Source organism: Ailuropoda melanoleuca, chromosome 16, assembly GCF_002007445.2.
Source record: "Ailuropoda melanoleuca isolate Jingjing chromosome 16, ASM200744v2, whole genome shotgun sequence".
Taxonomy (NCBI): Eukaryota; Metazoa; Chordata; class Mammalia; order Carnivora; family Ursidae; genus Ailuropoda; species Ailuropoda melanoleuca.
Genome location: NC_048233.1, coordinates 64,293,718 through 64,364,823, shown reverse-complemented (window position 1 = coordinate 64,364,823; position 71,106 = coordinate 64,293,718). Strand labels below are relative to the sequence as shown.

Sequence of the window (71,106 nt, the reverse complement as noted above, 5' to 3'; positions counted from 1 at the left end):
CTCTCAAGAGAAAACAGTGTCTACCCAGGGGATACTGGGAGTCCGCATATGACCTGGGCCTTGAAGAGAGAGCAGGATTTTATTGGATGGGCAGTGATTGGTCGAGGATGGATGTTTTAGGAAGGGGGGCACATGAACAGAAAGTAGGGTGACTGGACATGACCCAGAATATCGGGAACATGATGAATGGTCTGAAGGGCTGGAGAGTGCAACCCATGATGGGGAGTGGCAAGAGGGAGGTGAGAAAGGTAAGCTGGTCAAGACTTAGAAGTGGCTAACAGAACCGAAAGGGATCTCACAGAGCAACGCTATGAGGACTTTTTGTGATGGAAATGTTCCATATTTGCACTGCCCAATATGGTGGCCACTGGCCACACACAGCTATTCAACACTTAAGGTGTAGCTAGTATGACTGAGGGATGAGATTTTTAGCTTTATTTCATTTTAATATAAATTTAGATGCCATACACGACTGCTGGCTACCACCCTGGAGAGCTCAGCCATGAACTTCTGACAGTAACACTAAGTGCGTGGAGGGAGCCCCTGACGGCCAACCTTGGGCAATTCTGTCCTCGGCCCATAAAACAGGAGCTTCCACACCGGCCACTGTTGTAGTCGTGCCGTCGACTGGATGAGCTGGGTTGACTACAACTTGTCTGCTGCTCCCCAAGCTATGCATGGCGCCGCGGCGTGTCTGCCTAGAGCAAGTGGGGCAGCGCTTTCCAATTCCTACTGAGGCATCATGCGGGCTGGCAGCCCTGCTTCCTCCAAAGTTTCGGGAGCCGCTGGGCCAGGTGAGCCCACCTGGGGCACGGCTCAGGCGGGGCATGCTGGGTGTTGTCTGTTACAGGTAGCACTGGTCAGAGTCAGCTTGCTGATTTGGGGTTTTTGTTTGTTTGTTTAAAGTACACAGTGTTGGTCCAGGCAGGGTTTAAAAAATAATTTTGTATTATTTGCCTATATTTGAAAACCAGATGAATTCTCTTGGAAATCCAGATTAGCTCTCTTTTCTGGGCCTGTAAGTGCACCGGGCAGCGAGGACCTGAAGCAAGGGGGGCCTGATCTGGCCGCAAAGAGCAGTAAAGGGGAGGAATGAGAGAGGTGGAACATTTCAGAAGCCTCTCCGCTAAAGATGTTGACCTGGATCCCAAAGTTATAGAAGCTGCTTTTAAAACACCTGGTTCATAAGTCATTATTGCTTATTTGTAAGGACTTAAGAGTTTCAGGGTATAGAGGTTGAAACAAAATAAAGATCTTTGAGATCATTTGGTTGAGCCGATTCATTTTACAGGTGAACATTATGGTTCTAAACCACACCGGCCTGCCCATAAAGGCTTGGAGGTAGGAACCAAGCAGGATTTGACTGGCTCCCCTGGTTCCTGCTTTGTGAGGCCTCCAGACCTATCAACAGCACCCCCCACACACAGCCCCAATAGTCTGGGGAGCAAATCCGCAGGAATGTTTTGTGGACTCACGCACGCTGAGAGCACCAAACATGTTGCTATCCACCTCAGCACGGAATAGGCATTCAGGGAATGCATTGAATGAAGGGATGCGTGAGAGAGTCCATGAATGACTTTCAAATTGGATCCAGCTTCCTTCTACATATAGTTATTTTCAGTATATAATCTACCCTAATTTCTGTTAATGAATCTTGACAAAACACTAATATGTATGTCAGTTATAATCTGTTCTCTTAAAAATAGATGCAAGATCGCTCTGCTTTAGAGAGGTTGTGGGTCAGAGCATCAGGTTTTTATTTATTTATTTTTTTTGATGTATTTCGGAGTCTCATAAAACACTAATATTTTTATTGCACCCAAATAAAAACCAAACAAGTTTTAACTGTACTCTACGGGAAACCAGGAAAAAAGCAATTGGGTGGTGCTGTCGGAAACCAAGGCAACCAAAACTGGCCCTTTCTGAAGGGCTTTTGTGAAGCCATCAAGGCCATTTTTGCTCATAGCCAAGCAGCTGGCCCCAGGACCTTGTGTCTTGCTGGCCCACAGATGTTTCAGGGAAAAACCTTTGATTCGATTTTCATTCTCTTTTACTACAGGTCTCTTATTCTAGGACTCCATTGGGGGAGCCATAATTGTCCTCAGAAACGTCTCTGCCCTCCTTCTGTCCACTGTTACCCTTGTCCTTGAAAGAGATGAATGTCCCTCAACTTTGCCTCTCCTTGAGACAGGGAACTTGATCCTGCAAGTAATTCAATCCATAGGTCCTCCAGATTGGCTGGGACATGTCTGCACCCAGTGTAAGTTACCTTGTCTATTACTTAAAGATGGTAACACATCAGAAAGAAAATGAGACAAGAGCTTTGCTCTTTGCTGCTGTCTGGTGGAGCAGTGTGAGCTCCTTGGTTAACATTTGCTGGGCTCCACTTAATGGGAGGACAGCACTGGTCTTGATCACTGTCCTAAAACGGGCTCTGCCACTTTGATAGCCTTTGCCAATTGCAAGGTTTTTTTCCTCCATAAACATCAACAGGCTGGAGAGAAATCTCCACAGTGAAAACCTGTCTTTTAATATTTAAAAAATAAGTCTCAGGGTGCACTTTAGGACACTGGGGCAATAAATTACAACTCACTAAGTGCCAGCAGTTATACCAATTGTATATCTTATTAAATCCTTACAACAGCCTGAAGACGGTCTTAATCTCCCCCATTTAGAGATGAACAGTAGAGGTAGAGAGAGGAAGTGGCTTGCCCAAGTAAGGGGCTGAGCCAGAATTCAAATCCAGGTTTTTCTAACTGCAAGCTTGTGTCCTTTTCTTAATGTTGCCCCTCCAGAGAGATCGTTTTTTTCTTTTTCTTCTTATTTATTTAGTTAAAAGATTTTTATTTATTTTATTAAAGAGAGAGCGCACGAGAGTGGGTGGGGGGTGTGGGGGGGTGGGGACGGGGGCAGGGAGTAGGTAGGGAGAAGCAAACTCCCTGCTGAGCAGGAAGCCCAACTTGGGGCTCTATCCCAGGACCCTGGGATCATGACCCGAGCTGAAAGCAGACGCTTAACCAACTGAGCCACCCAGCTGCCCCTGCTTTTTACCTTAAAACACCCCAAATCACACAATATAGTTGGCCTTCTCTGGGTGTTACTACTGGGATCTCACAAAGCACGCTATTCCCACCATCATTGGAGGCTCTGCATAATACACATACCATTAACCCGGAAAACCTACTGTCTGAACCACCCTGGGAGAGAGAAACCCCCAGAACCCCAAAGCAATTGTCAGCCTGTGGCAAATGCCATCAGATCGCCCAGCCCAAGGCTCAGCCTCAAACCTTCTGCAGGCTGTCACTCTAAAGATAACCCAAAAGGTCTCATAGCTTCCTGATTGTTAAAACAGCAACTACAGTAGCAGGAATTGAGACCTACAGATCAGTAGAGTAGAAATGAGGAAGGAAATGGCATGTTAAATGACTCTTTCCTCCCCAGCTCGCCCTGTTCTTTCTAGATAGAGCCCAGAACTTGCATAGTTACAGTGGGATAATTTGATCAAATGCCGAAAGTTTTCTGTCAATTTCAAGGCTGTTCAAATCTCTATGTACTTTGAAGTCTGGGGTGCAGTGGAAATCCTGGGACATGTGTGCTTCTGACTCTGCTAGGCTGATTGGACACAGATACCCCCTCAGGAGGCCTTTCCTGAGCTGCTGTGTGAACGGCCCGAGGCCAGGGGTAAAGGGTAAAGCAAGTGTGCCGTTAGCCAGCCGTCTGCCCTTCCAGAGCTCTTAATGCCCTCTGCTTCTCATGGTCCCTTTTTGGTTTCATCGAATTTGCTGCTGCTTTGGTTCTTTCTCCCTCTCGCCCCACGGTTTTCTACTTCAGATCAAAGGACTTCCCCATTTCCCCACTTCTGGATTTGCTCCCCTGTGGGCCCTTGAGGTTTCAGGCTCCTGAGCCGGGGAGGAGGAAAAGTCTAGTTTGATGTGGTCCCGTCTGCCATCACTGCATCCTCATACTCTCTGCCCCAAACCCCTCTCCACCACCTTCACTTTCCATGCCTCTGGATTATAGCTTTCCTCTGTTTACCACTGTTTGGAGGCTGAAGCAGGGGCCAGAAGGGTGGTGCATTTCCTTTCCTGGTTAAACTACTGACTACTGTGGCTAAGCCATCCCAGGTCCCGCTCATTACAGGGAACAAGAGAAAGAGAAAGCAAGAGTGAGTGGGGCTGCAAAGACTTGTTGCATGGTTTCCCTTAAGCCCCAGAAATAGAAAGCCAGACTTCCGACTTGCAGAGCCACCGTGCAAGCCACCAGACCACACTACCAGATAAAAAAAATGTTAGATTGTGTCACACCTCCAGCTCCACTTTCTGAAAATGGCCCTGAATGTCAGACAGCTTCGCCAGGATCCAAAGATTCAGAGAAGGTGGAAGAGGGTGGACAAAGGGATCAGGCAGTTCTCTATTCTGGTATCAATTTCTTTTCAACCACAGAAATAAAGCAAAGCCAACATTATGAAATATTAGACATGAGCTAAGTTTCTGAATTGCATGTACAAGGAAGAATTGAACTGGATATCAACAAGCATTGAAGAAGGGAATCTACTAGCTAAAGAATGTCTCCTTGGCCCTTACAGTTTGTGCATGTTCATATATTGAGTACCAACTGTATGCCAAGCACTGTGCTTGGTGCTGTGGATTCAAAGAGGATGAGACGTTGCAGAAGGAGGCTGGACTCTACTCAGATTCACCCAGATTCTAACTTTTGTGCTCTGCACTACCTCCACCGTGGAAATAATTTTGCTTCGTTCTCCCAGAGCAGCCCCGGCAGGCGTCTGTGTTGTCAGCCGCTGCAGGAAGAGTGATGGCCAGGGTGTTGACAAGCTCCTAATTGGAAGGTAGGAGGTGCTGCCAGAGATCAGTTATAAAAGATATCTTTGGGCCGGGGTGGGCTGCTAATGCTGGAAGAGACTCGGGGTGAGGCCTGGTGAGCTGTCACCCTGGGATGGGGCCTGGCCCCGCCGACAGATGATGCCGGCAGTGGGAGGCAGCTGATAGACAAGGCCCATGCGGGGAAGCAGCCATTTCGGGGAATGGCCACAATCACGTGCACACCAGGACCTCAAGAGCCAGCGAGCGCTAGGGGCTGGAGCGCCGGGAAGGAGGGCCCGGAGTGGCCCCGAAGCCTGGGATCGAGAGGCAGAGCAGGAGAGCAGCTGATAAGAGCCTGGTGGGAAAGACAAGGGGAAGGAACTGTGGGAGTCTGCTTTATCCAGCACGCTCAGCTACTGATGAGTGACTTCTCTGTGCCTCTAATTGTTCAGGGCCCTGAGGGCTTCGAAAGAAGAACCAGCTTAGAATTTAATACCTAATTAGGAGGTGATCAAATCCAGGCCCTGAAATGATTGCTGGGTGAACCCATTCGGCAGGCGTTACACAATAGTGGCAATTGTGCAAGCTCTTCCCTTGCATTATCTCATGCGACCCACCCAACAGCCCTGCAAAGTGGGTACAGATGTCCCTGTTTTAGAAATGAGGGTGCTGGGGTTCAGAAAGCCTGCGTACCTCATCTAAGGTTGGCTGCCTGATAAGTGATGGAGCCAGGATTCAAATCCAGGTCTGTGGGAGCCTCCAAACATTGGGGTACGGCCTGCAGCATCCTTTTACTGAAATAATAAATACAGTCCTGCCCTGAGCAGGAAGGAAAAGTAAGGACTGGCTGCTGGTGCAGGGGAGAGAGAGAGCGAGCGATGCGTGAACGAGGTCCAAGATGGCTTCTTGCAGTTGGAGGGTCCGTGGGAGCCAGTTCAAAGCATGGATCCGGACTGTTCTCTACTTCCTGAACCAGAGGTTGAGGGTCTGAGTTAGGATGTGGGCCGTCCGGGGCTTGTGGTTTGGCACAGTGCAGAAGACCACCCCCGGCGACCTAGAGATTCTGCACAGAGCACGTCTGGCGTGAGAACCCGCTGCAAGAGTGATGGCTCCACCCTCTCAGGAGGTGTCCGGGCCACCCACAGGCCCAGGGCTCCAGACCGTGGGTTTGCAACAGGCTCGAATAGCAACCGGCCTCGAGCAGAAGGGAGAAGGAAACCCCCCCTCAGCCCTGGGCTGTGGAGCAGACTCTACTGGGCACGAGGGCGTGCAGGTGTCTGGCAGAGAGATGAGGTGGCACAGGCGGCGGGCACTGGGGTGCCAGGGCCTCCCGAGAAGGAACAGGTGCGCAGCAGGCCCATTAGCTGAGAGGGCGTGGGCGGGGCAGGCCGCCTAGATCCAGGGCAGTCCAGGAAGCCCCCAGGACTGCCTCATCGGCTGGTGAGTAGGCTTGACCAACCCGCTGACGATCGCAGTATGGCAAGGGAACGTCTGCTTCTTCAGAGAGCCAGAGGTGGCCGTTAAAGTGGTCTTTTAAAAGAAAACTATTCTGAAAGGGGCATGAGGCTTCAAGCTTCCCCCCGGGATGTTCTGGGCAGTCCGGCTTCTGTCGGAGGGAGGAAGAGCATCTATTCATAGGCCACGATGTGGAGAGGCCCCACCGTGACTCAGACACTTGCTGGGTAAGCAGGGTGCTTGCTAACGTCTTCGGGAACTGCTATTTTACCATCTAGTTTGTTCCTCGGCCCCAGCCACAAAAGGAGACCACTCAGTTCCTGCGATCCCAAAGAGAGGCTGAGGCTGGTGTTTGCCATGATCTCCCCAGCAACTCTGTGTGTGTGTGTGTGTGTGTGTGTGTGTGTGTGTGTGTTTGCACAACGACCTACGCTATGGGGTGGGGCACCACCCGTGCTAGCGTCTTCAAACACATTCGAATTCTGTAATGGACTGCCTCAGAGAGGCCTTGGCCTCCAAGAAGGTTATTAATGTGAAGGGTATCTCTAAAAAACCAGGGTACGTGGAGACAGTGGTCACACATTCCTACCACCATGGAGACCAGCGAAGGGGGGCACACACATGAGAGCGTTTGCTCTGTGCCAGTCATGGGGCTAAGGTTCCACGCGTCTTTTCTTGTGGACACATCACAACTACGCTTTGAAGCGGGTATTGGGCTTTCATTGTTCCAGGCCCTTGCCCCCAGTGTTTCTGATTAGAGAAAGCCCGTATTTCCTTAGACTCCACCTGAAAAATCCAATCTCCTGGAAGACCTTTCCTGACTTTATCGGTAAATTAGTGATGCTGTCCTTTGTGCTCCCAGAAAAGCATGTGGCTTAGGGAGACGGCAAGCTCAGTTTCCTCATCTGTAACAGGGGCGACGGCAGGGTCATCATGAGGAAATAAATGAAATAAATCGTGTCAGTGCTTTGACAGTGGCTGTCACTCAGCCTTCGTTAGTTGCCGTCGTTATTGTTAATAACGGTACTGGTAATACCCCTTCATGACTTGCCGTTAGTTGTCAGCGCCTTGAGTGAAGGGCTAGTGCCTACTATGTTCGTTGTCGGGCACCCAGAGGCTAGAATGTTCGGCACGTGGCGCTCGTTGCCTAGCTGGGGAGTGAATGAGTATGAAGGAGGTATTTGCCTCCTCCTCGCTTCTGTGAGCTCCTGAGGATAGGCCCTTATCTGACCCAATTTTGTATTTCTAATGTCACCGCTTCGTCTGGCACAACGTAAGAGTTCAGTGACTGCTGAGAAAACGAACAGGATCGTGGAAGCTGCCGCTCGGCCGGTGCCTGGCCCACCGCGTGTGTGCACGTGTCCCTGTGCTCCGGCTCCAGAAATTCTGTACGGGTGCCCTCGGCACTTCGCCCCTGGATGGCGAGCCCACCATGGGGACCGCGTCTTGCTGATTTTTAAATCCTTAGTATCTGGCACAGCACGTGGCATACAGGAAATGCTCACATGGCTACCGTGGACTCTTAGGTCCAGCGGGACTCAAAGGAAAGCAGAGCCCAGAATGAATTCATCGTTTTCCCCCCCATCGCCACCCAAGCCTGCTCTTCCCCAGAAGTGCCCCGTGTTTGTCGATTAAAGACCTGGCTTCTTGGGGCACCTGGCTGGTTCAGTCGGTAGAGCATGTGACTCTCGATCTCAGGGTGGTAAGTTCAAGCCCCCATGTTGGGTGTAGAGATTACTTAAAAAATAAAATTAAAAAAAAAACAATAACAAAAGACATGGTTTCTTGGTGACAAAGGTCTAAAACTCCTCGGGAGTGCTGTACCCTAATGGAAAAGAATAGTCTTTGTGGTCAGACTTTTCTGGGCTTGAATTTTCGCTTTGGCCCCTACTGGCTGTCCTGCCTGGACAAATTGCTTACCCCTTCTGATCCTCAGTTTCCCCTTCCATCAAATCAGGATAATAATACTCACTATCCATCCATTTAAGTATTTATTGGGAACCTAATACGCAGCAAGAACCGTTCCAGGCCCTAGAAACACATAGATGAGAACCTAACAAACATTGCTCGTGCCTGAATGGCAAACTCCAACCTAGAGAGGTAGAGAGAGCTGCCAGACAAATAAGCCAGCAAACATACAATATGTCGGATGGTGACAGCTGGCGTGAGGGGACAGGCGGTGGAGTGGTCAGGCCTGGCAGTGTCTCATTCAGGTGGTAAAGGAAGACCTTTCTAATAAGGGGACCCAACACCTGGGGAAGAATGTTCCAGGGAGAGGGAAGGAGCAAAGGCCCTAAAGCTAGAGGTTGAAGAATGACAAAGGGGGCCTGTGTGGCTGGAGCAGAGGGGTGGGGGGCGTGGGAGAGAGGACGTGCAGATGGCTGGGGTCAGGCATGGAGGGCCTGACAGGACTTAGGCTCCTGCCCTGGGCAAGCAGGAGAGCTGTGAAAGGCTTCAGGCACAGGAGGGAGGTGATGTGAGGTAGGTTATAAAGGGATCCCTCTAGCAGCTGCATGGAGATGGTTTGTAGGGACAGGGCAGGAGCAGGCCCGCCCTGTGTACCCCCCCAGCTTCCTGGAAAATTAATAATATATTATATATTAGCATCTGGATGGGTCTGGCAGGGAGTAAGTGCTCAGTGCATGGGGGCTGCTATAGATGATTCTGGAGCTGCCTGGGCTCTTCCTCCCTTGTCTCCTGCAGATAAGTCTTGCCCAGTCATGCGGCGTCCCTCCTGCCCTTGCCCACCTGCTCATTCCTTCTGTCCCATACCTCCTTTCTTCAACCCTTCACTGATGTTGAATGTCCTCAAATAGCAGCCCCTGCCTCCCACCTCTCCCATCCCAGTCCAACCCAAATGCAACTCCGGTCCCATCCTTTCCCTGCTCAGAAGTCTTCAGAGGATCAATAGCTCATTAAATCCACATTCTTGGAAGCTGACATTCAAGGCCTCCCCCAATCTGGTGCTGCACTTACCATTCCCATCCGTTCTCTACTTCTCTCCCAGAAATACTGAATACTTGTGGAGAAAGATTCGGGTGTAGTATGCCATTCCCAGCAGAATGACCCAGGAGCCTCACTGCTCTCCCAGTGGCAAACTGATGATCACGGGCCCTTACCCCAAGTTCCCTGGGCCATCCAGGATGCCCCAGCCATGGCAGACATGGATGCCTTTACTGGCTCGCCCCTCCCACCATGGTCCCGGGGACTCCACAACGATGGGTCTTCTCTTAGAGCTACAAAATGGCACATAGTTTCCCAAATCAGTTTCCTTTTACTGCTCTTATCTCCCTAGACACCTGCCCCTAGGGACCCCTCACCTAGAACGAAATGCCCTCCTTTTGCCTTTCCTGGTTCTGACGGGAGACCCAGCCTCCAGGTCATGGATTCCCATGTTCAACTGCCTGCCACAGTTCCTGGGTCCTCCATTACTCTATCCTTTTCCTATCTGAGCTCAGTCCACAGATGTTTGGTTCCTGGACTGAGGGCAGAGAATCACCTGGGACCTCTCGGCCATAGACAGAACGACAAAATCCCTGATATTACTTTTCTACCAGCCCAGAGAGCAAGCACTACCATCCCCTCACACATCTCCCATGATGGGACTTAGGATAGCTTGAAAGACTGGCTAATTTCAGGCCCTTCTCACAGGGAAGTATTAGCCGCACCTGGATGGACACCTGTCACCGTGTGGCTCTTGGAGAAAGGCCAAACACCAACAGCATTATTCTAAAATAGCTTACCTGAGGTTCTCTACTCCCATGATAGGGTGCTGAAGCGCAGCCAGCAACCCACAGCTGGGGGGTACAGATGGCCCCCCAGCTTTATAAAAGGCAGTCCTGGGGCACCTGGGTGGCTCAGTCGGTTAAGTGGTTAAGCGGCTGCTTTCGGGCTCCCTGTTCAGCAGGGAGCCGGCTTCTCCCTCTCCCTCTGCTCCTTCCCCTGCTTGTGCTGGCTCCCTTCCAGCCCCGTGTCAAATAAATAAATAAAATCTTAAAAGAAAAAAAAAAAGCAGCCCTGAATGTGGAGTCTAAACTCTGGAAAATGTTATCTCGGAACCTTTAGGTTGTCACTAGCTGGCTCTGCCTGATAGGGCTGCTGGCCGCGGTCTGGGACACTCCTTGCCAGGCCACCTGGGCAGTATGGCACCCACAGTCTAATCTCTGTCTGGGGTGCATAACTCTTCTTCCACAGCACCACAGGCCAGGCACATTACGTTACCCTGAGCAGGAGAAACAAAAGGGAGCGTGGCCCTGCACTCTCAGCGTGCCCCAGCCCAGGCTGTGTTTGCCCCAGCTCTCACGCCCAGCTGGCTGCCCGGCACGTAGGTCAATGTCCCCTCAGCACTCCTGCTTAGTGCAACTCTGTGACAGCCTTCCCAATATCAACACACGCCTCCATGACCTGGACGTGGCTCAAGAGTTGTTCTGGGCCAGGGAGTCAAATGCTACATGGCAGGTGATGACCGTGGCCCAGCCAACCATCTCTTCTCAGAGGATAACAACCCTATTACCCGAGTCATCTGCCAACATGCCTTCTGCTGGAGCGTAGACATCTCCCCCTGGGGGAACCCTCGCTCAGCATGTACCACGCTCTGGAAAGAGGTGAGCATCAGACAGACCCCCAAAATTATAACTCTCTCCTCTGCCATCCTCCCCACAGGGCACGATGAATCCCACTTCCGCTATGACTAGGACTTGCCTCCCAGACCTCCCAAAGCAAGCCTACTGCTTAAGGCTAGCCCCAGGTTGATCTGTATGTGTACATGGTCAAGGCCACATCCCAATGGCTAGACCTCATGCAATGTCAGGTATGCTCTGACCCCGTGATCAAGCCACCCTCTTGTTTGCACCACGCTGAATGACCTCACGCTCATGGAAAAGCCCCACAAAACCAGCAATGGTAATGCTACTGGTCTAGGCCCCTGCTATCCAGGACCAGATGGACAGGACATTGATTGATGGTATCAAGTCTTGTCCCTGGCCCATGAGTCCAGATCATGCAATCATCCAAATGCCTGTGGGTGTGTTTGTGTCTTCCTAGGCCTGTACGGCATGTCAAGACCCATGGCCCTACACTGGCCCAGATACTAAAGAAACGTGAGCGATTAGAAGACCCAAAGGGAAGCTGGTCCACCTGCGCCACTCCCCTAGATAACACCTTCCTGGTGGCCAAAGTCACCTGCACACCCTACTAACTCTGACAATCTCCTTGACATTTACCGACCACTCCGTCATGGGACCCTGCTGGTCCCAGCCCCTAATCGGAGGTGATGAGCCATTTTCCTACCCACCACCCTGCGTGTAAGTGACATTGGGAGCTGGAGAACGGGGACTAAGGACTCACAACATGATTACACCAGGAAAATAGCAGAGGCAGCAGAGGAAATGTCCAAGGTTCTATGGGCCCATGTGACATAAACAGAGGTAGTCCTTGAGGCTTTCGCTGAAGGGCAAAAATCCCTAAGAGCCAGCCTGGTAGGTAACACACTAGCTCTGGGTGATTTGCTAGCTGCCCGGGAGCACGTGCCCTCAGGGGACCTTCCTGCTCTATGTGGGTAAATATCGCAGGCAAAGTCATTCAAGTAGCCCCGCAAATGCAACACCAAACCAAAACCAAATTTTGCACGAGGTATCCTGAGCTCCCCAGGAACTGGATGTCCCCTGCAGGCTGGCGTGACCTTGTTCCAGGGGGCGCTTCTCCCAGCAAGGAGACTGAATATACTGAACAGGCTATGTCAAATGGGTACAGCCTACAGACAAACAGATTAACAAAAGACGGCCTGAAATTAATCTGCCCCCTCCACCGCCTCCTGGTCTTTCTCAACAGGTGAGTTCCTGTCCTGTATCTGTGTCCGGAATCAGGCTCCCTTTCCCCACAGGTGTTAAGGAGTCCTCTTGTCACTGGCCCCTTGCCCAGGGACTCCCCCAGCTTTGCGAATGCTAGAGTCAGTAACAAACCTTTGAGTTGCCTGCGATCATGGCTCAGGTGTGGTGCATATGGCGAACAGGTGGCTGCGTTGGGCCGTAATGATATCAAGGAAAACCTGAACCTGTCGTCATTCCATTGCTACCCTGGAACTACAGCACCAACACCTGACCCCACCCCGAGACCCTTACTCAGGCTGTTTCTGCCGGGCACACCTGCTCTGCTTACAGGCTCGATGAGGGGAACCGGCTTTGGAATCACTAGCTGTTAATCCCTACTCAGTTGTTACAGCTCTGTGACCTGGAGCAAGTTTCTTAGCCTTTCTGTGACTCATCCATGAAGTTGTGACTATGCTACTTACTTCATCAGGGTGTTGTAAGGGAAAAGCAATGACCCACTCTAGGTAAAGCTCTTAGTAGAAGTCTGACACCAAGGAAATTCCCAGGTATTCACTCAAGGCACAACTAAATTTATCCTTCCCACAGAAAGCTTTCCATTGCTGTTCCCACTCTAATTTCTCCCTAATCCAATCAGATTGCTTTTCTGGCCAGCACCTCACTATTGGTCATGTCCTGCTTCCCCATCACATATGTATTGGTTTGGACTCCCCAAGGAAAAGGTAAAGATCCGTGAAGGAAGGGACTGCTTTATACCTGGCCCTCCTGCTGACTTGCTGTGTCATCTTGCACTTAATTATCTTGGGATTGAGTTTTTTCTCTGGGATGGCAAATACATGGCCTGTGTGCCAACCTTTCCACATCCCATAGCCTTGGGAGACACTGGTGTGTAATAATGATTCTCTTCCCCCAGAACATGGCTCCAGACTCAGTATCCTGCTTAATATAACTTATTATTTTTTATTATTTATGTTAGTAGACATATTTATTATGTCAGCTAATTTATTCAGTAAGTATGTATTGAGTACTTACAAGGTACTGTCTGGAGATAAAACTTTGAGCACCTTGTCCCTGCACTTAAGGAACTTCTCACTCAGTGGGGAAGAAAGACAATAAGCAAATAAGAAAATATCAGGTAGTGGTAAGTACAATGATGAAAATAAAATAATGGCGTGTTAGTGCCTGGGGAGGTGTCTACTTTAGATTGGTGTCCAGAGAGAGACTCTCTGAGGCCCCTGGAGATTTTGATCTGGTAGATTTGGTGTGGGCCTATGGACAGGTGTAGTTAATAAGCAAAGGCAGGAAATTTGGGAAACACTGACATGGTGAGTAAGAGTGAGAGTATGAAGTCAGAAGACCTAGGTTCAAATCCCATTTCCTGCACTTCCTTAGTTGCATGCCCCTGAACTGTTATTGAACTTCTCTGAGCTTCAGTTTCCTTATCTATACAATGGGATAATACTACTATTGATCTCAGAGGGATGTTCTTAATATTAAATAAGATAAAACATATAAAATGCCTGGCACATAATACGTGCTCAATAAAAGGTAGCTGTCATTTGCAGCAGTAGGCCCATCTCATCTATCCCTAACTGTAATCTTTTGCCTAAATTACTCAAAAGACAAATCCCACAAATGCGACTTACTATGTAATTAATATGGCCTCCAAGTAGATTTTTGCCTAATGAAACACTTCGTCTTGAAAAATGAATTCTCAAAAGACCTTCTTCTGAGCAAGAATGCCAGGGTTCAATGAGTGAGTGTCCTAGGGCTCTCTAGCTTCGACAGGATTAAGAATTGGAAGGACTTTGGCCTCATTTCCTCCCCTATCAGATGGGAGCCTGGCTCCTTGCCCTTTCTAATTCGGGCGTGGGGGGAGGATTTCTGCCACCCAAAGTGATGTGAGATTTGCGAAGTGTGAGACACTGGCAGAACCCTCCCCATGTCAGACCGGCCAGAGCACCCAACTTGAAAGGTCATGGTTCCTGAGGCACCGGCCTCTCCACCCCCGCCCCCAGCCCCGCACGTTGGGAGAAGCTGGCCACTCCTTCCCATTTATAAGCTGAGCTGGTACATAGCGGAGAAAAACAAAGTTGGGCAGGAAGCAGCCTTTTCAACCAGTGAAGAAACCGTTAGAATCCATCCCTTTGCCCTGGTGCCAGAGCTCCGCCTGCCCCACCCAGCCACACTATCAAGGACACACAGCTATCAGAGGGCCCTGGGGACATTTGTCCCTACTTTATCAAGGACCTGTGGAAACATTTCTCTAACTGACGATAAAGACCTCTCTCCTCTCTCTCTCTCCCCCTCCCCCCTTGCTCCCTCCCTTCATTCTGCTCCTAGCTACCTACCAGAGGGTTCCTGTCATTGTCTTTCAGTAACAACAGCTCTGAGGAGATAATTTTCAACCAAAACTTGAAGTAACTGGTGGAGAGCAGGTAAGACGAATTTCATTCATTCATTTGGTCATGCATTCATTCTTTCGGTACTTATTTATTGGGTGCTTACTACATGCTAAATCTTGATCAAGGGTCTTGGATTGGATTCTGAGCGGAAGGCGCTCGCAGTCTTTGGGGGAGCCGGACAGTACTTTAACAATCCCAAAATGAGGAATGACAAATTGTGATCCAGGCGGGGAGTGAAATTAGACAACAGGGAGTCCTAATCTAGTCATGGAGGGTAGGGGCAGGGGGTCTCCTTGGAGAAGGAACATTTGAGCTGAGAGAGAGTGTGTATAATAATTTTCTGGATTTTGCTCTTGCCCTCCGAGTGGGTGTTTTCAGGGTTAAAAAGATGCCTCAGGGCCCAAAAGACTTGCTGCCATCCCATGCCAGTGCTGTTTCCAATATCAAGTCACGATTCCTCGACCCTTGTGAAGGTTAGGATGGAAATGACTTATTGGAATAATAGAGAAGCCAGCATAAACCTGCCAGGACCTCCTTCAAGATTCAGTTCACTTTGCAAAAGTTGCCAGATAAAAGATATTTCCAGATGGAGGGCCACGCAGGAAATACAAATGGAATATTTTTTAATAGCTCTTCCTTTGCAAGATACGACCCAAGGCAGCCTTCTGCAGTATGATGGGAAGCACGGTAGCCTGAAAGCTTGAAAGGAGCTGAGCTGGCCCCCAAGCAGCCCCGGGGCCTTTGGAAACGGCCTGAAGGAACGTTAAAGATGCTCTACTTACACGAGACCCCCCCTCCCGTCCCGGCTCCTGCCACCGCCCCCCAAAGCGGAGCCTGTGCCTGTTGTATTCTAACTGACAGATTCTCAGAGGAGAGGGCAGATAGATATCTATATGAGCACCGAGTTCCTTTAAGGATGTGGCTTTACCAAATAACAGCCTGCATCCTTCTCCCCTTTTCCCTGGAGCCAAGTGGGCTCCTGCAAAGAAAGTCAGTGGGAATGCAGGGACCAACACCCCTGACAGAGGCCCACGTGGGCTGGGATTGCCACCTGCAGATTGTCTCAGGACGCGCCGGACTGGCTTCGGGGTTTCATGGGTCCACAGATGAGGCCAAGATGGTTGTGAGCTTCCTGAAATAATAGGTAAAATCCCGCATGTTAGCCCAGATGGGCGCCTAAGATGACTTTGAACTCTGACCAGTGTTTTTGGTGGTAAAATAGACATACTCTAAATCTTCGCATTTTAACCACTCTCAAGTGCACAGTTCGGTGGCAGGAAGCATGTTCCCCCTGCTGTGCAACCATCCCCAGCGCTCATCTCTGAGCTTTTTTTTTATCTTCCCAAACCGAAGCACTGTACCTGTTGAAAAATGATTCTTCCTTCCCCCTCGGCCCCCGGAAACCACCCTTCTACCTTCTGTCTCCATTGAGTCCGACGAATCTAGGTGCCTTGTGTGAGTGGGATCATACAGTCTTTGTCCTCTTGTGACTGGTTTCTTTTACTTAGCAGAACATCTGCAAGGCTCCTGGATGTTGTAGCCTGTGTGCGAATTTTCTCTTTTTGAGGTGGACTAACATTTCCTTGGATGCACGGGCCGCTTTCTAAAAATCTACTCGTCTGCGGACGGACACCTGGGCTGCTCGCTGTCTTTGGTCGCTATGAACGCGGACATACAAATATCTATGTGAGCTCCTGATTTCAGTTTTGGGGGGTGGTATATACCCAAACGTGGACTTGCTGAATCATTTGGTAATTCTGTTTTTAATTTTTGAGGAGTGTCCATACTGTGTCCTACAGGAGCTGCACCGTTTTGCCTTGTCCCTGGCAGCGCGTGGGGGTCCAATGTCGCCACGTCTTTACCGACGCTTGTTCTTTTCTGGTTTGGGACAAGAGTCATCCTCGCGGTGTGAGGTGGTAACTTATTGTGGTTTTGATCCGTATTGCTCTGTTGGTTAGTGAGGTTGAACATCTTTTCACATGCTTAGTGGCCATTAGTGTGTCTGCTTTGGAGAAATGGCTACTCAAGTCCTTTGCCCATTTTTTTTACTTGGTTATTTGGCTTTGTTGTTGTTGAATTATAGGACACCTTTTTACATTCTGAATCTTAACCTCTTATCAGCTCTATGGTTTGCAAATATTTTCTCCTATGCCATGGGTTGCCTTTCCACTCTCTTGATAGTGGAAAGGTATGAAGGTTTTTAGCTTAGACATAACCCAACTTCTCTATTTTCAATTTAACAATTAAATTAAATATAAATAAAATATGACATCTGTGCTTTTGGTGTCATACTTAAAACTCGTTGCCAAATCCAATGTCGTGTAGATTCTCCCCTAGGTTGTCTTCTAAGAGTTTTATAGCTTTAGTTACCGGGTTTTTAGGAGGTCTGTGACTGACAATGCATGGGCCGTCCTCAATGTTGATTCTGGGGAGACCTTTGTCTTCAACGCAAAGACCCTCATGCCTTCCTAAATGTCAATGTGAATCTAGGAATTGGGAAATTGATAACATGGATGTGATATTTGAAGGCTTTAATTCAAAAGGAACTAGTGAGTATCTCCAAATTTCTATCAGCACCCTGGAGGCTTGTGAAAATGAAAATCATGGCGCCTCTACTCCTGAGGTGGCCAGACGCTGCACGCACGTGAAGTCGTTGCTCCACGAGGCAGTCTGATGAGCGCTTCTCCTGGCCCCAGAGCCAAGAGCCATGAGAACTCAGGATGGGAGTGGCCACCATGAGGTTCAGGGGACAGAGAAAACTCCAGGGTAAAGATATGGCTCGAGCTGGGTCCGGGGTGATGGACCCAACTGAAAGCAGAGAGGACCAGGGATGCAGTAATGACCGCCACTCACTGAACACTTCCGGCGTGCCAGGCGCGGTGCTTTGCCTGCTGAACGCATCATCTCCGTTACTCCTTCGAACCCGAGATATGTTATTGTTTCTATGTTATCGTTGCAAATGCTGAAGCTCAGAGATTTGCTTCAGATTAATTACCCAGATAGTAGGTTATGAAGCAGAGGCTGGAAGCGAGGTTGATTTCTCTCCAAAGCCTTTATTCTTACCCACTCTACTATTTGAGCACCAAAGTCCGGAAACACAGATGAGACAGACCTCCCAGAGAAAGAGAACAGGATAAGACAGTGCATAAAAATGGGCACAGGCAGGGTGTTTGAATCAAGGAGGAGCAGCCTGGCCGGGTAGGAAAGTTCAGGGGCTAGGGTTGTGGGATATAAAGTTGAACCGGTGGAGAGGGCAGGATCACTGGATGCCTTAATGGAAGTGTGGAGAGCTTGGTCTTGACCTGCTAGAGGGACGGAATTGCAGCTCAACCTTCCAGTCCAGCTCTTCCCTCTATAACAACGACAGCACTGGGGTCCCAAAGGGTTGGGCCACTTGCCAATGGTCACACACAATAGGGAGCCATTGCAAATTCTTTTTTTTTTTTAAAGATTTTATTTATTTATTTGACAGAGAGAGACAGCCAGTGAGAGAGGGAACACAGGCAGGGGGAGTGGGAGAGGAAGAAGCCAGGCTCCCAGCAGAGGAGCCTGATGTGGGGCTCGATCCCAGAACGCCGGGATCACGCCCTGAGCCGAAGGCAGACGCCAAACGACTGAGCCACCCAGGCGCCCTGCCATTGCAAATTCTTGAGCAGGGTGATGGCAATGAAGAAAACGGGATTGTAGATGGGTTAGTTTGGCAGTCCAAAGCATGAGGGACAGCTAAAGGGAAGCAGAGAAAACTGGCAGAAAGGAGCAAACAGCTCCTTTCTTGATACTTCCTTAGGCAATGGGTATCTCTAGGGAGCATCATAGACAAGACTCCTTTCAACTGAGGTCTGAAGCTTGGGACAGCAAGTATCATTACGAAGGTCAGAATTGCCTTCCCCTGCCAGGCTCAGTGCCTTCAGCTAGCCATGAGTGCCGGAAAACACAGCTTCCCCAGAAGCAGCCTGGCCTCTCCTTCCAACGGAAAGCCTATCGAGAGGCAAGACCTCAGACCAGAGATCCCCCAACTCTGAAGAGCTAGTGGCCAGGACAGGCTCCTGATGCCATCTCCTTATGCCGTTTTCCTGAGCATGGGGCTGAGCCAGGTGTCTGTAAGCCCCACCCATCTGTGCCATGGGGGTCACTGGAGCAGGTAAGATAAGGCACGCATTCTGGGCAAGGAGGCTGACACCACCCTGCTTGAGCTGAGCCCTTGTTGTGGCAGGAAAACACCTGTGTTATCCACCTTGTTCAGCCAAGAAAGCCCTGCCCTGGTTGACTATCCTCCTCTGAGGTTCTTTTTGCTTAATTAATTCTAATAATAGCTGCCATCCATCGAGCGGTATGCTAAGCATTTGACATGCATGATCTCATTTTATCCCTACAACCCCGTGATGAAGATATAATTATCCCCATTTTATATGTGACGGAACTGAGGCTTGGAGCTGTCAAATAATTGGCCTAAAATCACATAGTTAAAAAAGCCAGGACTAAAACATAAGCCTGGCTATCTCCAAAGCTTGTGTCTTCGCTTCTATAACTGACTGCTTTCTACACGTCAGTTCACTTTCTACACGTCAGTTCACGTCTCCCTGTGGGCAGGTGGGCCCTGCAGTAGAGAATCCAGCTTCAGAGAGTGACCTTGCTTCCTGACACTCCCCATATCTGAGTGTTCCTAGAAGCCAGGAGCGCGATCTCTTTCCCAAACCAACTTTTGGGCCCAAATCTGAATGGCATCCAAGACCTGATCTTCTCCTAAAAGTGATGCTCAAAGAGGACAAGATTTTCAAGTTCCTTCTCAACATTTCCAAGAAAGTGTGGTGCAGGCGTGCTTTGGGCAGGGGAAGTGGGGCGACCATTTGTACATTCATTCACTCAGTGAATACGTATCGAGGGCCTCCCATGTGCTAGGCACATTCTAGGTGCTGAAGACACAACTGGAAGCAAGTCATAAAGGATTTCTATCTTCCTAGAATTTACATTCTAGCTGTGAAGAAAGGCCAAAGAAAACACATAAAAATCTACAAATATATATGTAGTAAAGTGGAAGTAATGATGATTCCAGGAAGAGAAGTAAAGCAGCATACAGGATGAAGAATGAGGAGAAGTGGAATTTTTAAAGGCTCTTAGGAGGATAAAACATTTGAACAGAGACCTGAATGAAGTACATGGGGACCGTGGGACGATCCAGAGAAAGAACATCACAGGCAGAGGAAAAGGCAAGTGCAAAAGCCTTCCAAAAGGAATTGTCTTGGTTTGTTTTAAGGAATAAAAAAAAAAAAGTCAGTGTGGTTGAGCAGAGAGTGGGAGGGTGCTGTGCGGTCACAGGAGAAGTAGGGACCAGATGGTATAAGGCTTTCTAGGCCCCAGGAAGGAGTTTGGATTTCAAATGTGCCGAGTCCCAGGCCCTGCGGTGTGTCACTCAGGTGGGGCTTCCTCACGCAGCTGCAGAGAGGAGACAGCTTGCACGAACAAAGAGCACAAGGACAGCTCAGTAGGGCAGCTCACCCAGCTCTGACCCCCGCTTTAACTCGGAGCAGCAAATAAGGTCAGGGTCTAGTACCCGCGGTGGGGGAGGGTTTGTTGGTGGCAGAGGGGAAACAAAGAGCTGTTGGCTCTATGTCTCAGTTGCCTTGCCCATCAAAGGGCCTGAATTATCAGTGGGTGTTCAAATACTGGAAAGCTGGAATCTCACGGTATAAGGAAAATCTTCCTGTGGAAACTTACTGTGTACCGGTCTCCTTGCCAAGCACCTTATGTGTTTCATTCCTCGGGGTTATTGTAACAGCTCCATGAGATACGTACTCTGAATATGCCCGCTTTACAGATGCAGCAACCAAAGTCCAGAGCGGTCGAGCAGCATGTCAAAGGTCAACAGGGATGGCTCTGCTGCGGTTGGCACAGGGGCAGGTGAAGCCCGCTGGGGAGCTGCCTTAGAACCCCGACTGCTCCCAAGAGCAAGCCAAGAAATCACATTTCTGAGGTCCCTTCTTCTAGAACATGCTAGGAGCTTAACTCTGCTAAGCCTTTGCTGTGGAATTGTGACATCCGGGGGCAGTGATTCAACACTTGATTATGCCTCTCGTCTTAGTTGTAAAAGTGGATCTAGAAGTTGTTGGAAGGGGGAAAAGCAGATAGATAAAACCAGGGGAGCGGCTGAGGCAAGCAATGTAGTAGAGAGAAGCAATGAAACTGTCAGCAGCTTGTCCGGAGCCTAAACGGGCACAGTCCTGCATCGCTGGCTGACGGATGGGCCCCCCCACGCCTGAGGCCGGTTGATGTCTTGCATACACTTCAGCTCTTCCACAGCTTCTGGCCTCAGCATTCTTTCGCGCCTGTCCTGGCTAGCTGGGAGACCAGCTAGTTGTCTCCTGATACAGTGGCCCTAACTTCTGAAAAATGGAGTATTAACAACAGTTACCATTTCTGAGTACTTACCATGTACCATCACTGTGCAGAACATTCTCGCACACATTGTGCTATTGAATCCTCTCGAAACTCCCATGAGGTGAACGGGCATGGCGGCGGCCTCATCCTAGTGCCAGCCCTGCTGAGCATTACTATTGACAGGTATTTAACATTGGACAGATAGAGAAACTGAGGCTCAGAGAGGTGAAATAACTTCCTTCAAATCACACAGCTAACAAGCAGCCGAGCTGTATCTAACACCTATGCTCATTCTCCTGAGCCTCAGCTGAAATGGATTTTTTTTTAGACTTTTTGGGGGATCTTTTCTACTGTATAGGAAACCTGATTTATTTATCACTAAGATTTCTAATCAGTCTAACGTTCTGTGAAAACATATCCACCAGCTGAAATGTCCTGAAATGAATTTGGGAGCCAGATGTCTGTGACAATGGAGTAGTTTAAAGAATTTTGGTTGGGAACTGAAGCCATGTTAAGACAAATCTTTATTTTTGTTGCTATATGTGAATGTCACCGCTAACAGGCATGGGATACAACTTAGCTTCTAACGACTGAGGAAAAAAATAAAAGAAGTAAATTGTCATTCTTGGCATTTTCCCAATGACATTTGCATTTTCATTTCTATTAGAAGTCCATTTTAGCAAAGAAATGTAGCCTTAGTCACTTGAAACTGCTCTTCCCTAGAAAACAATTGTAAATGTAATAAGCAAAAAGAGTAGAAAATGCCAACAGGAAAAAAGTAATCCACCTGGGGTCACATTCATCATGCAGACTGCTTAGGTCTTCCTCGGACATCCACATTCAATTTTAATTTAGAAATTAAAATTTCTAAATTTTAAGGTATTCAAGATTTGCAAGGAGTGGGGGGTAGGAGGAGGGAGATGGAATTAAATCGCAGTCCCACCAGCTGGGGATCAAGTGCAGATTTCCCCAAGTCTTGAGAACTATCAAATTGCCTCTTCTGCATAAGGCATAAGGTTTGCTATGGAAAGATACAATAAGGTCACGATTGCTTTAAAATTATTCATAATAAAAACACATTTTGAGACTTGATTCTAAATGTTAAGCTGAAATTTGAACAATTTAATTGCCCATTGAATAGAAATGAAATCCCACCGGTAGGCAGTTATTTCTTACAACCACTGTGTGTGAAATTGAAATCTTAAGATACCATTTCAAATATTCACTTTCTCTAAGGAAGTTCTCCCCAAAGAGTTGTGAAAGATAAGAAACTGACCCAAACTCATAGGCAGTAATCTCTCTTTCTTTACATACTGGGGTCAGAACAGGAGCGTATTATTAATAGGAAATTTATGCCCAAAAGTTGGTGGTTCAGAGGTTACCTCAAGGATATATTTATTTTCACAGCTAACTTGAGCCCCATATAAAACTGTAACAAGGAGGTAGCAACTTGCCAGATTTAATAGGAGCAAACACATGCAAAAACATATCATCTACTCATCAAGATAGTGAATACTGAAATGGAAAATGCTCATATGTTTAGGAGCAATAGTAAGTAAGGGGCGCTGTTTGCTTTAAAAAAGAAAAAATACAGGGAATCGGGGCACCTGGGTGGTTCAGTCAGTTAAGCGCCTGCCTTTGACTCAGGTCATGATCCCAGGGTCCTGGGATGGAACCCTGCGTTGGGCTCCCTGCTCAGCAGAGAGCCTGCTTCGCTCTCTCCCTCTGCTGCTCCCCCAGCTTGTGTGCTCTCTCTCTCTCTCTGTCTGTGTCAAATAAATAAATGAAACCTTTTAAAAAGCCAAAAAACAGAAAAAACAGGGAATTGTTTTTAAATTTGGGTGGGAACCTCTTATTTTAAACCCCCATTTCACGTATGAATTGAATTTCAAGCTCTTTGTATTTAGTTTTGAATTTTTAATTTATCTTTTATTGAGGTATAATTGACATACAACAGTATATTAGTTTCAGGTATACAACATGATTCAACATGTGCATGTATTGCAAAAGATCTAGTTAATATCCAAAACGTCTAGTTAATATCCATCACCACAGTTACACATTTTTTTCTTATAATGAGAACTTTTTTAAGATTTGCTCTCTTAGCAATTTTCAAATAGGCAACATGGTGTTATTAATTATAGTTACCATGCTGTACATTAGAAGCCAGGACTAATTTTATAACTGGAAGTTTGTACCTTTTGACCACATTTACCCATTCTGCCTACCCCTTTCCCTTCCCTCAGGCAACCCCCAATCTGTTGTGTATCTAAGAGCTTGTTTTTTATTTTTTAGATTCCACATATAAGTGAGATCATATGGAATTTGTCACTCTCTGACTTATTTCACTTAGCATAATGCCCTCAAGGCTCATCCATGTTGTCTCAGATGACAAGATCTCATTCTTTTTATAGCTGAATAATATTCCATTGTGTGTCTCTGTGTGTGTAGACACAAACTCATCTTCTTTACCCATTCATTCATCGATAGGTGTTCAGGTTGTTTCCATATCCCAGCTGCTGTAAAGAAGACTGCAATGAGCACAGAGGTGCATATATCTTTTCGAGTTAGTGTTTTCATTTTCTATGGATAAATACCCAGAGGAATTGCTGAATTCAAGATCTTTTTAAACTCTCGCAATGATGTCTCTTGCTATAACATAGCAGCTGCCTCTTACGTGCACTTAATATACGTTGAGTGCTTTCCATGCATTTAATCTCATGTCTGTTATCACTCCCACCCCATTATAAGTTTCTGTGCCACACTTTGCATGCATTGACTCATTTAATCCTCAGAGCAGCTGATGCAATAGGTTCTGGCATCCCCACTTTACCAATGAGGATTTGGGGAGTGTAAGTTCTTGCTGTTAGCCCAAGTTCACACAGGTGGAAATGGTGCGTTAGAATGTTGGCAGACTGATGCTGGAGCTACTACCCAGTACTGTCTCCTCGTATTAAGTAACTTTCCTAGGCCATGCTAGCAGATAAGGGCCCAAGGAAACCCAGGTAGTCCCTCACATTTAACCGCTACACTGACTGTAAGTAGGTACACTGCTAATCAGGATCTATAGGTTAATTTTCATTTCTGATTATAAAGTGGCAAGGCACATATTGATTGCATAATTTAGGCTTGCCTAAAATGTCTAGGTTTTTTGGTTTTTTTGGTTTAGGGTTTTTTTTTTTATTAAAAGCAAGGGTCTGATCAGGAGACTATCTTTTTATATACTGAAGGCCTTGACATGAACCAAAGCTGCTCTTACAGCTTTCTTGGTCACACACATGCACACACACACACACACACACACACACTCACACACAGTCACACACACATATTTTAATTATACCCATTAGGGATCCAACCTTGGACACAGGTAGACAAGAAAATGACAAAAGCATGCAGACAATAGTAAATTCTGGTTTATAGTTGTGAAAAGTCAGGAGGATTAGCTCTGAACACAGAAAATGAAGTAATCAGGAATTCACTTCTGACTTCCACCGCCGGCTTTTCAGGGTAAACTCCGCCAAGCCTTTTCATGTCATCTTTAAAATGGGAATAAAATGTCTATGACCATGATCCAGACTATATAAAACTATGGATTCTGAAAGTACTTGGTGATTTCCTCTTTACAAGACTTGTAACTGGCATCATGCCCAAATAGACATTTAATAATAATTTCTGAAGAAGATAATTTCTGAATACAATAATTTTCAAGGAATTCTGATGAGACCCAAAGTTTTTTCTGTAGGGGACAGACTATCAGCCTCCTCCTCTTCCTAGACTTTGCCCTTGTGGTTGGAGGGGAAACCTGAACTCCAAAATCAATTCTGGCTTCTTTCTTTCCCAGAACCAGGGCAAAGTAATCTCTCAAGCATTGCTGTTGATCATTGGAAAGGCACTTTCTCTGTGCAGAGTATTACTGGCACTTTCCATGGGGGCACTTCCACCGCAGGAGTCCGATTTTTGAAAGATGCTGAGGGATGGAATTCTGCCTCCAGCAGATGGAGAGGAGACTCAGACCAGCGTGGTCCCTCCCAGCCACCCTCCCTCCGGGATTAGCTGCCCCCGGCACTGCTCAGGCGTACCCAGCCCGTGCGGTCCCTGCTCGCACAGCACCAGTCGCCTCTCTGGAGCGCGAACGCAGTCACAAGCCCGCCGCCAGCAGAGCCGCGCTGTCCGGGGCATCCGCGCGCACGGTGTCCGCGGACCTGGGACCTCGAACCCCGGACCGGCGCGAAAGCCACCCGGAACGCTTGCATTTCTGTATGTGCTGATTTCACGTTCTTGTCTTGTCTTTCTTCCTTGAGCGGCCTGCTGGTTACTTTCAGTCTTAGTTAACCAAAAGGGAAACGCCGAAGAGGGGAAGCCCTAAAGAATGATTTAGAGGCAACCCAGCCGCCTCTCCAAGGAGAGGTGTTCGCTGAGCGACTCTGCCCGTCCCCGACGCTGGCCCCTTTAAGAAGCCAAGTCAGTCCTGATGCTGCTGCTGTTTGTATTGCTAATCCCCAGGAGCCCCGTTTAAAANCCGGCGGTGGCGGCGGCGGGACCGGGATGGAAGGTTAAGTCCTGAGCAGCCCTAGCAGCTGCAGCCGCCGGGGCCAGGCTGCGCGCCCCGGTCCCCGCCTCGGCCGCGGCGCGCCGGCAGCCCGGTGATTCGCTCTCTCTCTTTGGCGTTTGAAGGGAGCGCGGTGACTGTCCTTGAGCGCGGAGGGGCGAGCTCGCCGCCGGAGCGCCGGAGCAAGAGGAGGCGCAGGAGCGGCGGCGGCGGCGGCGCCCGAGCACCCGAGGGGGTCCGAGTCCCGGCAGCCGGCCAGCCCCGCGCCACAAAAGGAGCGCCCCCGCCGCCTGGCACGCCACCTCCCTCCCCAATGTCCTCGGCCATCGAGAGGAAGAGCCTGGACCCGTCTGAGTAAGTGTGGCTCCCCTGCCCTGCCACCCAGGGAGACCAAGGCCTCCCGCCCCGGGGCCGCAGGGTGGCGCGGGCGGCGGGCAAGAAGGCTCCAGGTGCGCGCCCGCAGCGTGCCCTTGGCTCCCTTTGCCTCGCGCGGGGCTCCCCCTTCCTCGCGGGTGGCTCCGGGGGCACTGGGAGAGGGGCTGGGCGCCCGGCGGCAGGGAGAGGGGGTCGGCCTGGCACCTCCGCGGGCCCCTCCCGGCTACCTGGGACGCACCTCAAAGCCACCGCGGGCCAGAAAGTTTACACGGGAGCAGGCACAGGGGGAGCTCGGAGGCGCGCAGGTGCAGTCCCGAGAGCGTTCTGGGCTTGGTTCTGCTCCCTTCTCCCCTTCCGCTTTCTTGGTCCCCATTCTCTTTGTCCATTTGATCCTGGAAAGGGGGACGTAACAAGTGGAGGCCTCCCGAGTCCCCGACGGCCCCCGTCGCGGTGCGCAGGTGGAGCGACTGCTCGCGGTGCCAGGGACGGGCCGGTGAGGGGGTCCGAGCGTCCACCTAGGAGCTCTCTTTGGCCTCCAGAGACTTCCGAGCCCTTACATCCGGAGTTAATTTGGGTACATGTACCCCCTTCCCTTGGAGTCCACTGATGGGGGCCTGTGAACCTCAAAAGTTAGTGCACCATTTTGTGTTAGGTGAATTCTGGGGAGCGGTGGCTCATAGCATTTATCACACTCTCAAAAGGGTTTGGGGTCAGGGAACGGAGCTCTAATGAGCATTTGCCGCATTTGTTTTCTGAGCCTTGTACTGGTTTGCAATGTTCCCCTGTTCCCAACCTATACCTCCAACCCATTCTTTAGCGTTAACAAGGGGAGAAAGGGTTGTTTAAGATATCATTTTCCCGTCAGCGCAAATGCCCTTTTAAGATTCATTAGCTGTCTGGTATTGAGAATTTTTATTCCTTTGAAGTCCCCATCTAATCCTTTGAAGGGATTTGTTACACAGACCAAAGGAGCTGGTTAATGACTTGTCCATTTGTGCTTTTAAGAGGCATTTGTTTTCTCTTCTTTTCTTTTCTTTTCCTGCTTTAAAGGAATTGTGCTTTCCTGATTGAAGTCTCTCCCTCCCCCAGTTTCAGCCATCTATGGTGTTTATATACCTGGCTTTACCCTCAGTTACCAGCATAAACACTCAGCATGCTCTTATAAAATACAGGAAGTCCCATGACCCAGTGAGAATATAAACATCACTATTCAATCTTGAAGGCTCAGACACCAGTTCTATAAGGGGCCAGGTCTGTTCTAAGGAAAACACAGCTTCCTTCAACAAATGCTCAGGAGAAAAAGACCATTCATTTTTTAAAAACTATATCTCGGCAGACACTGGGTTTAAAGGGTGGTTTGCACACTTTTTTTATAAACCTAGGATGACAACTTAGCCCTGAGTTTTCAGAGCCTGGGCGAGACCATAGTAATGCAATAAGAGTGAATGGGATGAATTGGTGCCTAATGCCTTTTCCATCAGCAGAACTTAGTCACTAATCCTTTTATTAGAAGATAAATCTGGAGGTTTCAGTTCCCTGAAGGAGGTTTGCTCTTTTCAAAGTTTGTGCTTTTTCACTGAGATTAGAAAATTGAAACATCCTAACCTCAGAGTACAGCAGGCACCCTACTGAAAAGAACACTCCTCCTTCACTTCACTGTTTGCCCCATAAAGACAGGCTCTAACCCGAGACGAACAAGCTAGTTGGGAAATTACTGGAGCACATCCCACTCCCTTCTTTTATTGGAAATTGTTGAGAAATGATCCCAGAAATCCAGGCCAAAGTGATACTCAGGTGTAATATTCAGGATAGGCTCTAGGAGAATATAAAATATTAATATGAGGGTGAATCCCACCCATTCATTACATTGGAACATCCATGAAAGATAATGCGATATTATCATTAATTACAGAAAGCTAGATAGAGCCAGTATCTTATCCTGTCCTTTCCTATCTCATCTCGGGCCGTCACAGTGGCTTTTCTGCTTCACACTTCTACCGTGGAACACTGTCCTCCCAGATGCTTCAGGGTGTACGTACTCAAAGCCAACTTGGGTCATGACAATCAGCATCTTCAATGTGTAGATATAAGCTTGCCTAGGCATTTGCAAATGAAACATAGAGACAGAAAGCCAGCCAGAATTCACGAATATAGAGATTTCCTATACGGATGCATTCGGCGGCCCCTACCACCCACCTGTGAGTCACACAAGCAGTCCGTTTTAATCCCAGGCAGTTTTGCATCAGCAAAGTGCAAATTCTCCTCTTTCACAGTTGGCTGACAGCATCACCATCAGAGCATTGAGGGTGGTCGAGGTTCCACGAGTGTTTCTGAAAGCCTGAAGTCAGACCGTGGGCCGTGGAAAGAGAAGGCATGCGTTTCTGAGTTGATGCATGTGAAAATGCTGGGGATGTTATTTTTCAGAAGGGCGATTGGAAGTCCTTGGGTATAACCTGTGGAAACAAAGAAAAGCAAGTCAGGCTTCAGTGAATTCTTAAAACTATTTAAAGTCTTGAGTTTTTAAAAGAAAACGGACTTAGGTTTCACATTTTCTAATTCTAAAAAGGGATCATCTTAGGAAGGACCCTGGCCTTTGGTCTACAAAGCGTGGACTTGGCTTCAGTATTCCTAAATACTCAGGGAGGTGTGGCTTTCTAGAAAGAGGTACCTGATGTTGTCAGTGTGTGTGATCAACACTCATTACCAGCGTCTCATCGTCCCTAAGTATAATGGGTGCTGAGCTCTGTGGGCACAGACCCGTTAGGACACAAGATCACCTGGTAAATCAGTGTGAGCGAGAAATAGGAGACAAATTTATACCCTCAAGGTACAGAGGAGGAAACTCCCTTTAGGAATCCCATGGTTGGAAGCAGGTCCATTTTTAAAAACATAATGGGGGGCACCTGGGAGGCTCAGTCGTGAAGTGTCTGCCTTCAGCTCAGGACCTGATCTCAGGGTCCTGGGATCGAGCCCCGCATCGGGCTCCCTGCTCCGCTGGGAGCCTGCTTCTTCCTCTCCCACTCCCCCTGCTTGTGTTCCCTCTCTCGCTGGCTGTCTCTCTCTCTGTCAAATAAATAAATAAAATCTTAAAAAACAAAACAACAAAACAAAAACATAATGGATTAAAAAAAAGATTTGTGTTTGAGTAAGGTGCAAAAGAGTGCTTACTCGTTAATTGTTACAAATCAACAGTATTAGGTTTCTCCCGTGTCCCGTTCGGTGCTGGAATAGTTTCTTTCCACTCTCTTTTATTTTCTTTTGGCAAATTAATTACTTATTTTAAAACGTAAAACAGTAGTATTCAGATTCCAGTGAAGCAAAGTGAACTGGAGACGCTAACTTTTTAACGAAGGAACACATCTCACAGTCTCACCATTAGCAATTGCCTGGAGAGAGGTTTCAGAGTCTGTTTAATTGCCTTCCACTCTCTTGAAAATAATCATTAGCCCTTCCTCATTTTCTTTCCTAAATCAGCTTTGTCCAAATCAGTTTTGCTGTTGTAAATATTGTCACATGCAGAAAGGTCTATTTAGTGTCCTTTATAAGTCTAACAATGGCCCTAATACCTGGGATTTTTTTTCAAGGATTCACTCAGTAATAAGGATGGGCTGTGGCATTTCTGTTAAAAAACTTAATAATAATAATAATTTTAAAAATAAGAAGAAGAAGAATTCCTATTATATCCTGATGGAATTTTTATTTGGGAAATAAGAAAACAACCTAAGATCAACTTTGATCACTTTCTTCTTTCTTCCTCACTTGTGCTTTTCATGCAGTTGGGAAGGGCTTGGGTTAGGATGGCACAGAGATTCAGTAGGGAATTTGCAGGTTTTTAGCCTGCTGGGTAGTGGGCTGAAGCAAGCAACTCTTCTAGCCTGGAGTGCCTCCTGTGGGGTTCAGCAGTGCCCTTGAGTCTAGGCCTGGGAGCAGGGGGAAAAAAAAGGAGAAATGGCAAGATACAGAAGGAGAGTAGGAAGGGAGAGTGGAAAAAAGAGAAAAAAAAAAAAGAGAAAAGGGGGGGCGGAGGGGCCCAGAACGGTGCAGGGCTGTGGGCCGGGGTGCAGAACCACGTGCATTTACTTCCATAGCATCAAGGGTGGAAGGCCTCTCTTCTGTCCTGACCCAAGGTAGCTGCCCCCCCCCCCCCCCCCCCCCCGCCGCCTCCGTCTGGCCTCCGGATGCGTAGTCCTGTCCTTTCTCCTCTCTGCAAACTGTCCTGAATGGCCCAGAGAGATCCCTCACCCCTGGTGCTCGCCGCGAGCTTATCCCTAATGCGGGGTCTCCTTTCCAGGGAGCCAGTGGATGAGGTGCTGCAGATCCCCCCGTCCCTGCTGACATGCGGCGGCTGCCAGCAAAACATCGGGGACCGGTACTTCCTGAAGGCCATCGACCAGTACTGGCACGAGGACTGCCTCAGCTGTGACCTCTGCGGGTGCCGGCTGGGCGAGGTGGGAAGACGTCTCTACTACAAGCTGGGCCGGAAGCTCTGCCGGAGGGACTATCTCAGGTAGCCCCCCTCCATGCCCCGGGGCCCTGAGCAGGGAGGGGGACAGGCTGTGGTCGGGGAGAGAGCGGGGTCTCCGTCTAGCCCTTCTGCTCCTGCCACCTGCCCAGATGTCCCGGCGGGAGGTTGAGTCTCAGCTGCCCCCTGCAGAGAAGTAGTTGGCATCTCGTCCTGTGTGAGAGGCATATTCTCAGGGACACATTCCCTTGTGGTCAAATACTAAGTTTTTAGAGATGACAGAGTGCTAAACACAAAATTCTAAAGAGTAGTTGGGGGGGCAGCCCACGAGGGGAGGAGGCTGGGGAGGGATACACTGGGCGCTCCAGAGGAACCAGGAGCGTTGGAGTTGACCAGTTGGACGGCGGGTTCTTAGGCGCGCACTTAATGCTTCAAAACCTACATATAGGTCATAAAAGATTCTCTTGTAGGACACTAATATTCTGTGATTTAAAAGGCCCAAGCTTTTGACTCTGAAGTCAGCTGTGGGTTGGAGTCCCAGCACCACAGCTTTCTTCGCTCTGTGACCTTGGGCAAATTCCTTAGCCTTCGTCAGCCTTGATTTCCTCCCCTATAAAAATGGGGTTAATAACAGCACCTGCCTCCAACAAGGAGGTGAGGGCTTGATAGGGTAACACATGGAAACTACTTGGCTTGGTGCGTGACCATCAGTTAGATGTTAGCTGCCCTTGTCACTAACCTTCCTGACATTATCATTAAGTCGTTTCCTACCTAACGAGGAGATGGAGAAACGGAAGGAAAAAAATAGAAACGCTACAACACCCCATGAGACAGCAGCTGAGGACATCTCTGATGCTCCGGGTCATACTGTCGGCCATGTGAATTTTCCGGCGTTCAATGAGTGCCTTTGCCCGGAATGTTCTAGCATTTCCAGTTTCATATTAGCTGCTGCGGAGGTAACTCTGTGCCCTCTGCTGTCAGATCTGCTCAGCTGTAGAGCTGTCAGTGTTTTGCCATCTTCCTGTGGCAGAGGGTCTGTGGAGCATGCAGCCCTAATGCATTAGGACCACCCAACCCAGGGAAGCTTGTTTAGACTTCAGTGCCCTTGGCTGCCAGGCTGCTTCTTCCTCCCAAACCTGCCCTCAGAGCATTTTTACATTAAAAAAAAAAAATGAAGGCAATTCCACGGTGAAGGAAGCTTATCTGTTTACCCAGAGACAGATAGAATACGCCTCCCCCCCCAAATTCTCTGAGAAAGTCCTTGCAAATTTGTTGGTTCAGAGAAAACAAGTAGAGTTTTCAACGATCATGATTATAATTTTGGTCCATTTTTTATTAAGTTACAAGAAAATGGAGCTGGGATAGATAGAGACCTGATTTTGCTGGCTACCAGTTTGCCAAGTCCATGCAGAAAGCAGACGGGTAAATGATTCCCATTGGGCCCCCTGACTACATCCCTGTCAAATCATTTGAATCTTATTAAATGAAGTGCAGATAGAGTAAGGTCAAAAGAGCCCCGGCTTCTCCCTACCTCTATGGTTTTATATAACGTTCAAGAATAAACCCGGTGCCGCCTGGTCTTGTTCATCTTTTGCATTTTTAAAAAGAAAGAGAAAAAAATTGTCTGGGAGAACCCAGTGTTAATTAACTTGCGTCTTGGTGACATGAAATAATTCTCCTCCCTGCTACATTCCTAGGCAACATGTTAATTAACTCTGTGTTAGTGCAGGCGTTTCCAGCCATCCTTTAATATTTATATTATTGTTATTAAAATGGGCAGGAGAAAGCTTAAGACATTGACACCTCTTGACAGAGGAGAAAAACCGTTTTTGTGTGTGTGTGTGAGTGTGTGTTTTGCTTCAGGGATGGTCCTTTAGCAATGGAGTTGCTTACTTACATTCTTAACGTTTCTGGCAGCATCTTTTAAAAAGGCAAGAGTGAATAAATGGGGAGTCCTCTGATGGGGTTCAGTCCTTCTCCCCCACCCTCAGGGAACTTCTCCTCCTGAGGATTGCCCACGGCTGACCCGCCCGTTATAGTCCTTTTCAGACTCAAATATTCATGAGATCCCAGTGCAGAATCTAATGCCTGATGCTCGCTGCTGCTGGATTGTGTTGCTGGGAACCTAACAGTAGCTGTTCATGTCAGTCCGGGGCCCCCAGATTCCATCGGATCCCTTTCTACCAATTTTTGTGCGTAGTGCACCCTACTTCCCAGTGGTTTTAGTTGTAACAGCCAACACACCTGCATCTGTTAGAGATGAAGCATGCCCACCGCCCTCACACTGCCAGCGGACCTTAACATTGACCGTTGACTGATGACTGGCATTGCGGGAGCACCAAAGCCTTGCAGCCTTGCCCGGAGCCAGGCAGGCTTGGAGGAGACGTAACTTACACACGCCTCCGAGTCCCTGTGCCACCCTCCCAGCGCTCCCCTCTGAGGGCCTCTGCTGCAGATGGCAACTTTGCTTGCCTTCCTCCCCTTCCATCCAGCTTCCCTTGCGTCTCATTGGCTTCCACTGAGAATATACCCTTAATAATTCCTCTCTTCAGGGTCTGCTTCGGGAATCTCCAGCCTATGGCACCAATTCCTGGTGCCAGAGGTGAATGCTGAAATTAGATGTCAAGTCCTGGCTGATTTTTCCTCTTAGGAGAATCTCAGGATAGTAGAGCTGGGAGGGGCTGCGGGGGACCTTTTCTCCCAGCTCCCGTGCTTTACAGCTTACCACACAGAATCCGAAGGGAGGATGTCATTTGCTCCGGGGCACCTGGCTAGTTAGAGGGACCTGAACTTGCCCCCCAAAGTCCTTCCCCTCATTAACTGGCTGACGTGCATTGTAATTTACCCCCAACTTCCCTTTAATAAATGCTCTCCTTCCTTAAGGGTCACACACCCCATGTGTTGGCTCCAAGCCACGCACACTGTTTCATTGAGTCGTTTATCCTTGCTCGGTCCTAAACTCAACTTACTGAGCAGTCGGGAAACCAGAAGGGGCTTTTGCCTCTGTGACCTCCAAGGTGGCAGCTTCCTACAGCTACTCCATCTGCTAGGTTGGGACAAAATGCCCCCCCCCATAATGAGTTTGCTCCCAGGTGGTGCCTCGAAAACACTGAGAGATCCTCAAAGGCAAAGCAGGAATCAGAGAGAAATTCGCTGGCCCTGGCTCTCACTGTCAGCCCTCTATCCACAGACGGCTTCTTCTTGATTCTGTTAACTCTGCCCAGATGTTTCCAAATTTGTCAGCGGCCTTGTCTCCCCTCCAGCCTCTCAGGATGTTCCCATCGATTCTCTGCTATCCCGAGGTGAATAAGAACTTACAATAAGAAGAAGCGTTAACCTAAAACTGTCCTAAAGGTTCGATGTGGAAGGGACGTGTTGTCAGGCACGTGTGAAAGTGCATTCCTGTGCTGGAACACGGCCAGTGTTGGCTTAGCCTTTGATGGTCGGCGCTTTGACAATGCTCCGTTTGATCCTTCTCGTGGCCCCGTGACGTAGCTGCTGTGATCACTGCCACTCCAGAAGCTCAGAGGAGCCCGAGGTCCCACCGAGCTCACTCCGTCCTCAGGGCTAGTCCTGGTCGTGCATGATTCCACTCTGGCAAGCTGATTGCAAAACTTCAGCGTGCATTGGACTCACCTGGAAGTGGTCCTTCACACACCGGCCTCACCGCCAGAGTGTCTCAACCGGGAGGACTGAGAATGTGCATTTGTAGCAAGCCCCCAGGTGTGCAAATGCTGCTGGTCCCAGGACGGAAGCTTGAGCACCACCGCGCTGGGCCCCACCGAGTTGCCTCTCCCACCTTGACACGGAATATTGCTTGAAATAAGTGACTGACTGAGACTTAGGGGAGTCTTGATTTCAGTGTCAGAAGAGAACTTTCTCCTGAGACTCACGCCAATGGGGCAGCCAAGGACCTTGAAGTAAGCCCTTCCGTTCAATGTGGAGAGATGCTGTTGGTCTCCCAGATGTCTGAGGCACGGTTCACAGCACCGAGCGTCTTCTGTCGAATTGCTTGTCTCCTAGAAGCTGGGGCCCCGCGAACAGTCACGTGGAGGTGGCCGTCGCGGCTTGTGGAGGAGTTGGAGACCAGCCCTCCCCACGGGTGGGATCAGCGGCTGTTGCCATGATAGGATCTGGGAACCTCGGAAAGGTGCCCATTTCACTGCATTCCTGCTCAGCTCCCCCTCAGAGGGCCCCCAGAGATTTACTCCAGCTCTTCTTCTAAAATGAAAGCTCCCCTGGGAGGGGACACCCGGTACATGCTTAACCTCTTAATTCACATCACTTCAGCGAAGTCATGTCTTCACAGACGAGGGGCCCCAGGGCAGCCTAGAGCAAGGAGAGCTCAGCAAAGGGGCAGGTCATGCAAATACAGATGCCACGGGTTACGGCCTCATCCCAGGGAAGCCCCTTCCCTCTAGGAAAGACTCCGCCAGCCTCCCTGGACCCACCTCTCCCTTGTTTCCTGACAGGGTGGCAGGGAGCCTCCCTTATGGAACCCATCCTCAAGCCCTTTCTTCCAGTTTTGTTTCTGCCAATGTCTTCTTAGCTTTTCTTTCTGTTTCTCCCCCAGGCTTTTTGGCCAAGATGGTCTCTGCGCGTCCTGTGACAAGCGGATCCGGGCCTATGAGATGACGATGCGGGTGAAAGACAAAGTGTATCACCTGGAATGTTTCAAATGCGCTGCCTGTCAGAAGCATTTCTGTGTGGGCGACAGATACCTCCTCATCAACTCCGACATAGTGTGTGAACAGGACATCTACGAGTGGACTAAGATCAATGGAATGATCTAGGCCAGAGTCCCTCAGCATCTCCCGGGGCGGGGGGTGCGTATCTCACTGAAGTCACTCTCTCCGTGGGGTCTTCACTCTTGGGCACTCTGGGGATATGAGGGTGGGATGAGGCATTTCTTAGGGCATGGTGGAACCTCCCTGGGCACCAAGACCCAGCATCCGAATGACATTATGCAAGGGACAGGACTTAAATCTGACAGCCTTTAGGGAGAACTTACGGACAATGGCCACAGCCTAGCCGTAGTAACTGACACAGTTCATGAAGGGAAGGAGTGTTGGGGGGCAGGCGGGCGCTTGCCTTCATCCTAGAACCTCGCATCTACAGAGAGGGACTTGTGTAAAGACCCCTTAGGACCTTGACCCTTGAAAACTAGAGATGTGCAATTGATTTCTTTTCTTCCTGGTTTTTATGACAACCCTGCTCCAATCACTGTCCTCCACACTCAGGAAGGGCAGAGAGGAGAGTGGCCATCCTTTTTCCTTGGCCACCTTCCCAAGGCCTTCAGCTTAGGACCCAAGGGAAACTGCATGGAGACACATTTCAGTTGAGAATGGAAATGGCAACTTTTAACCAAACAATTATTTAAAGCAACGCTAATGAATCGCTGTTTGTAGACACCCTGGTTGGGAGGTGAGGAGTTCCACAGATTGTTTCTATACAAATGTAAATCTAAAAGCAAAAGTTGTTCAACTATTTTATTATCTTAGATTATATCAAAGTATTTGTTGTGTGTAGTTAAAAAAAAAAAACTCTAAGGACAATAAAAATGACAAACTAAAATGAAGTGTTGTTTACTTGATTAGAACTCCTAATCTGGGATGGCAGGAAAATGGCTTTTTTTCATACTGTAAAGGAGAAGTAAATAAGCAATTTACTTTTAGGTCAAATAACAACTTCCATTTATTGCTAGGGTTTATACAAGGCAGGCACATTTCTGTATTACTAGCAATTATATAACAGGTCATCGTGTACTCAGAGGGATGTAGAATAATTAAATTGTTATTGTAAAATGTGCATTTCCCTTCAGCATGGTATAGAATGAACGGAAGGCAAGATCATTGCCTTTGGGAAACCTGTAACCTAGAAAGGACACAAATACATAAAACAGATTCCCTTTGGGAGAGAAGGTAATTACCTAGCTTGAAATGTGGCAAAGATGCTGAGCTTGACACTTCGATTTTCCAAGACGTGTGTCTCAGGGTATTTTATGACAAGTGGTTAAGAGGACCTTACTTTGAGGATTTAAAGCAGGCCATCTTGGTTTGTGCCTTCGCCTTTCACCCTATTCGGGCCCCCATGAACTGACCCAGAGCGCCACCTGCTGGTCGTCAGCTCTCCGCTCGCTAGTTCAAGACGGTCCCAGTGAGAGCCAAACCTAGATGGATATACTTCTCAATTGTTTCATAAAATTATTGGCGAGCACCAAGAAGTCTTAATGTGTTTAATTATCAAGACATCAGAAATATGCATCTTATGCTACAGTTCATTAGCCGTGGTATTCCTTTAAAACCTCCATCACTAAGGTTTGTATGGGGTTTTAATTCTTCTAGAGAAATAATTAAGGGGTGGCTCTTGGCCTATCAAATACTAAATGTGGTTGGGAAATTTGCTTAAGGTGGCCTATTTAAAAGAAATCTAATTATATCGCATTGCAGCTCAGGTGGTGGTAACTTACTGCCGGCGAGGAGATGTTCTAAGTCAACAAAAAGGGATGTGGTTTTCGAATTGTGGTCTCTGAACCAACCGTATCAGCATCACTTGAAGTGATTTACTAAAATTTTTTTAAATTAAAAGATTAAACTTTATTAAAAGTTATTAATTAAAAATGAAGATTCACGGGTTCTGCCTCGGACAGAGTGAATCCAAAACTTTGGAGAAAGGGCTCAGCAATCTGGGCTTTAACATGCCCTAAAGATGATTCTGACTCACACTCAAGTTTGAGAATGGCTATTCTCAAACATTCCACAGTAAGACAGATCATGAGCTCTTAGGTTGTTAATAGTTAATATTAGACATAAAGGTTAATCAGTAACTTTTCCACACGTAGACAAGCACTGTCTACTCATGGTCCCTAAACTGAAAAGTTATACATAATTTTGTCACTCAGCTAACAACTGTCGTCTACCTGATCGATTATAATGAAATCCACCATTTTTAACCATATCGACCTTCATTATAATAACAATAATAATATATATCAGCCATGTCTCTATCTTGTGGACAGTTAATTTTTTTATTTTTTTTAAGTTTATTTGACAGAGAGCGCACAAGCAGGGGGAGCAGCAGAGGGAGAGGGAGAAGCAGACACCCCGCTGAGCAGGGAGCCCAANAATTTTTTTTAAGTTTATTTGACAGAGAGAGAGCGCACAAGCAGGGGGAGCAGCAGAGGGAGAGGGAGAAGCAGACACCCCGCTGAGCAGGGAGCCCAAAGTGGGGCTGGATCCCAGGACCCCGGGATCACGACCTGAGCCGAAGACAGACCCCTTAACCAACTGAACCACCCAGGTGCCCCATCTTGTGGGCAGTTATTAGGGCACAATAAAAATGACTCTTGCTTTGGAAATGTAAACTTTATTCTTAACCCCCATTGTAGTACAACACAAGATTCAAACCCCAGCCAATAGCTTCGCCATCCTCAATAAAGCAACAACGCATACTTTCCATGTGTCGATGGCACAATCTTGCAGAACTGTGAATGCACAGGCAGAGTCTTTGTGGCAAGTCACCCCAAGGGCCCAAATGTCTAACCCACAGTGGACTTGAGAGGAGAAACACGTAGAGAGACCTCATGAGGGACCAGCTCCTGGAGCCTACCTGTGGTCCTTGCCTGACTGTGTAACCCGTGTGCCCTAGACTCAGAGTCAGGAGAACCGAACACCTGCTCCCTTCCCTGGTCTGTGCCTTCATTCAGCCGTTCGCAGGAATATTTTGCTTCCTCTCACCTCATTAATGTCTTATGTCCTGAGCCAGCTTCCTTTTATTGCTGTCTCTAATAGAACCACTGCTTCTCAGGGAATCCTGGCATCCTACAAAGTTAAAATAGAGCAGTGACTAGGAGCTTTATCATCTGAGGACTAGGATTTGAATTGCAGTGACATGACTTTATTTCCCTAACAAACACTTTCATACCACTTACCATGTGCCAGGCACTATTCTAGGTGCTTTACAAATATTAACTCTTTTAATCCACACAACAGCCCTATGTGGCAGTTTCTATTATCACCTACATTTTACTGCCAGGGAAACCGAAGCATAGACAGGTTTAGTAACTTGCCCGCAGTCCGACTGCTAATAAATGATGGGAGTAGGTTGCAACCGAGGATTGCCACCCTGTGCGCTGCTGCCTCTTTCTTAGGCTCACCTCCCTGAACCTTAAGTTTCTCACTTGCACAATAGGGAAAATTAATACCTTTCTCCCTGGGCTATTTGAAAGTATTTGAGTTCAGTCTAGCTAGAAATGTAACCAAAGCACAATAGTACAAGGTTAGCACCATAATAAAGATACGTAAAAAATGCTACGGAAACATAGACAGGGAAACAATTAAATCAGCCCAGGGGTGGCGATCTGGAGTCGAGAGGAAATCACATTTGAAATGACCCTGGATCAGGAAGGCGGTGACAAGGCAAGACCAAAGACTCAGAGACCTTGACCTTGCAGGGCAAGTAGGCAGGTAAGCCCCGAGTTTTCATGGTGGCGGTAGGCTTTGTCTGGAGATGGACTGGGGCCCAGGGGGAAATAAATAGAAGAGATGAGTTTTTTTGCAATTTTGAGAACGAGTGGCAAATCAAAATCAAAACCAAGGAACCTGGGGGGGGAGGGGAAGGAGGGAGGGAGCAAGATGGGCCTGGAACATCTCATTATGCCAGAAAGCAAGGAAGTACTAAAAAAAGGGGGAGGCTGGATATAGGAATGTCACAAGCACGAAGAAGCCAGGTGGAAGCAGCTATCAGTGGCCAAATCTGGGACAATTTGACTAACAAAATAATTAAGGACAGTAATGAGTTATAAACCACTGGGGAGAAAAAAAGAATCTGTGAGTTCATACCAATAGTAAGTAAATAGAGAAAAGGGGAGACTTGCTCACAGCAGAATCTTGAGTGCCAGCTAGTAAATGTGAAGACTATATGGGAGTTGGAAGGTTCAAACAAGAATCACTAATAGTTGCTGAATTTCATCAGAGAAAGAGCAGGATATTTGCATGGTCCTGAAGTGCCTTCCCATATATTGTTTATTAGTTGCAAGGAGAAAAACCAGTAATAACGCAGTGGAGAAATTGGGTAACATCTTGACCAGGTGATCAGTGAGGGGTGGATGGACAATGTGCCTCCAGATGTGATTCTCAGTAAGGGACACAACATCACTCATTTTAGTATTCCGATCAAGAATGCGTAACCTGAATTAAATTATGAGACACATTATCAGACAAACTCAAACAATGAATTTTTTTAAAAGATGGGGGAAGAAAGGGGCGCCTGGGTGACTCAGTCGGTTAAGCATTGGACTCCTGACTGCAGCTCAAGTCTTGACCTCAGGGTTGTGAGAGGGAGCCAGCTCCGCGCTCAGCATGGAGTCTGCTTAAGAGTCTCTTCCTCTTGGGGCGCCTGGGTGGCTCGGTCGTTAAGTGTCTGCCTTTGGCTCAGTGCGTGATTNTTATCAGACAAACTCAAACAATGAATTTTTTTAAAAGATGGGGGAAGAAAGGGGCGCCTGGGTGACTCAGTCAGTTAAGCATTGGACTCCTGACTGCAGCTCAAGTCTTGACCTCAGGGTTGTGAGAGGGAGCCAGCTCCGTGCTCAGCATGGAGCCTGCTTAAGAGTCTCTTCCTCTTGGGGCGCCTGGGTGGCTCGGTCGTTAAGTGTCTGCCTTTGGCTCAGTGTGTGATTCTGGCATTCTGGGATCGAGCCCCACATCAGGCTTCTCCGCTGGGAGCCTGCTCTTCCTCTCCCACTCCCCCTGCTTGTGTTCCCTCTCTCGCTGGCTGTCTCTCTCTCTCTGTCAAATAAAGTCTTTTTAAAAAGAAAAATGAGTCTCTCCCGCTCCCTCTGCTCCTCCCCCCTTGCTCACGCTTGCTCTCTCTCTCTCTCTAAAAAAAGGTGGGCGCAGAGGTGGACTCTATCCTCAAAAATGCCAATGTCATAAAAGACAAAGAAAGGGTGTAGCAATGTCCCAGATTCAAGAAGGCTAAGGACACCTGACAAGTAATCTGATACGTGGCCCTTTACTGAATCCAGTCCTAGAGGGAAAAAACACTGTGAAGGACATCATTGGGTCAATTGATAAAAATTGGAATATGAAAGTGTAGGGTTAGTTCGAAGTATTGCACAAATATTAAATTTACTCATGTGATAATTATACTGTGGGTATGTAAAAGAATATCCCTACTACTAGGAAATACACACTGAAATGTTTAGGGGTAAAGGGTAATGATGTAACTTATTCTCAAGTGATTGAGAAAAATATATATGTGCATATTGGGGGGGTGAATAAATAGTAAAGCAAATGGGGAGAAATGTTAACAGGCAAATATACATAAAAGATATACACGCATAGTATTTTTGCAACTTTTCTATAAGTTTTATATTATGTACAAATAAAAAGTTTTTTAAAAAACTCGGGAATTTAACCTTTATTTGTTTCGGGCTTTTGGTTCAATTAGGAGAAGAATAGGAGAGATAAAGAGAGGAAAAAGAGATTTTAAAGTCAGTGATATACTATACCCATTTGTCACAATTTTAATGTACTTTTGACCTTAGAAATAAAGGTCGTGTGTCTCAAGCAAGCAATGACCCCAAACACACATACAGCGTGAATGATATGTGTAGAAGGATTCGCTTCACGCCAATTTCCGAAACAGGTTATTTTTCAACCTTCTGAAATGAGCTTACTACATATTCTGCATTTCCTTTATAATTAGGATCAAGATTTAATCACCTGGCTCTGAACTGTGTGTATGATAGGACCAGGAAGCTAAGCTATAATGTTTTGTACACAGATCTAAGAATTGAGTTAAAAGAAGTTTCAAAGCAGTGAGGTCACTTCCATTCTCTCCCCGTAGCTATGCATTAATTCTCCCATAAAATCATCATTTCTCTGAGTTAATAGAATCTTTGAAGCTAAATCGAGTCAGTTTCCATTGTCACATTGTGGAGCTTTTGAACTGCGCTCGCTGAATTATCCTATTTGATGGCTACCTTGAAAATGGCTTTGTGGGGATCCTAAGAAAACCCCCAGCAGCAGCTTCTGTGTGTCCCAGCCTTTCCACCCCACCCCATTCATCTCATTACTTAATGGCAGCTCAAGGCAAATAAATGCCCACCCCTTAGATATACAGTAGGTAAAACAGATATCAAGGTAATATAATGTGATAGAAAGAACACAGAAATGGACACTAAAAATCTGATTTTGCCTCTAATGAAGGGTATGTCTTTAAACAGACCTCAGTTTCCTCATTTGCACAACGAGGGACTTACTGTAGATTATCTCTCGGAAGCCGCTACTCAAAATGTGATTTACAGACTGTTAAGTATGGACATCGGGATTAAGGGTTAGAATAGCCAGTCTCCAAAATGCCCCCCCAATGACTCTCGCTTATGTTGTCTCATTCTACATCAAGTAGGGCTAACCTGTCTAACCAACAGGATGTTGCAGAAATGACAGAGTGTGACTTCTGAGGTTACGTCATAAAAGACTTTGTGACTTCTACCATGCAGTCTCTTGGTTCACTTGCTGTGGAGAAAACCAGCTGTGATGCCGTGAAGATGTTCGAATAGTTCCTCAAGGAGGTCCATGTGGTCAGAGACTGAATACTTCACGTTTGGGAACATGTCAAGGATGCCTACTATCATAACTTCTATTCAACATTGTACTGGAGCTTCTAACCAATGATGTGAGGCAAGAGAAAAGAAATAGAAAGCATATAGACCAGAAAAGAAGTAAAATTGTCTTTTCATAAATGGAATGATTGTTTATGTAGAAAATTTGAAGGAGTGTCCAGGAAAAAGAAAAAGGAGGAGGAGGAGGAGAAGAAGAAAGGAAGGAAAAAACCCAACTAGAATTAATAAATTTAGCATGGTAACGGAGTACAAAAATCAACTGTATTTACATACACTAGAGCAATGAGAAATTGACAATAATTTTAAAGACCATTTAAAATAGCATAATAATATGAAACACTTGAGGATAGATTTAACAAAATGTCCGAAACCTACACTCTGAAAACTACCAAACATTGCTGAGAATAATTAAGGAAGACGTAGGTAGATCCAGAGCAATACCATGTTCATGGATCTGAAGATCTAATATTGTTAAGATGTCAACTCTCCCCGAATTGGTGTATACATTCAACACAATCCCAGTCAAGATCCCAGGAAGCTTTTTTTTTTTTTTTAAAGATTTTATTTATTTATTTGACAGAGATAGAGACAGGCAGCGAGAGTGGGAACACAAGCAGGGGGAGTGGGAGAGGAAGAAGCAGGCTCCCAGGAGAGGAGCCTGATGTGGGGCTCGATCCCAGAACACCGGGATCACGCCCTGAGCCGAAGGCAGACGCTTAACCGCTGTGCCACCCAGGCGCCCCCCAGGAAGCTTTTTAGAAGATAGGAATTCCAAAGTAATTCTAAAATTTGCATAAAATGCAAAGGATCTAAATAAAAAACAATTCTGGAAAAAAACAAAACTGGGGACTCACCTACTCATACGTACGTACTCACCAACAGTACGATATTGGTGTAAGGATAGAATGGAACAACGTAGACAGCCCAGAAATAGATATACGTATATGGTCATTTGATTTTTGACAAAATGCCAAGGTGATTCATTAGGGTAATTTAAATGGTGGTGTAATCATTGGAAATCTATATGCAAAAAAGAGAGAGGGAGAGATGTCTCAATCCTTCATGCCATACAAACTCAAAATGAATCATAGACCTAAATGTAACCCATAAAAATAAACAACTTCTATAAGACAACATAAGAGAAAATCTTGCAATCGGGGTGGGCAATGATTACTTAGGTGTAATATAAACAGCATGAATCATAAAATAAAAAATTGATAAATTGAATTTTATCGACATTTTAAAATTTTGCTTTGGTATCCAAAGATACCATTAAGAAATGAAAAGGCAAGGTACAGACTGGGAGAAAAATACTTGCAAAACATGTATATGATAAAGGACTTGTATCCTGAATATATACAGAACTCTTTCAATTCAAAAATACAGGACAACTCAACTAAAACGGGAAAAAGATTTGAATAGACACTCGCTAAAGAAGGTATACAATGGAAGACGACTCAGCAGTAAGTAGTTACTGATACATGCCATGTGAATGGGTCTCAAAAGCGTTTATTTTTTCAAAAGCATTGCTTTAAGTGAGAGAAGGCAAACCCACCAATGTATTGATATACTTTTATACGTTCGTTATCCCTTTGTGACTGTCCAATGTACAAGATAGGGGTGCCTGGATGGCTCAGCCTTCGATTCTTGATTTCCACTCAGGCCATGATCTCAGGTCATCAGATTGAGTCTGCATTAGGCTCGGTGCTCAGCATGGATCTTGTTTGGGATTCTCTCTCTCCCTCTCCACCTCCCCCCTCCCCGCCCCCACTCTCTCTCTCAATAAATAAATAAAATCCTTACAAAAAAAAAAAGAAACAAGGTGTATTTTAAATTATTTCTTCCGATTGTAAAATTGGAACAATAAAATTCTCACCTAGCTACATCACGGGGCTGTGAAAATAAATTAGAACAGTACCTGTCATATAGCAAATGCTACGTAAATGGCTGCAATTATTATTTACATGTTCACATTCTGAGAACTAGTTATTAAATTAATAAACAGTCAAAAGGATAAATTTGCCAAATTCATCTTAAAGGAGTATGATTTTTGTAGGTGTAGGAAATGTGGAGTCAAGATACCTGGGAACGGTCCATCCTCCTATTAGTAATAAGTGGTCAAATGAGGTACTAGGATCCGGACACTGGGCACCTGGATGGCAAGACCAACACTTTCCTATTCTAGATGGAGAAAAGGAAAACCAGAGAAAGAAAGGCTACAATGGCAAATCTGAAATCCTGACCAATAGCTCATGGTCCCTGTCTGGGGTTCCTCTCCAGAATGCTCAGCCATGGGTAAAAAGGCTTTTTTAAAAAGTGCTTCAGAAAAGCCAAAGCCACTACACACAAGAGGCAGTGTGAGCGCTGTATTGGGGCCAATAAAGTCCGAAAGTGCGGGTCGGTTCCCAGAACGGAAACGACAACGGGCACCAGCAAGATGCCTTGTGGTTTGAAAGGTAACGGGCCCCAGCTCACCAGATCTCCTGTGATTCCTGATGGAATCCTCCCAGCTATTATATGTTGGAGAGACACGAACGTGTTCAGCCAACAAAGACAGATTCAAAAGAGGCAGCAGCAAGTTCTGCTCTGCGTTGCAGGGCCACCGATATTCAAATGCGCTCCTCGGAGCTGTGTCATGTCAGCATCATTTTTTTAAAGAGACATATCCGTTTCAGTCAAGGCTTTTATTTCACTTTCCCCATTCTTCAGTGCCTGGACTAGGAAAAGGGGAAAAAAAAAAAAGAATTACCGGCTACATGACTTTTTAACTTAATGCCCTTGAGTAAGGGCAACGGCAACGAGGCGGGACAGTGATTTCAGGGCGGCCCGAGGACGGAGAACAGTTGTTAGAGCAACATCTTCCATGAATATGGGTTGCAGCAGCTGTCTCGGCCATCATTCTGTCAAGGTAATGCCTTGCTTCCCATTGTCATTGTATCTCAGAATCAAATTATTTGAATTCCAGACACATCGACAGCACACTGAAGGGCCCCTGCCAATTTTTGCAGCTCGCTTGGAAAAGAGCATCATGAAGCATTACTCATTTATACGACTCCCAGGCTCCTGTTGTAAATTCAGCGTGCAGGACTGCCTCCAGGTGCGGCCCTTCAGTTTAGCTCTCTAATCCTGCAACCCTTTACCCCAGCTCCCTCCCATCTATGTGTGCCCCCCACCCCCCCCAAAAAAAAATCCCTGGGCGAGGCCGTCTACCTCTTTGAGCTTCTGTTCGTGCAGATGGAGTCCGGGCTGCCAGTGCTGGCCTAGAGACCGAAGCTGGCTCTGTTGCCTGGGTCAGCCCACAGAGCACTGAACTGTCCCCACAGCCACCTTTCAGATAGAATCTGGCTAAAATGAACAACTGTCCTAGAATAGTGAAGGGGCTGATGATGGCCTCATCCTTTGTTGGGATATGAGGGAGCCATTAGCAAGCGTGGGGTTTCTTTTCCCTTAAAGATTTTATTTATTTATTTGTCAGAGAGAGAGAGAGAGCACAAGCAGGGGGAGCGACAGGCAGAGGGAGAAGCAGGCTTCCCGCCGAGCAAGGAGCCCCATGTGGGACTCAATTCCAGGACCCTGGGATCATGACCTGAGCCGAAGGCAGACACTTCACCAATTGAGCCATCCAGGCTTCCCTGTTTTTGAAAATATTTCTTTTTTGACTTAGGAAAAATCTTACAATAGAAATTTAAAAAATATAATTTGTATAATTCTAAATCTTATATATGTTTCATATATGCATGTAGGTAGACCTACGTGTACATAGTTAACTCAAAGAAAAGACATCAAAATTAACAGTGATTATTTTTTTCTTCTTTATCTTTTCCTACATTTTCTAAAAGAAATAGGTATGACTTTTATATTCAGGAAAATAAATGCTGCATATAGAGAACATTTCAATCAAGGGTGTTTTTTAAACAAAAAGACTGTTTCCAAAAGCTTCACTGCACAGTCGGCCTGGAAGCCCCCTGCATGGAAGAGCTGCCAGGAGGGGGCTCTCCAAGCACAAGTCTGGGGTTCTAGGTCAGAAGGTGTGTCCTGCAGGACCAGCAGTGACCGCATTAGTCCCGTCAGATTCTCTCCCTTGAACTGACCCATACAGAGAAAGTAGCAACAGCAGAAGAAGAGAAAGAGGAAGGAGAGAGGCAAAGAATGAGTTACTCGCATGGCTGGAGTGTGGTCGGCTGGAAAGCAAATCGAGAAACTTGATACCCAGAGCTGCCCAAGGCCGAACTAGCTTTCCATTCTAGGATTCTATGCCATGCAGGCTCACAATTCCTATTTTCCCCATGAGGTCTTGGTGGTTGGTCTTCCTGGGTATCTGGGAGACAGACCCATGGCCAAGAATCCTGTTTCCTTAGTATCATGGGTATCCTTACGACCACCTATGTGGAGGCCAGATTATGTTTTGATTCTTTTAATTGCACAAGACCGGAATCTCAGGCTACAAAACCTTGAACCGGGCAAATGGGTTTCGCCTATCATTTTATTCCTTATTAAGTACACCCCCACCTGGTCCTACGGCATTTTGTACAAGTTCGAAAAAGCTACCCCTTCTTCAAGTTCAAAAAAGTTATATTAAGGGGCACCTGCCTGTCTTAGTTGGTAGAGCATGCCACTCTTGATCTCAGGGTCATGAGTTCGATCCCCACGTTGAAGGTAGAGTTAACTTTTTAAAAAAAGTTATATTATTTCTTAACAGTAACAATTATTAAAGAGAAAGTTAGTCTACATAAATTACACAAGTAAATGATTGAAGCTTAAAGTCACTTGGATCTAATAATCTGTCATAAAATAGACATCTTGCCTTGGAAGAAATAACTGTTTTTGACAGTTCTAATGATTATTTTTTATAGCTCATGTTTTATAGAAATGATCAGTTGGGTAGTCATTCTTATGGAATTGTGGACTTCACATTGGTTTTAACACATTTAATTTTGAGATGCCACTTTCTTCACCGATATTGATACTGGCAAAATTAATTGTACCTTGAAATTTTCAGTTATTTGAAAATGGATCCATTAATTATTGCCACAAAACATTGCAATATTTTGGTGGGAGGTAGTAGCTTTTAAAAAGGTAAGTTTAGGTTGTTAGTTTTTATACATTGATGAAAAATGTCTAAAATTCTTTAATAATGCTCATCAGTCAATTTCAATTACACATTTTCACCCAGCTTCGGTACTTCATATTGATAGTAATTCTCCAAATCATAGAAGAAATCTAGACCCTTGCTACTGCAAGCACCTAGGATCAGGGCATCACCAGGAGCTTGTTAAGGACACAGAATCTCAGGTCCTACCCCAAAATTACTGAATCAGAATTTGCATGTTTATAAGATCCCTGGATGGTTTGTATGCACATGAAAATTTGAGAAGTACTGAGCTAGGATTCTGAAAGAAATATGATATTCTTTCAGCTATATAAGCCTTTCTTTTAGATAATGTTTTTGTTACCAATATAAAAAAAAAAAGAAACAGATTTTGGATCATAGGTGGATTGATTGTGGAAATAGCATTTGAAATGAATCTTCCTCCCCTCTCTGATATTTTTACTTTGGAGAAGTTGGGGTCAATGTGAAGAAATTGCAATTTGTTTAGTATCAATAATATCTTTCTGTAATTATCTTTCTGTAAATTAATTTTTCTTGAATGATTTTCTTTGTCCATTATATGCTTTCAAGGCAATGATATTCATTGACTTTGGGTTCCTGGCTAATTCTGCTAATGTAGTAAGTAGTTCCCCTTATCCACAGGGCATATGTTCCAAGACCTCCCAGGGGATGCCTGAAGCCGTGGATAGGACTGAACCCTATATACACTATTTTTTCCTATACATACATGCTTATGATAAAGTTTAATTTATTAATTAATCACAGTTAAGAGATTAATAACAATGACTAATAATAGAACAATTTTAACAATATACTATAATAAAAGTTATAGAACTGTGGTCTCTCTCTCTCTAAACGTCTTAGTATACTGGACTCAACCTTCCGATGATAAAATGCCTAGTGATGAGGTGAAGTGAAGGGAATGATGAAGGCATTGTGGCACATCAGAGTTAGGCTACTGTTGACCTGGTGATGAGTCAGAAGGATCATTTGCTTCCAGATGGCAGTTGACTACGGGTAACTAAAACACAGAAAATAAAACCACGGGTAAGGAGGGACTACTGTAACTTTTTTTTTTTAAAGATTTTTGTTTATTAGAGAGAGAGGCAGCGAGAGAGGGAACACAAGCAGGGGGAGTGGGAGAGGGAAAAGCAGGCTTCCCCCTGAGCAGAGAGCCCCAGGCAGGACTCGATCCCAGAACCCTGGGATCACGACCTGAGCCAAAGGCAGACGCTTAAGGACTGAGCCACCCAGGTGCCCCTACTGTAACATTAATCTTACCTTCACTCCAAATTAGTCCTGAGCAATGCATGTTAAAGAGGATATTTTCAAAAGTACACTTTTGACTTGTATTTTTAGAACCTGTGTTTTTATTCATATCATCAATACCCACTGCATACCCCCTAATTAAGTTTTAGCAGCAAGATGGCATCTGCTCAATTTTCCCATCTCATATTCCACAATGATTGTAAACTTTATGTTCTGTAAATGCATTTTCAATATACTCCAACATTTGGTTGAAGCAAAAAGAGTAGTTATATAATTTCTTGGATGATATAAAAAATTCAGTGCTGTCAAAATAGATTTTTGCTGCATCATTTAATACCACACGTAAAGAGGATGCAAAACAAAAAATCTAGAATGCCCTAGAAAATATCAAGGATTTTCTGTAGCGACCCACTGTGTTCTCTACACATACTTGTGGCATTGCTGTATCCAATTTTTCTTTGGAATCAGGTTTTATAAGTAGTCTTCTGAAAATACGTATATGCTTTCTTTTGTCATCTCGTTACTCTATAACTCCTTTGTCCAAATATTCATATGTTTTCTTTTCTGGAAGTCCACAAACCTAATCACATTATATGTTCTATGTGCCTCATGCCAGGAGCTGTATCTAAAATAATCAAATAATATTTGCATTTCATACCTTTTTCAAAAGTAATTCATTCATTGCATCTACCATAATTTTAATACTTGGTTTTATGTTTCATGCCCTAAAAATGTATAATACGATTCGTTAATCAATGTGCCCTTCTGTTACTAGATTTTGTATCATTTCTGCCAAAGGAAGACAATTCTCATCGTTGTATTTGTAGTTTCCTGGATAATCTTCTCCCTGGTGTTGCCCTGCCAAAAATATGTGCTCTCGATGTGGTTTCTCATTTGCATGATATCTTCGTCAGCATCCCTCTCACTATACTATCTCTCTAATCGTATTTCAACTTTGAATTCTTAACACTATTGTTGAAATGCATTTTACCTTCTGTTCATTAGTAATAGGTGATATACACTGCCAATCCTAGCACACGTTTTCATTCCTCAGTTGATTTTTTTCCCCATCTCTGAAGAATTTGCCATACAGATAAATCACAGAAATCACTGAGATAGAATCATATGGAGTTTTTGATCATTAGTTAGAATTTATAAATAAATAATTTCTGAAAAATTCCTACACGTGCTGATGATAGTTAAATTTGACAAAATGTGTTGAAACTTTGATGAGGGGAGCCTGGGTGGCGCAGCGGTTAAGCGTCTGCCTTCGGCTCAGGGCGTGATCCTGGCGTTATGGGATCGAGCCCCACATCAGGCTTCTCTGCTATGAGCCTGCTTCTTCCTCTCCCACTCCCCCTGCTTGTGTTCCCTCTCTCGCTGGCTGTCTCTATCTCTGTCAAATAAATAAGTAAAATCTTTAAAAAAAATGAAACCTTGATGAAATTTAATGAAAATAAATTTAAATGAAAAATTAAGTTTCTTACACAAGACAGACAAATTTCAACCAGATGGATGTTAATATTCAAATCGTTAAAATATTCAAATTATGTAGCCAGGTACCTGGATAGGCAATATCCAGTTTAATGTTTTCTTTTTCCCTTCCGCTTTTCCCCAAAATTAACCAGCTATGCTTGGCATAAATATTCATGGTAAACTCACATCCTAATCCAGCAGCCTTTGCCCCCACCCCCATCAGTCTTTTCCAAAAATGTATCCAATGATCTAAATTATTGATTGTCATTTTCAATCTGTTTTCTGATTCTGAAACTAATTTTCAAAACTCTTCCATAGCGTCTGAGCAAAAAATCAGCAATGAATATTTTATTTTAGAACTTTTATGTATGTAACATACAAAATACATATCTAACAAGCTGCTAAGTACTGTCAAGTGTTAATATTCTTATTAACAGAATATCCATAACAGTAAGCAATTGCTATTATGTAATTACCAGATCATTAAATAGATATCTCTAATTTATGTGCATTAATTTATTTTGTGGATTATTTGAGCATATGCAGTTTGCTGGTGATTCATATGTAATGAAAGTCCTTGTAGATTTACACTGGGAACTCAGCAATACCTTTTGAGTACAGCAGATAAACAGCAGAGGACGTGATGCAAATGTGAAACATTAAATTAGCCGGTGTGCTAGTAACAATGGGATTTGTTTTTAAACACTCGCCTATCAGCATATCAATTAGAAAGGCATTTTCTTGTTTAGAAGCGGAAACATTTTCGAATGACTTTAGATCTGTTGTTGGTTTTGATTACTGACTCATTTTTCCTTTGTGCACGGAAGCAGAACAAAATACATTAATCCTCTTAAAACAGACACTTTACTGCCATCTGCCGGGAAGTTGTAATAAACATACAAGTCACCAATCTTGGCAATAAGCAATATTAATAAACACACAGAAATTTTCAGAATAATAAAGACGTCTGGTGCGAATGGTGTCCCCTTGGATGAGGAGTATGTGTGTGGTGCCCAATGGTAAGAATCCTACGTGGCTGCCCCAAACCCCAGTCCACCTAGATTTTATTCTTTTTGCTTTCACACTTCTGCCAAAGGAGAAAAATTCCAATTGTAAAAACATTCTTGGGGCCCAAGCTGGTGTTGCTTGTTTGTATTGTGGGCTGAAAACACTGGAAGGGGATACAACTTACAATCTGACTTCTACAGAATGACCACGCACTCCAGCAAGTTAGACTAGGAGTTCAGGGTTTTCGTCACTAGCCCTAGAACAGACGACAGAGTTGTACTTGGTCTCCTTGTGGCTAAAACCATTTGACCCTGTAGGGAGTGGGAGGAGAAGAAGGGCTGAGCCCAGGCAAAACAAAGGGAAAAAACCTCTTCCTAAAATAAGGGATGAGCCAGCAGGATCCCTGAACAAAAGAACTTTAGGTGGGGGTGAGGGTGGGGAGGGAGTTTTACACGTATTAGTTGTAAGTCTTCTGTCCGAACTCACAAGCATCTTGCTAGAAAAGGGTAACAGGACCTCTGGCATGCTTTGCTTAGAAACAATGGTCATGGGGCGCCTGGGTGGAGCAGTCGTTAGGCGTCTGCCTTCGGCTCAGGGCATGATCCCGGCGTTCTGGGACCGAGCCCCACATAGGGCTCCTCTGCTAGGAGCCTGCTTCTTCTTCTCCCACTCCCCCTGCTTGTGTTCCCTCTCTCGCCGGCTCTCTCTGTCAAATAAATAAATAAAATCCTAAAAAAAAACCACAATGGTCATAAATCCATTAATATTTTCTATTCTCCAAAGAAGACAATTGCTAAATGACAAGGTGATAAGAAACTCCCATTACACAATCCTATGCTCTTAAAATAAAATACTGAGTGAGTCTACGTTCCTTGCAACTCAAACAGAAAAATTTAATATTACCAATAACTGATACAAGGCAGCAAGTAGCCCCAGTATCTGACCCATGAGGAGCATTTATATGTTGAATGAGTAAGAAAAGTTCTACTCCAAAATTACCCAAATGGGCCAAGTGAGCACAGAGCGTGCAGAACGGCGGGGGCGGGGGGGGGCATGAGGAAGGATTCCAGGAGGAGGTGATAACTGAGTTGGGTCTTGACAAGGACGCAGATTGTTGGCAGGCAGAGATGAGAGAAAAGGCATTCCAGGTAGAGATTAGAGCAGCAGAGAAGCAGGAACTCAAGGAGGGCATCCAGCCTGGGAGGGGTTGTCAGGAGAGCATGGCGACAGTGTCTAGTGAGGAAGGAGAGTCTGGCAGGGACCACTGGGTCTGGTGACCTCTGAGGGTGGGCGTGAAAGCCAGATTGCAAGGGAGGATTGTGAGTGAGTGGAAGAGGAGGGAGGGGAGGGAATAGACGAGGAAGTTAATTAGGCTACCCTCCTGCCCTTCTTCCGTTAACTTTTTTTTGTACAAATATATATATATAGTACAAATACATACATAGTAAGTATTGTATATGTATACATGCATAAATATGTATATGTATCATATCGTATGTATATGTATATGCATGGACCATGTATAAACATGCATATGTAAAATGTATAAATATTGCATATTTATTGTACAAATACTTATATAGTATGTATATATGTATAGTACAAATATATATACAAATATACATACAAATATATACACAAATATATAGTACAAATAAATATATATTATACTATATATTTATATTTATATTGTACAAATATATATATACTTAGTATAAGTTACTATGCTCTTTTGTATGTATAATACAAATACACAAATATACACAAATACAAATATACATATATATGTATAATACATATACAAATATATATACACAAATACAAATAATACAAATACACAAATATATATATAGTACAAATATATATAGTACAAGTATACATACAAATATATACACAAATATATATATACATTGTACAAATAAATATGTATTATACAACTATGTACAAATATTTATATATATTATACAAATATATATACACTTAGTATAAGATCCTATGCTCTTTTATATGTATAATGTTTATAATAAAATGTTTCCTGCTGTGACATATATCTCATACGTGTTATCTATATACAGCAAAGTGTACATAGGATACAGGTTGGCAAAAAGTTGCTTTCCTGACTCTTAACAGCATAGATGAGTTTTTAGAGTTACTTTTTTTTTTTTAAGAAGTAAAAGGAGATGGTAAAACGAGAGAAATGGGATGGTAGCTTGAGTGGTAGCGTCAATGGAAAGAGATTTTTTTAGACTAAAGGATCATTATCTTGACACCAAGGGGAACCAGGTAAGAGGGAGAGATTCGATATTTCAGAGGAAGAGGGTGCTAATGGACATGAAGGGTGTAAGCTCAAGGTAATGGATGCAGTTGACATTGAAAGTAGAGAAGAAACCTCACCCTGGGGCAGCAAGACAGAAGCAGAGGGGTCAGTGGTTGGGCGTGTGGCCCCGGGGGCCAGGTGTCCTGGTTCCATCTCAGATTTACCATGAACATAGACAGTTAAAAGTTATTCTAGGGGCGCCTGGGTGGCACAGCGGTTAAGCGTCTGCCTTCGGCTCAGGGCGTGATCCCAGCGTTACGGGATCGAGCCCCACATCAGGCTCCTCTGCTATGAGCCTGCTTCTTCCTCTCCCACTCCCCCTGCTTGTGTTCCCTCTCTCGCTGCTGTCTCTATCTCTGTGGAATAAATAAATAAAATCTTTAAAAAAAAAAAGTTATTCTAGCTCCTTTTCTAAACTTGAATCATCAGGATAACGAATATAACAGCAAGAAAATAGCAGTGACCCCCCCTCCATTGGAGTCTAATATACCTAGGACCACCCTGAAATGGGACCTGATTTCAAATCAGCCTCAGCCAAGCTCCCTAGACTTCTATCCTGACATTCACCCTGTGCCATAATCTTACCAGCCCACTTCTGGTTACCCTCAGAATCTCAGGAAGCATTGTGCCAGCCTCTGGAATTCCCAAAGATATTCCAAAGTCAAGTCAGTCTGATGTTCTAAAGATAGAAGCTGAAATCCCAGTACTTAGGGGGACCTTGGCCTCCAGGGCCTCCCTGAAGATTACATTCACTAATGGGTGGTGCTGGAGGGAGAGGACAGCAGAACTCAGTTGGTCCAAAGACAGAACCTATCATCCATGTCGAGATAACCAGAGCAGAATGTGGCCAGCCAATGTATGTTGCCAAACCCCCTTTCCAAGGCCCACACCAACTTCTTCCAGGGGTCATATGTTTCCCATAGAGATAGGATTGGGTTAAGAATATCTTTGACTTCATCAAACAGTCCCTGAACTCTGACCTCCTGCTGGCCCTGATCTTGCCTGAGAAGCTCTCTCCCTAAAGAAACTGGTGTTCTATGGTTAGGAAAGACTTACAGATGAGGCTGGGCACATCTGGGGCTCTAACCCACAAGGAGTGAGAGAACACTGGATAGAAAGTGAACATAAATAGCCGCCTCTGCAACAAAATCAAAGCCAGACTCTCTGAGGTGGGGACTGAGGTACAGACCTGTGGAAGGAAGGCCAGACCACGAGCAGACCCTGGGGGCCAAAGATTCCCCTTCTCTTCGGGTAACCAACCACTTACTGGTTTTCCTGCCACTGATGTTCTGGCTTCATAGGGGCACTGCTCAGCCCTACTGCTTTCTTAATTCCTTGTAAGGCACCTGAGACAAGACTGGAAAGTTCAAACAGGACCTTAGCAAAGGCTGGCATAAAAATATAAACAGGAAGCAATATGGGTTATCGATAGGGCCACAAAGTTACAGAGATCACAGCATCCAGAGAGGAGGTGAAACTTGCTTCAAGATCTCTGGAATCCACATGAAGTTTCTACTGCCTCGGTTAAATCCAAAAGTTAAAGAAGAAACCCAGCAGAGAAAGAGCAGAATGGTGGTTAAGGGGTGAGATCCCAGAGCCAGATGGCCTGGGTTCATCCTCCAGCTCCGACAATTGGGTGACCTTTGGGAAAGATCTAATCCCTGGCAGCCTCAGTTTCCCCATGTTAGAAACAAAGGTGTACTCGTGCCTAGAGCATAGAGTTTTTTATGGGGATTAAGTAAATTAATCTATGTGAAGCACTTAGGACAGTCTTTGTCTCACAGCAGGTATTAAGTAAGCTTGGAATTTTATTATTGTTATTATGGACATGCTCAATGTGATTAAGGGAAGAGAAGAGGTGGAACCCAGCTGGTAGTTAGGCAAGGAGGCAGGAATGAGACCCAGGAGATGGTGGCTACCAGGAATGATGGAGGAATGAGAGAAAAATGAAATCCAGGGTGGGATGGGTTGGGGGGGTAGTAGAGGAGACATTCTGGTAAGTAAGGCTGAGATGGGAAACCCAGCAAGAGACCCACGCTTTCCAGAGCTTGGCTGTCCTCTAGACTCGCCATCCTTCCCAATGGGTAAGAAATCCTGGGGGCAAAAGAGTGAGCTCCCCTAGCCTGTGTCCTCCCTTCTGGCTGCTTAGACTCTGGAATTCCCTGTCCAAACTGCAGTAACCTATTGCCAGGCTCTGCCTTCTTCTAGCCACATCGTCTCCAGGATACAGACTCCCCCCAGGTGAGCACAGCCCTAGGCTCACAGGTGGCCTAGGGGCAGCTATTTGCAAGAGGGTATGGACCAAGCTTTAACGCGGGGGCTGAGGTGTCTGTCGTGTGTGCGCTTGGGGGGCCCTTATGGTGGTGGATGAAGCTGGGGGCAGGGTGAGGTGTCCCTGAGGAAGGGAGGGGTCTCGCAGTGCGGGGAGAATGTCCCTTGTCCTTCCTCTGAGGTCTTTCTGATAACCTTCGCGCTGACGGAGAGCCGGTGCTTGTTCCCTGTCAATGCGCCCCGTCGGACGCGTCCTGAATCACTCAGACCAGTGGCGCCACGAAACCCGGCCGGGGTCTTTCTGTAGAGCTGGGAAACTAAGGGAAATGACAGCGGGGAAACCAGAATCCAAGCACACCTGATTTCCGGGGCGCAGTTTCTCCCGGCGGCTCCGGTTTGCGCGCAGGTGTCTGCGGGGCGGGGCGTCAAGGCATCCGGGCGGGGGGGTTGGCGGGGGAGGCCGGAGCCCCCTTTGCAGCACCCACCCCACCCCCGCGTCGGAAGGCCAGGCCGCCGCCTCCCACCTGGGAAAACTCCCAGCTTCGCGGTTTCCTGCGGTGAGCCGCGCGGATCAGCTAGGACGCCCCGGAGGTAAGGCAGCCCCGCGCCGGGCTCTTGGGGGTGCGCGGTGGGGACTCCTGCCTGCGGCCGTGGCACTGCAGGCTCCCCGCAGCGGCCCTGCGGGGGGGCCGGGAGGCGCCGGCGCCCTGCGCCCTGGACTGCGGCCCCCTCGGCGGCCCCCGGCGGGCAGCCGGCCCTGGACCAGCCGAGACGGCGCTGGGTGTCCGAGCGCGGCCAGCGCCACCTGCCGGACGTCGCTCGTCCCTTAGTCTCGGCGAAAGGGAGAAAGAAACAGGGACCGGAGGGCTCAGGGTGGGGGCAGCGACAAGGGAGCCTGGCTTGTCATCTGAGAGGGCCCCGGGAGAGGGGTGGTGATATCACACGGTCCCCAGGAGCCAGGACTCAAGCCCGGGGAGCAGCTCCTCCTCTTTCCCTCCCCTTGTCGCCCGGGCGGCGCGCTCCGGGTGCTTTTCGGACGCCTGTCCAGTACCTCGCCGGATCCCAGAGACCGGGGTTCGCCTGGGGTCTGCTTGGGGATCCCCCAACCGGAGGGGAGGCTGTTGAGGTTGTAGCTGAAGTCTCTGAGCCCTGGTTTGATAATGATGATGGAAAAGATGATTAATAATAGTTATTAATAATAGTTCAGAACAGCTCCACTTTATAGAGGACTTACTGTGAGCAGATGGTCATGTCAAGCCCTTACCAAACGCGAACACTTATCTTCTCCCTGAACCCGTAAAATATCCCTGTAAGATTTATTCTGGGACTTTGAGAATTTTTTATTACACATATAATATTTACATATAATATTACTTACTAATTATTATATAATATATAATAATATGTATATTTGGTTGGTTGGTATTTCATAATGACTATGGAAACCCCTGCTTAGAGCTCAGCTTCCCATTGTCTCAGGTGAGGAGGCAGCCGGGTGTATATGATCAGGCTAATATATCTGGAATATTTGGAGTCAGCTGGGGAAGCAGAAGTCATCTGAGGAGAAAACCGACAGGGAAACCGGATCCTGCAGTACAAGCTACCCCCCTTTTGGGAGAGGAACCCGTGGATGCAACTACTTGCCTCTTAATTACATGTAGGCCTGGGTTAGTCCCAGATGAGACATACACAGAGGTCAGCGGTGTTTGAAGTGTTCGAGAAGATTGGAAGCTGGGAGGAAGAAATTTATATTTATCATATCTTTTCTTACCTATGTCTGCAAACCTCTAGCCATATCTGCAGTGACCCTCCCCAAATCAGGCGCTATTGCAAGCTATTTTCGCGATTTTTTTTTTTCTCGCTCAAATATCAGAATAAACCTAAGAGGGATGTATTATACAGAGGGGGAAACTGAAGCATTAGTTGGAAGTACCTTGCCCAAGGTGGCCCAGCCTTATGACGTAGAGCTGGCAATCAATCCTGGGCCACAGGCTTGCGCTCTGGATTCGCATGCCCCCCAGCCCAGTGGCACCCCTTCTCCTGCCCAGGGCATGCACTATCTCACTTCCCCTGCTCTGGCAAGGACAGTGACAAGGGGAAAGTATTAGCTGGTCCTGGCAGAGACTGTGACAAATTATCACTTCTCTTTGGTGCCACGTGCTTTTTAATCAAAAGAGCTAGTTAAGACCAGGCTGGCCACCGGGAGCAACTAGACTAGCCAGAGATGCTCCTGGGGAAGCTGGAAGTTAAAATGAACCTCTTGGGGCACCTGGAGAGTTCAGTCAGTGAAGCGTCTGCCTTCAGCTCAGATCATGATCCCAGGGTCCTGGGATTGAGCCCCACGTTGGCTCCCTGCTCAGTAGGGAGCCTGCTTCTCCCTCTCCCACTCCCCCTGCTTGTGTTCCCTCTCTCACTCTCTCTCTCTGTCAAATAAATAAATAAAATCTTTTTTAAAAAATCGTCTCCCTAAATGATACATTATGTCACGTAGAGAACAAACAAAAAACAGGAGTCAGTTGGATGTAACCAATGTTGATATTTTGAAATATTTGCTTCAGAATTCTCTCTCAGAAATCGCATCACAGACACAGCTACGGCTAGGTCTGTTCCAAAGAGCTGCGACTTCTCCTAAGAGGAAACCACTTCAGTGGAGTTGGTGACTGACTGTTGTACTTTCCTTTTTTTTTNCTTTTTTTTTTTTTTTTTTTTTTTTAAGATTTCATTTATTTGAAAGAGAGAGCGAACACGAGCAGGGGCGGTGAGGGGATGGGCAGAGGAAGAGGGAGAAGCAGGCTCCCCGCTGAGCAGAAGCCCGATGCGGGGACCCGACGATCATGACCTGAGCCAAAGGCAGACACCCAACCGACTGAGCCACCCAGGTACCCCAATATATCCAATATATTGTACTACCCTATACAGATGTGAAACCAACAGAAATGTGTCATATGGCTTCCTGTGTTTTAGTTTTCATAAAGGGCATCATACTATAGATAGCCTTTTCAGAATATCTTCTTAATGAACCCTAGGCTCCTTCACTTGCCTGGATATCTATTGCTAAAGCGTTGCAAAGATGGGCATGAGGGAAAGGATATGGTCAATAACTAGGTCGGTGACTTATTGCAGACCAAAAAACCTTTTTTTTCTTGATTTTTGTCCCCCTAAGTGCATTTGGAAGGGCAGATACCCAGAATTGAGCTCTCATTTTCTGTGTCTTTTGTCCACAGTCCAGATGGATTTTGTGGGACACCATGCAACCCAGAACAGCCTAGAAGGGACCAATCTCTTCCTGTTATCAAGAAGAAACACGCCCAGGGAAGAGAAGTTTCTTGCTCGAGGTCAGAAATCAGTCACTGGAAAAAGAGGAATATTCATCCAATCATTTATTAATTAACTTAACAAATATTAATAGAAAATCGACTGTGTGCCAGGAACATAGGTACCTGGAAAGCCTCAGGGGGTCAAAAGAATGGCATTCCTATCTTTTTGCACTTACATTCTAGTGGGCAGAAATACATAGCAAACTAAAAATATAAATCACTTAATATTCACAGGGGTAAGTGCTATGGAGAAAAGCAAAAGTTGATCACGTTTAGGGGCGGTGGGCCTGTAGGTGGGTAGACAGTTTGCACAATTAAATGATATGGTCAAGGTAAGCCTCATGGACATGATGGGATCTGAGCAAAGACTAAAGGAAGTGAGGAAGAGGGAAGAATATTCCAGGCAGAAAGGACCACCAGAGCAAAGGCCCTCAGGCAAGAGTTTGCTGGGAAGTTTTAGGGACAGCAAGGAAGCCATTGTGGCTGGAGTGGAATACCGGAGGGGCTGAGTGAGTGAGAGACTAGGAGGAGAGGGGGCCAAAATGTCAGTGACGGACCACATTGTGTAAGGCCTGGTAGGCCATGAGGAAGATTTCAGGTTTTATTCTGAGTGAAATGAGGAATCCTTATAGGGTTTACATAGAGCAGTGACTTGATCTCATTTATGTTTTAGTATGATCACTTTGGCAGTTTTGTTGGGAAGAGACGGTGGTAGAAGAAAGCACAAGCTGGAGGTACGTGGAAGGCCGAGCTAGCAATTTAGGCCAGACATGAGGTAGCCTGTCCTGAGGATGAGCAAAGGAATGGTAAGAAGTGAGTGGGTACTGAGCCATCCCATCTACTGTTCCCTTTGCCTTGTGTGCTCTTCCCTGCATATCTGTTTTCTCATCTCATTCAGCTCTCTGCTCAGATAACACTTGACTAGAGGGGCCTCCTTTGACCAACCTGTGTACTATATCAATATCATGCCTATATATACCCCCGTCCCATCCTTATACTGGCTTTTCTCCATAGCATTTATCACCGTCTGGCATATCTCTTTTTTCCCCTTAATTATCTCCCTCCCCTGAACAGAGTAAAAGCTCTGTGATAGTAAAGACTCTGTCTCCTTTGTTCACTGCTGCATTCCCAGCGCTCAGGATAGCACCGACCCGTAGTAGCAGCTCAAAAGTAATGTGTCCGATGATGAAGTGAATGAGTGGATCTCATTTTCTGTGTTAGTTACCTACTGCTGTATAACAAACTACCCCAAGTCCAGGAGCTTACAGTAACACAGTTTCTGCGGGCCGAAATCTGAGGAGCAGCCTAACAAGACAGTCTGACTCAGAGCCTCTCGTGAGGCTGCCATCAAGCAGTCAGTCAGCACTGCCGTCATCGGGAGGCTTGACTGGGGCGGGAGGACCGGCTTCAGACATGGATCACTCACAGGGTGTGGCTTTTGGCAGAAGGCCTCATTTCTGTCTGAGTGTTCTTACTTGCCTCAGAGCAAGTTTTGGGGGAGAGAGAGAGGCACCCCAATGGCTTTTAAAACCTCCCTTCAAAAGTGACATATGATCACTTCTGCCATATTCTCCAGTCACTCGGACCAGCCTTGAGACAACGTGGAAGGAAACCACACAGAGGCGTAAATACCAGAAGGCAGTGATTGTGAGGCCCATCTCGGAGGCTGAACACAACGCTCCTTTTTATCAAGACCTTTCTCCTCCCAACTCCAGCTGATCATAGGCAGCAAACTGGTGACCCACAGCTATATTCAGGGCATGTGTGTGTGTGTGTGTGTGTTTTAAAGATTTTATTTATTTGACAGAAAGAGAGACAGAGACAGAGCACAAGCAGGGGGAGCAGCAGGCAGAGGGAGAGGGAGAAGCAGGCTCCCCAAGGGAGCCCAACGCGGGTCTTGATCCCAGGACCCTAAGATCATGACCTCAGCCAAAGGCAGATACTTAACCAACTGAGCCACCAAGTGCCCCAGGGCACATATGTTTGTTTGTTTTAAAGCAAAAACCATTACTATGTTTTAGGTTATTAGGGGCAACATTTCAAAATAAGGGAAGGGCAAGGATGCCAAGGCGACGGCCCGGTGGTGAAGAGCTGGGGCTGGATGACAGTTGGGCAGTTGGAATGAAGAGGCCAGGGAGAATCTGAGACAGTTGGAAGGTGGCTCTGACCAGGGTGGAGGGATGTGGGAGACAGAGGCAAGGGATGAGGCAAGCAAAAAATTCCAGAGGCAGGAAGAAAGGATAAGGAATAGTTCTCTGCAGGGAGAGAGGGAAGTCAGGACAGAATATGATCTGAGAGAGAGTTTCATCTGTCTTCATTGTACTCGAGGCAGAGAGAGGCACCACAAGGACAGGGTCCTGCCTTCTGGGAGCTCACAGCCTGGTGAAGAAGGCAGGCATGCCCACAAGAAACTAGCCTGCAAGGCTGAATGAAAGAAATTTGCCCAGAAACCTGCAAAATCAAGTCACTCAATAGCAGAAGAAGGGGTTTGAAGTAAGTCTGGGGCTGAGATGAAGGCGGGCCATTAGGAGGCGGTGTCCGGCAAGCTCAGACGTGGGGCTGGGATAGGACTGAGACTAGGGGAAATAAATACACAAAACTTTTGGAATAAATCAATCAGGGAAAGAGAGAGTCACTGGAGGAGGAACAAAGAGTCCACAGCCCAGCCTGGAGCACTTGGAGAGCTGGAGACAGAATGGTGGAGGGGTTTCAAGCAAGGGGCCTGGAGCCAGACGGCTTGAATTTGAACACCATTTCTGCCCCTGGTTGGTTGTGTCTTCTTGGGTGGTTATTACCTACTCTGGGTTTTAACACGTCCATCTGTTGACTGGCTACCTATGGTGAAAACAACATCCAGGGATGAAGTAAAATGGGGAGATGATAGCGCGGTACCACGTACGGGCTCAATCGATGCTAGGCGCCTCCGAGTGCATTAGAGGCGGAACAAGAGCAGCCAGAGAGGCTCCCAGCAGCACCATGGTAGTGCGACATCACTGACGTTCCGGGGAGGACGGGGCTTTAAGGAGCGTGGGGTCAGGACCGCAACAAGGAACATCTACTGAGCACCTGAGTGCCTTATCGCACTAATTTTCGTGCAGCAACATGGGAGGAACTGTGAGGAGACTGAGGCTCATAGACGGGAAGTGAGTGGCACAAGGGCCCGGAGCGAGACAGACGTGGAGCTGGGATTTGAAAGGCCAGGTGCCCACACTGCCCTCCGGGAGCCGGCGGGAGGGCGGGGAGATGGACGGTGTGGGCGGGGCCGTGGGCGGGGCGGGAGAGAGCAAGGTATTCGGGGGAGCGTGGGGCGGGGCTGTGGGTGTGGGGAGAAGCTTCAGGGCCCGGCAGCACCTTGCACTTTATCTGGAGCCATTAATGTCTTTTCAGTAGGGAGAGTCGTGATAGAAGTTATTTTGAAAGCTGCCTCTACTCCCTCTGTGGGATGTGACTCGAGGGTGCACACGACCGAAGGTGGGAAACCAGGACACTGCGGTGGTCGTGCAGGGGTCGGATGACCTGACAGTGTCCTGAAGCAGACCGGCACACTGAAGAAATCATCCACGGAGGGACCCAGGAGTTTTGGCAACTGTGAGGACAGTGTGTATACCTCAGTGCAAGGGGCGCGTGGGGGGAGGGATGGGGTTTGTGTGTTCAGGGGAGAGAGCACAGTTTTGAAGCCGGGCTTTGATGCGCCCGTGGGACATCTGGGTGGTCATGTCCAGCAGGAGCTGCAGTTGGGGAGCGGTGCTTTAGAAGGGCTCTGGGAAGGAGGTGATGCTTGATAGCTGTCAGCATAAAAACGAAGTCCCAAGTCTGGGTACAGTGTGTGGGAATAAAAAGATGGCTCAGCCTGGGAGAAATGAGGTCAAGGTTTGGTTTTTGGGTTTTTTTTTAAAGATTTTATTTATTTTTTTGACAGAGATAGAGACAGCCAGCGAGAGAGGGAACACAAGCAGGGGGAGTGGGAGAGGAAGAAGCAGGCCCACAGCGGAGGAGCCTGATGTGGGGCTCGATCCCACAACGCCAGATCACGCCCTGAGCCGAAGGCAGACACTTAACCGCTGTGCCACCCAGGCGCCCCTGGTTTTGTTTTTTAAGATGGATGAGACGTGAGCTGGTTTAGACACCAGTGGGGAGGGGCCAGTTGAGCAGGAGCAGGTGGGATCGCAGGAGGGAGGGGACAGGGAATGTACCGCTGTCGCTGAGAAGTTTGGAGTTGAGTGGAGTGCCAGGATCTGCCCTGGGCAGAAGAGGGCCAAGTGCAGGGACCGCAGGTCCGAGGGGAGGGGAAACAGTTTGACAGAGGTGCTCTAAACGCCAGGAGAGAGAACTGAGCCGAGAAACTTGGGAGGGAGCCCCAGTCAGCACAGAAGGTGGGGCTGGGCTTGGAGACCAGCACTCCAACCGGGGCAGAAGAGGATGATCTTGGTGCATTCTTGTCGGCAGGACCCTACAGCTCAGGCGCAGGGGAGATGGACAGGAAGCTGGGTGTGGCTGGCCCCATACAAAGGCGGGGCCACAGCATCCACGCTGCATTCCAAAGGCACGGACAGAGGCGCGCTGCAGAAATGATGGTGCAGCGCCTGGGACGGAGGGGCTTGGGGGCGTAAAGAGTCTCCTGGGAGAGACCTCATCCTGAGAGGCAGCAAAGCCAGCTCCTGCTCACTGGTCCTTCGACTAGAAGAGCGGAAACCTACCTAGAGGGTCCCACGGGGCAGCAGCCAAGCTCAGCCAGAGAAGTTCTGTGAGAACATCTGAGATGCTCATGCCCAGGGGAGGAGGGACCCCAGGTGGCTTTGCAGAGGAGCTGGGGAAAGTGGAGTGGCCGCAGGTGCTTGGCTCTGCTTTCCCACCCCAGCTGGTTCTGCCTGGGGGTGCTCTGTCAACAGCGTGCCCGCAAACCGCCCTTCATGCCCCAGTCACACCCCTCAGCAATACCCACCGTGTCCGGGGCTTCGTGTAGGCGGGAAACAATTGCCCCCAGAATACATCCTGTAATGCTCACAACGTCCTGGAAGGGGGGCCTTAATACAGACTTTGTGAATGAGGAAAGAGCAGATGGGGCAAGTTGAGAGATATTTTTCCTGGGGTGGAATCCAATCTCAATTCCTCCTACTGTCTTTTCACATCCTGCTTAAGTTCCATGGTTGTTCCCTTCCCAGGGTTCATCTGGAAAGTGACGAGGCCAGTCGAGGTCAGCTCTTAGCCTGCTCAACTCCTACAGGCGTGTCGCTGGAGGCATCTGGGGAAAAGTTCCCCAACCCGATGATGGAGTTCACGATCTTTAACCTCAAGTAGGCACGGTGGGGGTGGAGGGGGTGCTGTCTGGCCCACTCTTCTGCAGGACTATTTCATACCTTCTTTTCTTCTGACCTCACACCTCCTGGGAGCAGCCGAGGGCTCAGTGAGCTCCCCGGTTGATGATGGGAGACCGAGGCAGAGCTGTGCAGCAGACCCTCCCACCTTGAGTCAACGCTGGGTCCGTCTCTGCACGTCCCACTACCCTGCCCCATCCATTGGGATCGACTCAATAAGCAGATTCCCCACAGTTTGGCAATAGATACACGGACACTACCATATTTAATATGCTTTTGGGTGAGAAGGTGTTTTGAATAGACATTCCATTAATACTGCCTTTTTCTCTGAATGTGCCAGGTTGTGGGAACCATGACAACTGCCCTCCACGGCGAAACCGGTACGGCTCTGTGCTGTCCTGTCTCTCTGTCTGCAGAGGGAAGAAAATGCATCAACACAGGCCCTGAATGCACAAGCTGGCTGCATCTCACCTGGGAGGGCTGAGGTGCCTCGGGGGGGACACGTGGGGACGTTCATTGCAACTCCAACTTCTCCCGGAGCACTCCAGGCCTGGCACCGGGCACCAGGGAGAAACACGGTGTCATTTGGGCAAAGTAACCTCTCAGAGCCTCAGTGCTCTGGCCCAGCCTTGTTAAGAGCGGTCCAACCAGGCTTTAGTCTCTCCCTGCCCCAGGGCCACAGTCCTTAGCTTCCCAAGCCTCTTTGAGCCAGTAATTATTTAGGTAGTTTTAAAAAATATTAGAAAAAAATTATTTAAAGCATTCAATTTCTAATAAGTCTAGCTTTGTAACTATCAAGTGGCTGCTGGAAACAGCCATTTCCTTCTTTTTTTTTTTTTAAGATTCTATTTATTTGTTGGCAAGGGGGAGAGAAAGAGAGCATGAGAGCACAAACAGGGGGAGCAGCTGAGGGAGAAGGAGAAGCAGACTCCCCGCTGAACAGAGAGCCCGATGCAGGACTCAATCACAGAACACTGGGGTCATGACCTGAGCCAAAGGCAGACACTTAACCGACTGAGCCCCCCAGGCATCCCCAGGCATTTCCTTCTTGGGCTGTAAGTTGAGGTGACCCTCTTTAGGGGTGAATACTGTTTTATAAAACCACAGATATCAGAGTTGACTCTGGCAGGTTGAGTGTCTACAGACATGTCCCCCAGAAACAGATGACCTCTGTCTCTTACCCCAAATAAGAGTCCCTTCTGGGTGAGACACAACAGCAAACAAAGTTGAAGAAGTGACAGATGTCCATAAAGTCCCCTCAGCGGAGTTGCTGGTTCCCGTGGACAAGGTTGGAGTTGGCACCCTTCTAAGAGGGAGACCAGGCTGGGTATTTTGCTGGAGGTGGACCTGTTGGATTTCCTCGCTACCTCTATGCGTGGCAGCCCTGGAAAAACCCAAGTCCATGGGCCCTGAGCCACAGGTGGGTTTGCAGGAAGATTCAAGTGCAGGAGCTGGTAGGCCTGGGTGGGGAAGGGGAGAGAAGCCAAGATGTGCCGGAAGACTTATGCCCTGAACGTGTTTCTGAGAGCTAGGAAATAGTGCCCAGGTGAGAGCACCCGCCTCTGCAGAGTCACTGTTGAAGGTGATGGGAAGAAAGGTCTAGAAGGAGCAGGGGGAGAGCCATGTCTCGCCACCAAGACTTCTCCTTTAGGTCCCGGGCCCCGGCAGCTTGGCCTCGTGTGGCCTTCTTATCCCTATGGCTACTATGCTGATTCCTGCCTCTTAGTTGTGGCCTCTTAATTCTAGTGTCGAGGGACCCTTGCACGTCCCTGTGGCTGCCCTTGTCCCTCCATTCATGGAAGCCTCTCTCCCAGGCTTCCGCAGCACCACCCCAGGCTGCTTTCTGACAGCCTGCTGCTTCCCCAAAGCCCCAGAACTCTCTGGATACTGTGAGCACTGTGTGGGGAGCACCCCCTGCAGAGTCCTGGCTGGCTCCCGCGAAGCCTCGCTCAGGCTGCTTGGCCTGGAGTTTCCACAATGGTGGTCACGAGTCTAAGATTCTAAGCTAAAACTGCTGCCGCTTCATGCTGCTTCCAAAAGACAATGATGGGGAAGAAGAATGTGGGAAAGGAGTCCCAAGGTAAATGGGGTGGGGGGTGGGGGTGGGGAGGGAAGGCAGGCCTGAGGTCCATTTTTTCTCTGAAATGACTTTTACACCCTTTCATCACTCCCCCTAACCTCGAACGCCCCACCTCTCCTCCCTCTCAGCGGCTACACTGCTTCCTGTTTAACCAAGGAAACAGATAAACTACCCCAGATTTTATCAGTAGCCATTTCACTTAAGCCCTGGACCCGCGCCTACTTCCTAGTCAAGGACATCCCTCCTGCAATTGACCTCTATCCACCTGCGCCATTAGCTGCTCCCTCTCTGGGGATCATTTTCACGCAAGTAAAATCAGGCCGGGAGAGTCAAGGTCTAAAAGTCAGCCCTACTGAGGTATAAATTGTAGATAGAATGCACCCGTGAGAAGTGCAAGGTTAGACAAGTTTTGACAAATGTGGACACCCGTGTAACCACCACCACCACCACCACGGTCAAGCCCTAAAACATCTCCATCACCCCCCTGAAAGGTATCCCGTGGCTGAGCAGCGTTCCCTTGTATGGATACAGCACGATTCGCTCACACATTGGCCTGGTGACGTGCAATTGGGCGGTTTCCACTTTTCGGCTGTTATGAATAAAAAGAGCAGTGACTTCCTGTAAAAGTCTTTGTGTGGAAACACACGTCATTTGTCTTGAGTAACTATCAAGTGGAATCGCTGGGCCACGTGATAATGTACATTTCGTTTTACTAGAAACGTCCAAACTGTTTTCACCATGGTTGTGACATTTGGCATTTCCATAGCAGCCCATGAAAGTTCCAGATGCTGTATTTAGTCCTGCCAGGGTCCGCCTCCGCCTAAATTTAGCCACTCATGTCCGTGCGTGTGCACATACACGCACACGCAAAGGTGTGATCACTTTGTTTGCCATTTGTTTTTCTCTGGTGATTTCTCTGTGGTTGACCATCTTTTCCTGTACCCACTGGCTATTCGCATGTCTTCTTTTGTGAACTGTATGTTCATCATTTGCCTATTGTATTAGCTTTCTGCGTATCACCACAAGTTCGTCAGACGAAACTGGGAAAAAGTGTGTTTATTGCCTCACAGTTACCGTGGGTCAGGCCCAGCTGAGCTGGGCCTTACCTTCTGGTCTCCCGGGCTGCGGCCGAGGTGTTGGGTAGCAACGGGGTCCCACTGGGGCCCAGGTCTTCTTCCAAGCACGCGTGGTTGTTGGCACAATGCGTTTCCCTGCGGCTGGGGAACTCCTGGTGCTTTGCTCCGAGGCCAGCAGGAAAGATTTGCGGCTGTCTCATGAGCCTCATTTAAAGGTTCACCTGATTATCTCAGGCCCACCGGGGAAGATCTCCCTTTTGATTGGGCTTAATTACATCTGTCAAAATGCCTTCGTATAATCTGATGTAACCTGATCAGGGGAATGACATCCTTAATATTCACAGATCCCACCCATACTCAAGGAAGAGACGAGGTCATGGGTCGGTCCTTGGGGTCATCATAGAATCCTCCTTCCCACACCCGTTTTTCATTGGGTGGTCTACCTCCTTATTGAGTTATATGAGAACTTTATAAATTTGGGATACAAGCCCTCCGCAGATCTGTATATTGCAAATATTTTCTCCCAGTCCCTGAGTTTGCCTTCTCATTTTTTTAAGATTTATTTGGGGGTAGGGGTGGGGGTGGGGCAGAGGGAAAGGGAGAGAGAATCTCAAGCAGACTCCACAGTGAGCATGGAGCCCAACGCGGGGCTCGATTGCAGGACCCTGAGATCACGGCCCGAACCAAAACCAAGAGTTGGTGTCTTAACTGAATGAGCCACCCAGGTGCCCTGGTTCCTCATTTAATGTTTTTGGTAGAACAGAAATTTTTAATTTTGATGAAGCCTAATTGTCAACTTTTATAGTTCAGGCCTTTTATTCCTCCATGAGAAATCTTTGCTTACGCAAAAGTATTTTCTCCTATGTTTAGAAGTTTTGTGGTTTTAACTCTATTTAGTTCTGTGACTCTAAGTCAACTTTTGTGTGATGTGAGTTAAGAGTTGAGATTCACAGAGTGCGTGGGTGGCACAGTCAGGTGTCCCACTCCTTGGTTTCGGCTCAGGCCATGATCTCAGGGTGCTGGGACTGAGCCCTGGGTTGGGCTCTGCTCGGTGCAGAGTCTGCTTGAGATTCTCTCTCCCTTTCCCTCTGCGCCTCCCGCTCATGCTGTCTCTAAAATAAATAAGTCTTTAAAAAACAAAGAATTATTTTTCCAAGCAGATATACCATTTTGCCAGCAGTATCTTCTGAAAACACCTTTTCCCCCATTGAATTACTTTGGTACTTTAACGGAGAATCAATAATGTGTGTGTGTGTGCAGTGTTATATGTATAGTATGTATTATATACACAATTTATTTCTAGACTATTCCACTGATTTCTATTTCTATACTTAAGTGTACAGTAGGTGCGCCTGGGTGGCTCAGTCGTTAAGCGTCTGCCTTCGGCTCAGGTCATGATCCCAGGGTCCTGGGATCGAGCCCCTCATCGGGCTCCCTGCTCAGCAGGAAGCTTGCTTCTCCTTCTCCCACTCCCCCTGCTTGTGTTCCCTCTCAGGCTGTCTCTCTCTCAAACACATAAAATCTTTTAAAAAAAATAAGTGTACAGTAATTTCTTGGATTACTATGTATTTACATTAAGTCCTAAAATTGGGCAGATTACATCCCTCAGCTTTGTTCTTTTCCACAATTTTTTGGCTGTTCTATGACCTTTGAATTTGTACATAAGTTTCAGCTTGCCAACTTCTAAAAAAAAAACCACACAAACAAACCAAAAATGACCCTGCTAGGATTTTGATTGGGATCACTTCAAATATGTAACTCAACTTGGGGAGGAATGCCGTCTAACAATACTGGGCCTTCCATTCATAAACCCTGGTATATATATCCGCTTATTTCCTCTCGGCATTTTTAGAGTTTTCCATGTAAACGTTGTGCATATAATTAAAGATTTCTCTCAGTATATATATCATATTGTAGATGCTATTAGAAACAGTATTTTTACATTTCCTTTTCCAGTTGTTCATTGCTAGTGCACAGAAATCATATTGATTGTTGTATATTGACCCTGTATTTTGTGACTTAGCTAAATTCACTTAATAGTTTAATAGATCTCTTTCAAGATTCCTTAGGATTTTTCTATATACATGGTCATGTCATCTGCAAATAAAGTTTTGGTTCTTCTTTTCCAATCTGTATGCCTTTTTGCACAATGTTAAATAAAGCTGGAGACACCAGACGCTGTGGCCTTGTCGTCATCACTATAGAGAAAAGCCAGCCTTCCCTGAGCATTATCCAACAGTTTCAAACTCTCAGCCATAAGTTCTTAATCATTATTTTCCCTCCATGAAGCATGCACATACACATAAAATTTTGTATCAATTTCAGCGGGTTGACCCCCTTGGAGGTCATATGTGTATTTTATTTGATTCCACAGACCCCAATTTAATAAATCTTATAATAAGAGGAAGATAAATGCAGATATCTGGCTATTGTGAAAGAAATGGAAAACAAAGGGGATTCCTCAACCCCCGAGAGTTATGACCAAATCTCCCGACGAGCGGCTAGGGTGGGCGAACATCTGCACCCAATTCCAGGAAGATGGCAGTGCGTGGGCCCCAAGCCAAGTGGAAGACAGGTGTAATTTGGAAGACCCGGGGATCAAATCTCCCTTAAGGAAGGAGAAAGCCATGATGCCACCTTGAGAAGGTGACTTTTTCAAGAGCTGCCAAATCTTCCTGAAAATAGACACCGGAAGGTAGACACCAAAGGGAAATGATCCAGAATCTTCAATGCACCAGCTGATCGTTTACAGCACCCCAGAGTGCACAAAGTGTGTTGGTGTCAGTAAAGCCTCAAACCTGCATGATTATTGGAATAACTCCCTCCTACTTAATAGTTTCGATGTTGCTGTCTCATCCTATTGCCAGGTTCCAGTGTGAGAAAACAACTTACCCTCTGGGCACTTCTTTAGAGAAAAGAACACCCTTTCCCTATTGGGTTGGCCAGACAGTGAGATGGGGTCATCCCTGGGTAGCAGTTTCCTTAGGAAACTCTTTACTTTGGAGAGCTCCAGGGAATGGTGAAAGAATGTTTTGAAAGGTTTGTCTTGCTTTGCAAATAGAAGACAGTATTATTTGGCTCCTCCCCACCCCCTACATAAAAACATGGATGCCTAGAAGCAAAATATTACCCACGCATCCCTGGAGAGGCCTGGTTTAACAAGGCCTCTTCCAAAGACACCCAGCATTGGGAAAGATGGAGCGAGCACCTGCGTGGCGACCAGATGTCGTGGAAGGAGGACAAGGGCGCACCCCACCAGCACCATGTGGTATAAATACAGAATGGGGTTTCCTGGGGGGGAATCTGACAAGCAGAGAAGTGCAGTGTACGTGACTCCTGAGCTGCCCTGAGTCCCCCAGAGAGGTGGGCCAGGCTGGGTGGAAGTGGGCTGGACGACACTGTGGTCAAGAGGGGCCCTCATATCATAAAGCTCTAAAGATACATGAGGTTGGGGTGGAAGGTTAATCCTGAACTTCTAGGGCTTTCTTGAGGTGGAGTTTCTAGGGAGCCCCAAGAATATCCCGACTAGAAAAGAGGAGGGGAGCCAGGGGTTCCCTCAGTCTGAACATCACTGTCTTGCTCCTCTGGGGTGATGGCAGTTCTGACCCAGAAACTGTCTGAGAAGCCTCTGGACACGCAGCCCCTGCTACCCTCCAAGCGACTGTTTGTTCAGTCTGCGTCTTTCCTGCCACAACCCTCTGCTGAGGGCATTCTGCCACTTACACTCTCTTCCGCCAGTACTGCTAGGACAGCTTCCAAAAGTCACATCTTGCCTAAGTTCTGAGGGCCTGGAAAAGGATGATCCTGAGGGAGTCCCTGGACGGGGCCCCTACGCGTGCTGCCTCTGTCTTTGGACCTCTAACCCTTCACCCCCGGTGGCATCTTTCTGAGGCCCGGCTCACCTGTGACCCTCTCAGACTCAGACACCGTCCAAGTTTACCCACTGCACCTAGACTGAGATCTAGAACA

The 71,106-nt window shown here is 47.0% G+C and overlaps 1 protein-coding gene and 1 long non-coding RNA gene across 4 annotated transcripts; both read left to right on the top strand.

Moving 5' to 3' along the window:
• Positions 1-14,182: 14,182 nt before the first annotated feature.
• LMO2 (LIM domain only 2) lies at positions 14,183-35,843 on the top strand. Of its 3 annotated transcripts, none has more exons than XM_034644641.1 (4): positions 14,183-14,538; positions 25,558-25,786; positions 30,099-30,314; positions 34,843-35,843. In XM_034644641.1, the coding sequence occupies exons 2-4, from the start codon at positions 25,746-25,748 to the stop codon at positions 35,060-35,062; spliced, it is 477 nt and encodes a 158-aa protein (XP_034500532.1). In that variant the 5' UTR covers positions 14,183-14,538; positions 25,558-25,745; the 3' UTR covers positions 35,063-35,843. The 3 variants fall into 3 exon arrangements, with proteins under 3 accessions (XP_034500532.1, XP_034500530.1, XP_034500531.1); XM_034644639.1 differs by lacking the exon at positions 14,183-14,538 and adding an exon at positions 24,770-25,140; XM_034644640.1 differs by lacking the exon at positions 14,183-14,538 and adding an exon at positions 25,410-25,435.
• Positions 35,844-62,015: 26,172 nt separating this feature from the next.
• LOC117796796 lies at positions 62,016-64,675 on the top strand. Its single transcript, XR_004621463.1, has 3 exons — positions 62,016-62,254; positions 63,829-63,960; positions 64,322-64,675. It is a non-coding gene; the product is annotated as an uncharacterized LOC117796796 (long non-coding RNA).
• Positions 64,676-71,106: the final 6,431 nt, after the last annotated feature.

Bases quoted from the DNA above. Each gene is read 5' to 3' on its own strand.
- LMO2 (XM_034644639.1), top strand. From the start codon at position 24,858: ATGGAATTCTGCCTCCAGCAGATGGAGAGGAGACTCAGACCAGCGTGG. The intron at 25,141-25,557 runs GTATGTGCTGAT...TGGCGTTTGAAG, and splicing joins CCCGGAACGCTTGCATTTCT to GGAGCGCGGTGACTGTCCTT. The intron at 25,787-30,098 runs GTAAGTGTGGCT...TCTCCTTTCCAG, and splicing joins AAGAGCCTGGACCCGTCTGA to GGAGCCAGTGGATGAGGTGC.